Below are 72,089 nucleotides of genomic sequence, written 5' to 3'. Positions count from 1 at the left end.
TGACCATTGCCGATGTGGCAGGAGACCATTGCCGATGTAGCATATTTTGCAGCAGTGGCACAACTTCTCTTCTTGGTGCAGTTTATTATAAGGTAAAGGTAAAGAGACCCCTGACCATTAGGTCCAGTCGTGACCGACTCTGGGGTTGCGGCACTCATCTTGCTTTATTGGCCGAGGGAGCCGGCGTACAGCTTCCGGGTGATGTGGCCAGCATGACTAAGCCGCTTCTGGCGAACCAGAGCAGCACATAGAAACGCCGTTTACCTTCCCGCCGGAGCGGTACCTATTTATCTACTTGCACTTTGGGTTTTTTTTTGTTTTTTTTAATAAAATGTTTATTGAAGATTTTAAGCAATACAACACCAATCACATAAAACACCATCACCAAAATAAAAAAGTACACACAAACAAAAGAAATACAACATAGTTAAATTTCAAAAACCAAATTTCCATAACCTTCCTTTCAGACTCCCTCACATCTCCCTTTCCTGCGTTCCCATTTACAAAATCATGTTCAGCAATACTTGTTTGTACCTTTCAAATATTATATCTCCAATTTTACCCTTTGTTATCAAATATTTAAATATTTAGACTTGCCATAATATTGATCAAATTTCATCTTTGTTCTTATAATTCAGTTCTTTTCATACTTCTTTCCACTAGGTTACTGATGCCAAGTTATCTTTCTATCCTGCATCATTCTAACATTCATACAATTTACAATACTTGCACTTTGATGTGCTTTCGAACTGCTAGGTTGGCAGGAGCAGGGACAGAGCAATGGGAGCTCACCCCGTCACGGGGATTCGAACCGCTGACCTTCTGACTGGCAAGTCCTAGTCTCTGTGGTTTAACCCACAGCGCCACCCGCGTCCCACAGTTTATCATACTGCACTTTATCATAAACTCTTAGGTTGCAACCCCCAGTGGTCAGACTGTGAGCTCAGAAGTCTCCAACTGGCATCATCCATCACAAAAGGACCAAGCATTCCTTAGGTTGCAATGCCAAACTTGGAAGTAAATTCCATTGGAATCAATAGAGCTTAGAAGGAAATTTGTTTAGCAGCTGGAATGCTGTTTGCTGGTGTGCTCACTCACCGGCTAAAAAACACCCTGCATATCTTTTAAATCTTCACCGCATCTCAAAAGGCATGGAGCCTAATTAAAAATACCTACAAGGAGCAGCTTTTATTTGTAAGAAACCAAATTTGTTCATGGTGAAACGGGTCAATTTTCTAATCAGTCAGGATGAAACTCACCCTCCATCAATTAAAATTTACTTGTAAAGCAGGGAGGGAGAAATGGGGTAGTGTCCTCCCTGGACGACTAGTCTTTATCATTTAATTTGTTGAGAGTTTAAAATTACAGTAATTGTCCTGAAATCACTGACATTATTTGACACTGTAACAACAGAGAAGTGGGAATGAGTGACAAATGCACAAAAGACTTTTGTTACCTTTGTTTGTCTGAATAAATCTCAACAAGCAGTGTGGAGATTCAAATTTTATAGCATATTTAAATTGTCATTAGATGGTCAAACCTATTGACTTTAAGCGGCGTTTTGCTGACAATGGAAAACGGTGATATCAGATTCTAAGTGGCATGACTCATCAGCAATCCATATGTGAAATTATAACCTCCAGATATGAAATTGGAGTAAACAGATGGGATTAGCCTGAGTGATAAAGCAGGTTCTTTTTCTGTAAACATCGTGGCCTTTCCTGATCTTTCTTTTTATTTTATTTTATCTTCCTGAGATGATATGTGTATAATATTTCAAATGCTGCAGCCTCGCCTAGCAATGTTAGGTTGCAATAATGGAATTAAACAAAAGAATGTTGAAGATGTCGTTACATGAAGACTGGAATATTTGCAGCCAAGTTCGTGACTGCCAAGTGTGAGATGATTCGAGCAGTTTGCTCAGTTTGTTCACAGAGCAGAACGTAACATAAGGCTTGAAGGCCCCTCTGTGCATAGGCATCTGTCTTCGTGCAGGTACACCAAGCACAGAACTAAGCTCTCGGCTGCTTCATCTGCTTAGGAATGTGAGCATGCTTTATACCTGGGTCAGACTACTGAGCTGGCAACCCTAATTGGCAGCCATTCTCTGAGGGCCTTTCCCAGACTTGCAACCTACAACCTGTGGTTGAATCTGGGACAGTTGAGCAGGTGTGGAGAACTTTTGCCCCTCCAGATGCAGAGACAGGCTCAGGGCAGCACGACCGGTTCCGTCACACTGAGCGCTGAGCCTAGGGGGTGCTGCAGCTGTGATGTAGTGAATTGAGCGTAATGCAAGGTGAGAGGCGAGAGAGTGCCGCTGAAATCTGAAAGACCAAAGTCCGCCTGTGCTAGGTGTGGCTGAGCTACAACTCCCAGCAACCCCAGCAAGCATGGCTAGAAGCCAGGGGTGATGGAAGTTGTAGTTCAACAATAGGTAAAGGTAAAGGGACCCCTGACCATTAGGTCCAGTCATGACTGACTCTGGGGTTGGGCGCTCATCTCGCTTTATTGGCTGAGGGAGCCGGCATACAGCTTCCGGGTCATGTGGCCAACATGACTAAGCCGCTTCTGGCGAACCAGAGCAGCACACGGAAACGCTGTTTACCTTTCCGCCGGAGCGGTACCTATTTATCTACTTGCACTTTGACGCGCTTTCGAACTGTTAGGTTGGCAGGAGCAGGGACCAAGCAACGGGAGCTCACCCTGTCGCGGGGATTCGAACCGCCGACCTCCTGATTGGCAAGTCCTAGGCTCTGTGGTTTAACCCACAGCACCACCCATGTCCCTAGTTCAACAATATCTGGACGCATAAAGGTTCCCCACACATTTCTCCTGAATCAGTTCCCACCACCCTTACATGATGTGGTCAGATTACCACCTATAAAGGTAATGAGAAATATTCCCATCTCGATATGCCTTTTGTACACTCTCCTCGCCTAAAAAAATCCGTTTTATGGATTTTGCACTTCTTCTTTTTATGAAGCAAAAAATAAATGCAAATAATGATGATTATAATGATGATGATAATAGCAAGTGATATATATACATGCCTCTTTTTGGTAAGTATTTTTGGAATGCATTTCTGTCCATGCTCTCTTTAAATGAAACTGCTTTGCAAAATTTGGAGAAGTGCAGAATCTGATGGATAGGTGCATTCTGACCCACCTACACACCTGGGACTGCTTGAAGAGGTGGTCCAAACAAATGTCTCTCCATCCTTGTCTGCATCACAATAATTCTTCCTTGATGATATATAAAAAGAAACAATATTGCCCCAGACAGGGGAAGACACATGTGTTACTTTTTAAATAAAGTCTTGTTGGACTTTTAAAAAGGTTTTTAAAAACCTTTTTTGTGTGCGCGCTGCCGGACACATTTGAGTGCTGGATGTCTCCACTATAAGGAAGGACAGAAGATTCAAGCATAAGGGGCCTTTTCTTTTGAACGTAGCTGTGTGCAGATCATTCTGATAGGATCAGTAAACTTCCGAAAGCCTACAGGGCAAATTGAGGTAATTCAAAGACTTGTTTGGTAAAACAAGGGCAGGAAAAGCTCACAGCCTTTCATGCAAGAGGGGAAAGAAAGGGGTGGGGGGTGGGCAGGCATCTCCAAAGGGATTATTCCCTTGTTGATTCCATTCAAAGGGAAGAAGAGAAACTGTGTCCTGACAATGTTTTTCCTTGTCTCCTCTTTATACCTATGTTTGCTCTAGTCTGTTTCAGCCTGCGGAGAAAGCAAAGTTCACTGTGGCCAAAGGATACACTCAAGGCAGTCTGAAAAGTTTGCCAGAGATCTCTTTGAGCGAGAGCCAGGTCACACATGGCATCGAATGACGAGTTTTGCAGATACAGGAGAGTCACAAAGAGGGGGACATCCAAGGGACACGGTCTTTACTTCTGCCCTGTCCCAGTCACTGCCATGGCAGTGATGTGTCTCCACTCCAGACATACACAGTGCTTTGAAAAATGATGAGTAACAAAGTCCTGAAGATGACTGTAGATTCTGGCAGCTGGTTCCCAGAAGAAGTACATAGCTAGTAGCCATTTGTAGCATTATCCTCCATGAGTTGTCTAATCCTGTTCTTCCAACCTTGTGGCCATCACAGTGCCTTGTGGTAGCAAATCCCATAGCTCAAGTCTGCACAGTGAGAAGAAATACGTCCCTTTGTCCATCCTGAATCTCCCAGCAGTTAGCTGAGCGACAGGAAAACACACTGAGAAGTGTGGAATGAACAAGTGATTAATGGGAAGACGTATCAACACCTGGCAAGCAAAACGGGATCAATGCAGGATGAATAATCTCCCTGCAAACAAATCGGAACAGGTGCTCAATAAAGACACGATATAATCTAACCTCCGCAAAAGCATTGTGCAAGCAAATTAGGATGAATGCTCACTAAATAGGTCATATTGGGGGTTGGGTTCTTACCGTCATTATTGTATAAATGGAATATTATGTTTGTGAGTACAATCTAACACCATTTTATATGCACTGAGGTCTTGTGTTTAAGTTTGGTGTTGATCTGGTGTGAGCACTTTTGGAAGGCGAGTCAAAAGTGGTTTTAAATAAACAACACAGAGGTATCCGGCTGCATCCCTCCACAGAGTAAAGGCATACACTGGTTTAGGTTACGGTAAGTTGACTATAGATTTGAACTCTCTTCTTCCAGGTCCCAGTCCAACAACAGCACACTGGCCCTCATGTCTACAGTACCTGGTGTTCCCGAGAGGTCTCCCATCCAAACACTAACCACCCCTGACCCTGCTTAGCTTCCAAGAGCATGTTCAGGGCTCCGCTTATCTCTGTTTAGCACAATGTAATGGAAGCAGCCCCAACGTGGAGAATTATGTATCAAAATAATTGATGCTATTAGCTGGGCCTCCTCTGGATCATGCATACAGGAAGAGCAGCTGGATTCAAGCTATTATACTTGGAATACATTAATGGGGGGGGGAGCTGAGAGGGGGACACCTTGCAACTTCTGCACTCTCTGCAGTATGTTAAACTGCAGGCCCTGTTTGTCAACATCCTATTTGGAGCTGCTTAGTAACTACCTCAAGTAACCCCAATCAATGCGCATAATGCTGATTCTGTATGGGACGACCTGCTGTTTGTTGAATCTCAAGTGTCCCATTTACATTTCTCAAGGATAACTGGGAAATTTGATGTTTGCCAAATATGACACTGAAGGACACTTGACTGGCATGGATTAGTTCACCGATACGTTTTCACCAAATGTTCGGATTGTCACTTGATCAAGTTCTGCATTTTGCAGACTTGCACAGTTTTCCTTTGCATGCCTAGGAATGGACAAATTTGTCAATATCAGTTCTCTATGTTTCTCATTTTCCCCACACTTAAATTCAGCTCACCCCATAACTGCAGGAATTTGCCATCACCCCCACTAACATATACTGTACATTGTTTTGCATATTCCCCCCTAATATATGCATTTTTGCACATACGGCCTGCCTTGCAATAATCAGAGTAGTGCATATTCCAAAAGATAGATGCTGTATTTTGCTTTGCATACTGATTCATAGAATCATAGAACTGTGGAGATGGAAGGGACCCTGAGGATCATCTAGTCCAACCCCCTGTGATGCAGGAACATGCAGCTGTTCCATACTGGGATCGAACTTGCAACCCTGGCATTATCAGCACCATGCTCTAACCAGATGAGCTGTCCAGGCAGATGAGCTGAATTTCTTCTCCATCCCAATCGGTGCCAGCCTAAATGCACAGATCTTCCCCTTTCTTTCTTTCTTTCTTTCTTTCTTTCTTTCCTTCCTTCCTTCCTTCCTTCCTTCCTTCCTTCCTTCCTTCCTTCCTTCCTTCCTTCCTTCTTTCTTTCTTTCTTTCTTTCTTTCTTTCTTTCTTTCTTTCTTTCTTTCTACATGTATCAGGTTTTATTACCTTACAGAAAAGGTAATAAAGAACATGGTTCCTACAGATGTCAGCACCAAATGATTCATAAATCAGATGGAACCAAGACAGGGCAAAAAGAGCGCTTAATCAGAACTGCGTCATGCTATCTTGCAACAGTCACCACACAGAATGTTTTTTGAGTTGTGTGGCAAGTGAAAAGTTGGCCAACCTGCCAATAATTATGTTAAGTTCAAAAGAGGTTTGTTAGAAAGCCATTAGCTGGTGGTCATCATTTGCTGAACTGCTGCTCAAGGCCAGACTATTCGTATACGTAATTCACTAAGGATCCTTAAAATCACATAATAAAGTCGGAGCAATTCACATTCAGCTAAGCACTCGATCTATTCAGCAAACACCCCCCATCTAGCCGGTTCCATTAGTATAGCATGATAAGTAGGCATTGCACTGCTGTTTAGATGGGCTGGGAAGGGGGGGGGGAATAAAAAGCCCACTATGTAAAACAAAATATGAGGTGGTCAGTAGCAGCAAGAACCGGCACAACCAGCGACACTTTAATTAATTCTAAATGGTGCTTTTCAGGGTGTTAAAAGCTCAGGCTACTGAAGTGGAAAAGGGGGGTTAGTTTGTGTCTTGATATACTGGCAACCTTACTAATCTGAGCAAACTCATCTCAGAGGCTTACATCAGTGACTTGGAATGTGGAGGCAGAGTTTCCCTAGGACTGGGAGCACACTCAAACCATTTTACAGCCCAGCTTGCAGTGGTAGGGAGCACCTTGACCAAGGAGGTGGGAAGATTTCAAAATATCTGGGCTGGATCCACATTACAGCCCTTTGCGTTTGTGAGGAAGTGCAGGAGTGGGATTTAAAAGCATTTAAAGCAGGATCACACCACTATCAATGCATAGTTCTGGCTTCCCCCAATAATCTTGGGAACTGTGGTTTGTTAAGGATGCTGAGAATTTTGTTGTTGTTTAGTCGTTTAGTCGTGTCCGACTCTTCGTGACCCCATGGACCAGAGCACGCCAGGCACTCCTGTCTTCCACTGCCTCCCGCAGTTTGGTCAAACTCATGCTGGTAGCTTCAAGAACACTATCCCACCATCTCATCCTCTGTCATCCCCTTCTCCTTGTGCCCTCCATCTTTCCCAACATCAGGGTCTTCTCCAGGGAGTCTTCTCTTCTCATGAGGTGGCCAAAGTATTGGAGCCTCAGCTTCACGATCTGTCCTTCCAGTGAGCACTCAGGGCTGATTTCCTTCAGAATGGAGAGGTTTGATCTTCTTGCAGTCCATGGGACTCTCAAGAGTCTCCTCCAGCACCATAATTCAAAAGCATCAATTCTTCGGCGATCAGCCTTCTTTATGGTCCAGCTCTCACTTCCATGCATCACTACTGGGAAAACCATAGCTTTAACTATACGGACCTTTGTTGGCAAGGTGATGTCTCTGCTTTTTAAGATGCTGTCTAGGTTTGCCACCTGGAGGAGGAACCTGCCAAGAAAACTCCATGGACAAAGACAACAGGCTGAGAATTTAGAAGACCCTTATTCTGCCTGGCTTTCTTGATCGCTTGCAGGCTTTTTGGGTAGGATTTGAATGGTTTTAGGAGTTTTACTTATTGGATATCAATCATGCAGTAAACAGTCTGAGTTGTGGCAATGAGGGGAAGCAGGTAAATATATGGTGTTTTTTGGACTACTGATGGAATTTGATGCTGGGTGCAGAGCAGTGTTTCCCAGCCTTTGGTCTCCAGCTGTTTTGGGACTACAATGCCCACCATCCCTGACCACTGGTCTTGCTAGCTAGTGATGATGGGCATCGTAGTCCAAAAACAGCTGGAGACCCAAGCTTGGGAAACACTGGTGAAGTGTGATTTGAACCAGGGATTTTTGTTCTCACAGTTCACCTTCTCAACTCCTGTTCTACCCTGGCATGTATATATTGGGATACAACAGTTCTGCACAGCGTTACCACCTCTTAAGGAAGTCAGCCTGGCTTTTAAAATAAAGTAATAGATTCAGAAGTAGCTATGAATCCCACATCTCAACTGAAACAGACTGCCAGAGCGACTTACAAATATTGATGATAAGACAGTGTCTGCTCTGAAAGACATGGCCTGAAAGGAAAATGGGTGTGAAGGGAGGAGAAAGAAATAGGAGGCACTAAACTCTTCTTAGTTATAGAGTTGTGAACCACCCTGAGATCTACAGATGATGGGTTGTATACAAATTTAGATGATGATGATGAATAGATTTAATATTTCAAGAAGATAAGGAAACAAAAGTTGCTGGTCTTTAAGCTGAGTCAATGGAGAGGTCCTGAAGCCCCATCTCTCTCCATCTCCTGCAGCCTGGTGCTGTTAAGAGTAGCTGCTGATAGCTAGTTTATAATTAAAGGTAAAGGTACCCCTGCCCGTACGGGCCAGTCTTGACAGACTCTAGGGTTGTGCGCCCATCTCACTTAAGAGGCCGGGGGCCAGCTCTGTCTGAAGACACTTCCGGGTCACGTGGCCAGCATGACAAGCTGAATCTGGCGAGCCAGCGCAGCACACGGAACGCCGTTTACCTTCCCGCCAGAGCGGTCCCTATTTATCTACTTGCACCCGGGGGTGCTTTCGAACTGCTAGGTTGGCAGGCGCTGGGACCGAACCCCACCGCGGGGATTCGAACCGCCAACCATGTGATCAGCAAGTCCTAGGCGCTGAGGTTTTACCCACAGCGCCACCTGTGTCCCTATTATAAGTTTATAATTACAGGCATGCAATTGCTTCTGTTCAGCAAAGTCCTGCAAAGTTATGAGTGCAAAAGTCCCACTGATTTCACAGCTGTGTGCTGAACCACAGCCTTGAAGATTTATGAATGAACATCTTCTTCAGGGCCCATTGCCTTTTGTTTACTGAGGTTAAGCAAATGATTTCTTAAATTCCCTTTATGGAAGCATAAAGGGATGAATCTGTTCCTCTGGTCATATAAATACCAAACTGATCTTTAAAAAGAAAGAAAGCCTGTTTTACCTGTTATGCCATTTTACTGGAGAGGGAATAAGTACTAAATTGGAGAGGAGAAAAAGGAGCCCATTTTTCTTAAGTGTATGTCTGCTATTGGGGGGAAAAACATGCTGCATCATTGTTCATAAATGGAGGGGAAATTTCCCTCAGCATAGGAAGGGAAATTTTATTAGAAGGAGTGGAAGCGGGCATTTCCTTTTCAAAAAGGGGAAAGTCCTCAGTAAGCAATAAATCAGTTAACACTCAGGTTTTCCTGGTTTCAAAATAGTTGCACTTCTAAACTCTTTAGGTTGCCTCCCCAGGCTGTATTTTCTGTAAAGGTAGTTCCTCAGTCTTCCTCTCTGAGAAAAGGAAGACGAGAAGCTGAAGAAAACACACACTCTCTTGTTATGAGTTGGGGGAGTGGGTCTGGATGATGCCCTGGTCCCTTCCAGTTCTTGCGATCCTGTATTTGTGAGGCTAGGCTGTATAGGAGGGAACCTATGTCAAGGAAAATGCTTTAAGCCTTTAGCCAGCCAATTAAATGCATATAAGCATCTCAGATAATGAGCTAAGTGATGGTGCTCTCCAGGACGTGGGTAGGCTTATCCCCCACCCCACTCACCTGGCTGGTGGCCACATGATCCTAGGTAGAAGAGCAATAGCCAGGGTCGTTGTGGATGTGAGCTGGAAGCTGGAGACACAGAGACATGTCTTGCTCTGTGCTGAGCCCCAAGCTGGATTTGATCCATTGGGGTGTTAATGCTGTGGCCCTTCCACCCTCAGGTTGCTCAGGTTCTATATAAAAAGGTAAAGGACCTCTGACAGTTAAGTCCAGTTGCGAACGACTCTGGCTTGCGCCGCTCATCTCGCTTTACTGGCCAAGGGAGCCGACGTTTGCCCGCAGACAGTTTTTCCGGGTCATGTGGCCAGCATGGCGAAACCAGAACAGCGTACGGAAACGCCATTTACCTTCCTACTGGAGTGGTACCTATTTATCTACTTGCACTTTGATGCAAGTACTGCTAGGAGCTGGGACCACGCAACGGGGGCTCACTCCGTCGTGGGGATTTGAACTGCCGACCTTCCGATCGGCAAGCCCTAGGCTCTGTGGTTTAGACCACAGCGCCACCTGTGTCCCTAGGTTGTATATATGTGTAAATAAAACCATGCATCCTTACACCAGTGGCAGGGTGCAGAGGCAGCATTGCCGCTTACTTTCCACTCTCTGCATAGTTCCCCAACTTCTCTTGCCATTGCCGGGCCGGCTGCAAGGAAGCAGGAGTGTCCGCGCGCACCGTAGCCTCTCTCTGCCCCCTGGGTCAGCCCAGGGAAGGAGGAGCCTCGGCCGGGCGTGCTACAGCCGCTCTCCTTCTCCAGGTCAGACTTGACTCAGGGAAGGAAGAGATGTGGCCAGGCACACTGGGCGCCACAGCCGCTCTCTGCCTCCGGGTCAGCATTGACCTGGGGAAGGAGGAGCTTTGGCTGGGCATGACGTGCACCGCAGCCACAGTCTGCCCCTGAGTCAGGCTAATAATAATAATAATAATAATAACAATTTATTATTTGTACCCCACCCATCTGACTGGGTTTCCCCAGCCACTCTGGGCGGCTTCCAACAAAGATGAAAAATACATTAAAATGTATTGGCTTGACCTGAGTCAGGAGCTGCAGCTGGGCATGCCAGGCACGGGCAGGACATACAGAGGGTGTGATCTTCACCCTCTGTGCTCTCCAGCCCCCACCACTGGCAGGGGATCTCGGGGGGTGGGAGCGCCCGGTTCATGTCCCCCCAGACTGTGTGCCTGGGGCCACTACTGCTATGGCCCCGATGCTACGCCACTGGTCTACACCAGTGTTCCCCAAAGTGGGCGATACCACCCCGGGTGTATGTGTGTGCTGGAACGATCCAAGGAGGCACTAGTAGCCTTGGGTGCAATTGAGGGGTGCTGAATAAAAATAAGGGGGCAGTGAAAGAATGAAGAGAAAGAAGAGATTTTTTTTTTTTTTGAAAAACTGTCTGCACGTGTTTCATCTGTCTTGCAATGATGCTTACCGCCAAGTACTGTTGTGGGACTGCACCAATGCCTCCCCTGGATTCGGCGGTTGTGCTGCAGGCAATGGGTTGAGGTTGGGTGAACCCTATTCGGCTTCACCCAGGCCCAGGAAGTGGATTGCAGCTTGCCTGCTTATTTGGCAAAGGGTGGGTGGCCTATGGTGCCCCCCCCGGGGGCGTGGATCAGACTATTACTTGGGGGAAACATGCATGGAATCGAGCTGTTTGTTAACCTATTTTTCAAGAAGTCATAGGTAGAAATATAGATATAAAAGAACGCGAATTTGTCACTGCATCTTTCTCTCCAAGGTCTCAGACAGAGGGCAATGGTGGCTGGTGCCCATCGGAACAGGTAAACTGTGGGTGGAGTCAGAGCCACTGGCCGGCAGGGTCAACTAATTCTAATTTTGTCCCCATCCTCTTCCCTGCTGAGTTCTACAAGGGCGACACTAAGGAGGAGGAAGCTGACAAGCAGCGCCCCCCTCTGGACTTGTTTTAGGTAAGAAGGCCGGCAAGGGCTGGCTGGGAGCAGACTGAGGTTGGTGGGGCAGTGTCCCATTAATCCCACAGGTAGAAGGCCTTTCCCATCATTGACTACCTGATCTATGTAACTGGAGATACTGGGGATCGAACCTGCAACCTTTTGTATGCAAATTGTTGTTTTGCCCCTGAATACTGGTCCCTCTGCATTATAATCAGACGCATCAAAGTTCCCAAGAAACAACTGCAAGGAGTCTGGAGTTGGGGAGGAAACTCCGGGCATGTTTAGGATTGAACATCATTTTGGGGCCTACTTGTATTTTACTACATAAACCCTGTTTAGGTCAGCTTAATTCTGGAGATAATTTTGGTGTGTGCATTGTTCCTCCTCCAAAAAAACCCCAAGAAAATTCCCAAGCACGCAGTGTGAAATTTGAGGAAGGAGAATTCTGGCACTCTGTTCTGTATTAGGGGTGTGGGGAATATGGGTCAGTTCTGGGAAATTCAGCAGAGCAAAGTCGAAGATTGCAGAACCCGAATGCATGAATTCCTCCGTCCTGTGAAGGCAACAAGGCATAAATAGGCGCTTATTAGATTATGTCAGGCCTTCTCAAGCTGCTTGCTTGCTCCAATAGGCAACTTGTTGATAATAGGAAGTCTTCTGTGAGGAAGCGCCTGCAAAAACAAGGGGAACGGTCAGATTTAATAAAGTATCTGAGGAAAAAGTCTTAAAATGACACCCACCCTATGAAGGGAAGACTAAATTTGCTTTCCGCGAATTTATGTTTGTCAGGAAGGGCTCCCAGCGGCTTTGTTTGTGGTCCTTGATGTGTGACCAGCAATAGGCTCCTGGCTGCCCTCCACCCCTGGCCTTATTCTGCCACTGCTCTGCCCACCCATATTGACACCGCAGGGGGAAGGGGGTTTTCAGAGGAGGGGAGGCAGAATCAAAAGCGGAGGGAGGGAGGGGAAGGGTAGGGGGGCTGGAAGGCTGCTTTTCAGAGTCTGATGTGTGGGAATCAAATGAGAGGCCTAGCTCAAATCCGGTCGCCAGGCAACCGGAGTGATATGCCGAGGGAATATCATTAAAGTTGGAAACTAGGCAGACTCTCTGAATTAGTAAACCTGACCACAGTGAGGACAACAAGCTCCTGCAGAACTTCTCTGGAGCTAACCCCCCCAGCCCAAGCTAAATTTCGACACGTAGATATGGAAAGAGGATTGGGGTGGGGGGAAGCAGCTGATTTGTAAAGCTTTTCATGCCAAAAAAAAAAAAAAAAGACAATGCTTGTGTCCAGACACAGAGTTGGTGGTGAGATATGGTAACTGCCACAGTTGCAGCTGGCCCTCTGACAGAAGATTAATATATTGCAGTTACCTAGCCGACCAGAACCTAGTGGGAACTATCCAGCGTTTCTCCCCCTGTGGATTGTGGGTAATGGCTTTGCTGCAAGCTGGCCCAGCGGACGGTCCTGCTCCACCCCCACCCCACCCCCCGCTCTCCTAAAAGTGCAGCGAGCATCTGTGACTCTGGTGAGGTCATCTGGAGAGGGTGTCCGGCAACCACGGCTGGCAAAAGTTAGCATAACCTTTGCTGAACCCAAAGCACAGGCATTGTTTCCCAAAGGGTATGCGTGCAAGGCGGAGGGCGAGAGGAGGCAGGGCCTTCTTCCCGTAAACACTGAAGAAAAACGCTCACAGCTATCACAGGGAAAGTAGGGGGAGAGTTCAAGTTCCGAAGGGGAGATACCTTGCCAAAAAAACTGCAGCGGAAAACATGTAGGATTCACATTTGAAAGTGCCCCATAAGAATGTTGATGAGCAATTTCTTTCTCAGATTTCAAGGCTGACTTTAAGTCACAGATATATGTAATGTTTTCATCGCTTTGGGGAGAAAATAATATCTAGGAGAAGCTGGGCAAGATCACTGAAAGCAGAGATAGCATAAATCCAGCAGCTGAGCGTACGGATGTGTTTGACAGCAACACCTCATACGTGGTGTGACAGGTTATACATTGATAGACAATTTGATTGCAGGGGCAATGTAATCCAAACCTTACTTCCCTGAAGGAGCGTCTCCACCCCCATCGTTCTACCCGGACACTGAGGTCCAGCACCGAGGGCCTTCTGGCGGTTCCCTCACTGCGAGAAGCCAAGTTAAAGGGAACCAGGCAGAGGGCCTTCTCGGTAGTGGCGCCGTCCCTGTGGAACACCCTCCCACCAGATGTTAAAGAGAACAACTACCAGGCTTTCAGAAGACATCTGAAGGCAGCCCTGTTTCGGGAAGCTTTTAATGTTTGATGTATTATAGTATTTTAATATTATTTTGGAAGCTGCCCAGAGTGGCTGGGGAAGCCCAGCCAGATGGGCGGGGTATAAATAATAAATTATTATTATTATTATTATTATTATTATTATTATTATTATTATTATTCCCTAGGCGCCAGCATGTTCCGTTTTTAAGCACACAAAACATAATCAATATATCTAATATAATTCTTTTATTTTCAAAGCAGATTTGAGATTGCTTTTCTCACCCAAGGTACTTGGGACCCCCTTAAAACTTCAAGCATGTCCCTTTTGAAAGGCTTTTCTGTGTGGTAAATTGAGTGTTAATTGCGCACTTTGCAATTAACATGCATGTTAATTTTCCTTTGCTGTGCATTCCTTCTGCACATCTCTCTTGGGTGGCTTACAGCAGCTAAACAGATATGCAATGTGATTCTCACCAATGACTTCTTCTTTGGCAATCACTCGTAGCTGAGTAAGATAGTCTTCCATGACCACGGTCTTAACAGTGAGTCCGTAAGTGACTGTGGAGGCCAATTCTGGATCCGCACGTCCTTCCACAGTGGGGACATAGGTTTCTGGGTGGGAGTTGATCATGATGAGGGTTTGCCAAACGTGCCTTCCTCTTAGCATGTTTCTCCCTTTTGTTCTGAGTTCGAACATCTTCAAAGTCCATGACAACTTTGGGAAAGGCTGTTCTCCAATTGGAGGTCAGGTTCAAAGTGTTGCTGCTAACTGTATGTAAAATACAAGGCCTTCTGCAGGTGAGGACCAAGTTACTTGAGATACTGCCTTATACCTTCTGTACCCAGTAGACCTCTGCAGTCTCCAGGACAGTTTCTCCTGCAACTTCCGAAAATTGCAGAAACTTGCTTCACAGTGACTTGGAGCAGGGTTTTAGTGTAGTACTTTCTGTACTGCCCATTTACATGTTACTTTATTTATTTGTAAAAATAATCATATACCACTATACATAAAGAACACCATAGCAATTTACAACAGTTATATGTAAAACCATACAATAAAAACTGTATGAAAATCTTATAATCAGGTAGCAGCTAATTATTGTTAAACTACAACTAATCCAGAATGCGGCAGCTAGACTGGTGACTGGGAGTGGCCGCCGAGACCACATAACACCAGTCCTGAAAGACCTACATTGGCTCCCAGTATGTTTCCGAGCACAATTCAAAGTGTTGGTGCTGACCTTTAAAGCCCTAAACAGCCTCGGCCCAGTATACCTGAAGGAGCGTCTCCACCCCCATCGTTCTGCCCGGACACTGAGATCCAGAGCTGAGGGCCTTCTGGCGGTTCCCTCACTGCAAGAAGCAAAGTTACAGGGAACCAGGCAGAGGGTCTTCTTGGTAGTGGCGCCTGCCCTGTGGAACACACTCCCATCAGATGTCAAGGAAATAAACAACTACCAGCCTTTTAGAAGACATCTGAAGGCAGTCCTGTTCAGGGAGGTTTTTAATGTTTGATATCTTATCGTGCTTTTAATTGTGTTGGGAGCCACCCAGAGTGGCTGGGGAAACACAGCCAGATGGACAGGGTATTATTATTATTATTATTATTATTATTATTATTATTATTATTATTAATAATAATAATAATAATAATAATAATTGAGATTGCCAGCCATGGTTCTGGTTCTGATCCCCACAAAGTGCTGCTACTTTTACTTTAAACATAAGGCACATTAAATGCAAAGATACAGACTTAATGTATCATCTAATTCAGTCCACCTTAGCCTCACTTTGCAAAATTAAGTCTGAAGGCTGGTTCATGCAAACATGGTCCTCAATTATCAGATTTTCAAGATAAGGTTATGTCACAAATTACTTGCCTGTTCCCGTGTGAACCTTCTGGCCTCTATGACCATCCTCAGGGGGCCTTGCTCTCTGTCCTATCCATTCATGAAGCTAAGTGGGTGGGTATAAGAGACAGGGACCTATTGGTGGTGGTGCCAGGACTATGAAATCCTCTCCCAGATGAGATCTGCCAGACCCCTTCTTTGCCAGTCTGTTGACTTACAATGTATGATCTGTTGTTTTAAACTTTTTAATGTGATTTGCTGGATTTTTAGTTTTGTGCTGCTGCTTATTGATATTTTGGTCATTGCTACGTACCTTATTGTTATTGTTTTGTTTGTTTCTTTACTAAGCTTCTATTTTTGCCTTAACAATATTTATTTTCCTGTTTTTACGGAATGCTTCTTTGTTTCAATAGAAGAGGAGGATACAAATATTGAAAGTACTAGCAGCCTTGTACCTGGCATTGCTGTGGAATGCTAATAAACCCAAAAATCATAGAATCCTAAAAGGAATCCTGAAGGTCATTCAGGAATCTCAACCAGCAAACAAACAGTGGTTAAAATCAGTGCAGTTTTGAAAGGTCTAGTCCATGCATAGGCAAACTCGGCCCTCCAGATATTTTGAGACTACAATTCCCATCATCCCTGACCACTGGTCCTGTTAGCTAAGGATGATGGGAGTTGTAGTCCCAAAACATCTGGAGGTCCGAGTTTGCCTATGCCTGGCTAGTCCACCATCTTGAATAAAAACTGTGTCCAATTCTATCCAAACTTGGACAAAAAACTGCTCAAGAACCAGAGCAAAAAAATTGTGTCCGGACTTTTACTTCTTGAAATATGGCAACCCTGTGCGTAGTGAAGACACAATATATAGCCGATGGCTGGTGTGTGTGTTTCAGTAGATATAAAGCACTAGATGGGCCAGTGGTCTGTATAAGGCAGTTCCCTCTGCTCCTATGTTCCAGATCACACGTTGATCTGGAAGTCACCAGCTAAGAAAATAAGAAGGTCCCTGCTGAGTCACAGCAGTCTCAGCACCCACATTCCCCACAAGCTAAAGCAGGACAAGACATGAAGGCAATGGCCTTTGCCTCCTGTTGTTTCCCAGCAGGTGGGATTTGGAGGCAAGCTGCTTCTAAACATGTGAGGTTCTACCAAGCCATTGTGATGAACAGAGACTGGCAAAGCCATCCTCCAGGAAGCGCTATGTCTCAGGGGGCTTTGCGTGGATAAAATGGGATAACACCGGCCCAAAGTGTTGGATTGATTTAGATGAAGATATTTTTTTTTTTTTAATTCTTTTTTTATTGAAATTTCTTATAACAGAATAGAAAATAGAAAAAAGAAAAGACAAAGAAAAAAGAAATAATATACAGAATACAACATACAGACAAAACCAAGCTTCTAAAACACATCGTTGTATCACCACTCATATCCCTTTTAGACTTCCTTCAGCGTTGCTGATCATCATTCGTTGCTGTCCTTTTGATACGCACTCCTTTTTTTTTTTTGCCTATTGCCGATTGTTCTTCCCTACCTCCCAATCTCTGTTTGGCAATATTTAATATTTAATTACAAAGCCTCTTTGAATCCCGCCAGCGTTATTTTTACCCCATAATTGCTTTCCAGATAACACACGAATTTCTCCCAGTCTTTAATAAATTTTTGATCTTTAGTATGTCTAATTTTCCCTGTTAATCTATCCAGCTCAGCGTATTCTATCAATTTTGTTCTCCACTCCTCTACCGTCGGGGTCTCCTCCGACTTCCATTTCTGAGCTAGCACGATTCTAGCAGCTGTCACCGCATACTGGAGGATTTAGATGAAGATATTTTATTTATTTATTATCCTTCCTCTTCTTACTCGTGTAAGAATGCAGATAACATTTTTCAGCAGAATAGACCCACCATCAGTGTGCAGCTTAGCTCTAGGAGCTTTTAGAGATGAGGTTGCTAACCTTCTAGAACAATTATGATATCCCAGAATGCTTAGGCAGAGTTGGACCACTTTTCTCCCTTTCTTAACAAAAAAAAAATCACTCTCAGACTGTTTAAGTAAACAAGAAAAATATGAAGTTTACTCACATCGAAAGACTTGCCAGGATTCAACAGATACAGTGATGAAAATCAGGCAGGTAATAATCCTTAAAAGTTACAAAAGTCCATAGTCCATAGTTCACAATGGAGTTACCTCATTGCAGGTAAGAATAAGAGTGTGCTGTGACAGGAAGAAGATTAAGTTTTCTATTGTGCCCTCTCCTGCCTCAAAGGTTTAGAGGATATGACATCAGTGTCCCCTGTTTGTGACTCTCTAGGAATCCTGCAAAGGGACGCGGGTGGCGCTGTGAGTTAAACCACAGAGCCTAGGACTTGCTGATCAGAAGGTTGGCGGTTCGAATCCCCTTGACGGGGTGAGCTCCCGTTGCTTGGTCCCTGCTCCTGCCAACCTAGCAGTTTGAAAGCACGCCAAAGTGCAAGTAGATAAATAGGTACCACTCTGGCGGGAAGGTAAACAGCTTTTCCGTGTGCTGCTCTGGTTCGCCAGAAGCAGCTTAGTCATGCTGGCCACATGACCCGGAAGCTGTACACCGGCTCCCTCGGCCCATAGAGCAAGATGAGCGCCGCAGAAGAAGAAGAAGAAGAGTTTGGATTTGATATCCCGCCTTTCACTCCCTTTAAGGAGTCTCAAAGCGGCTAACATTCTCCTTTCCCTTCCTTCCCCGCAACAAACACTCTGTGAGGTGAGTGGGGCTGAGAGACTTCAAAGAAGTGTGACTAGTCCAAGGTCACCCAGCAGCTGCATGTAGAGGAGCGGAGACGCGAACCCGGTTCCCCAGATTACGAGACTACCGCTCTTAACCACTACACCGCAACCCCAGGGTCGGTCACGACTGGACCTAATGGTCAGGGGTACCTTTACCTTTACTTTAGGAATCCTGCATTTGTGATTTGGCTACAGATTCTCCCGTACAAAGATTCTGCGTTGAGCAGCAAGGTATAAATGTGATATGTCAGGAAATGACACCATGCACCTGATGAAGGTGGTTCTCTCACACAAAACCTTATGCCGTAATGATAGCACCAAGGTGAAGCTCTTTCAAGATCTGTTGACTTTGATGGGTCTCCAGCTGAAGCCATTCAAACTTAGAAGTGCCTGACACTGGTCGGTTTTGTAGCCATCAGCTCCAGAGCAAGGAACGCAGGATGTGCTGAGATCTCTGTTTCTCATCTTCACAGCCCTTTGGAATCCAGTCAAGGTGTCAACATCCCTCCTTGTCTTTGCTGCGCCTCAACTTAATGCAGTACTTCAAATAAGAACCCTCCTTTCTGTCCTCTCTACATGAGTGGTAAAAACTGTCCCTGAATTCCACAGTGACGCATGCTGGCAGTGGAGTAGTGCAATGTTATTATTCGTTGTATAATAACGTGCTACTCATTTTCCTTCCACATCTTTTTCTCCTGGCAGGGGAAAGATACCATATTTCTAAAGTTTAAAGTAACCCAGATTCACACACCTCAGCCTTCTTCCACAATTATTCCTCCACACAACCTCGTCTTGGCACTGGTTTTTCCTGTAAGCCAGTGCGGTGTAGTGGTTAGACTGTTGGACTAGGACCTGGTAGTCTTGGGTTCAAATCCCCACTCAGCCAGGAAGCTCCCTGAGTGACCGTGGGCCAGTCATTATCTCTACATCAATTTGCAAACGAAGAAACAAAATATAAATTTAAGTCTTCATGAACATTTATCTGCCTTCTTGGCTAATATACACACTTTTCCAAAGCAGTTTCCCCTGATATATGGCATTTTAAAAATGTTATTTTCACTAATGTACTTTATCCTAGCATGTGCATTTTTGTACACATTGCTTGACCGGAGAACTGCACTGCAAAATTCAAAGTGCAAATTTTGAAGGAGAGTTGGGTTTTGCTATGCACATTGTTTCAGAAAGTGTGGTCCAGTGTGTGGTCTGAAACAGCATCATTCCAAGTCGTTGTGGGTGAGAGAGTGGCAGCTGACATCCCTCTTAATGTCCCCAAATGATGCTGCCCCAGGGCATTGTGGGAAAAACAACATAGCAGCTTTCGAGAGCAGTTCTTCACGTCAACTCAATGACTGCCATAGAGAGTCAGGGAAGCGGGGTAGGGGAAAGGAAAAGAGAAGAAAATACCAATGATGGACATGGGAACCAAAATCAAACAAAATGCAGTTTAAGAAAACGTGAATCACCTGCCAGCAACGCCATGCGCTCCTTTCTTCATAGAACAGACTGGTCCAGTCTTTGTGCAAAAGTATAGATGGAGACAAATTTGACATCAGAAAACTCAGCATTCCAAAATCGTTAAGGGAACACCACAAATTCCGTCTGATGCTAACTTGAAAGTTCTTTTTTTCTGCATTACAGTGGTAATTCTGTGTCCAGGGCATCTGTCTACCAGCTCCACCTGGTACGCAGGCTAAGACCCTACCTGCCCGCGGACTGTCTTGCCAGAGTGGTGCATGCTCTAGTTATCTCCCGCTTGGACTACGTGGGGCTACCTTTGAAGGTGACCCGGAAACTGCAATTAATCCAGAATGTGGCAGCTAGACTGGTGACTGGGAGTGGCCACTGGGACCACATAACACCGGTCCTGAGATATCTGCATTGGCTCCCAGTACGTTTCCGAGCACAATTCAAAGTGTTGGTGCTGACCTTTAAAGCCCTAAACGGCCTCGGTCCTGTATACCTGAAGGAGCATCTCCACCCCCATCGTTCAGACCGGACACTGAGATCCAGCGCCGAGGGCCTTCTGGCGGTTCCCTCATTGCGAGAAGTGAGGTTACAGGGAACCAGGCAGAGGGCCTTCTCGGTAGTGGCGCCTGCCCTGTGGAACGCCCTCCCAGCAGATGTCAAAGCAATAAACAACTATTTTACTTTTAAAAGTCATCTGAAGGCAGCCTTCTTTAGGGAAGTTTTTAATGTTTGATGCTGTACTGTTTTTAATACTCAGTTGGAAGCCGCCCAGAGTGGCTGGGGAAACCCAGCCAGATGGGCGGGGTATAAATAATAAATTATTATTATATTACCTCAGGTTAAGTACTTAATTCGTTCCGGAGGTCCGTTCTTAACCTGAAACTGTTCTTAACCTGAAGCACCACTTTAGCTAATGGGGCCTCCTGCTGCTGCCGCGCCACCGGAGCACGATTTCTGTTCTTAACCTGAAGCACTATTTCTGGGTTAGCAGAGTCTGTAACCTGAAGCGTATGTAACCCGAGGTACCAGTGTAGATGAATTCAGAGGGAAATTCCAGCATTAACTATTTGAACTGGAACTACAAGTTTGTTATTTTGTTTTGGGTGTCTGAATAGAGGCAACAGTTTCATTTCTCACTGCATTAATAAATTAATAGAGGTTTTGACATATTCATGCAAGGTACAACTATCAGAGGTCGCTGGCAGTTTTATCTCTTGCACTTCCCTGTATGGCAGTCGCAATTCCCCATGCAAAGAGCACAGGAAGACAGACCAGTGGTTCACCTAGTTCAGTATTGTCTACACTGACTGGCAGCAGAGCTCCAGAGCTCCAGACACGAGTCTTTCCTAGCACTTCCTAGAGATGCTCAGACTTGGACCTGGGACCCTCTGCCTACAAAGCTGGCATTCTACCACTGAGACACAGCACTTCCCCTAGAGTTCTCTTTATCTCATTTATATCCCAAACTTCCTCCAAAGCAATGGGTCCATCTTTACAAACTGCCCACTGAGATAGGTTAGGGCTAAAGATTCTGACTTGCTCATGGGGAGCTTTTGAGCGCAGACCTTCCCTGCTCAAGTCCCAACACAGATCACCAACCTCTCAGTAGAGGTATCCCTATCAAAATAGGATCTGTGCATGCTGAACCACAGAGCCTAGGGCTTGCTGATCAGAAGGTCGGCGGTTTGAATCCCCACGATGGGCTGAGCTCCCGTTGCTCGATCCCAGCTCCTGCCAACCTAGCAGTTCGAAAGCACATCAAAGTGCAAGTAGATAAATAGGTACCACTCCAGCAGGAAGGTAAATGGTGTTTCCGTGCGCTGCTCTGGTTTGCCAGAAGCATAGTCATGCTGGCCACATGACCAGGAAGCTGGACGCCGGCTCCCTCGGCCAATAAAGCAAGATAAGTGCTGCAACCCCAGAGTCATCCGTGACTGGACCTAAGGGTCAGGGGTCCCTTTACCTTTATGCTCTCAGGACATTGACTGCATGAGGCATGTTTTATTGCATTGTGGACAATATGATCAAGCTAGGGAACTATTGATTAAACCACTATTGGCAAAGCCGGGTCAATCTGAAGCCTACTGTACCAAATATGACGACAAGTCCAATGATATCACAGTGTCCGTGGCAAAGTTTCTTTCAGTAGTCGTATGAATCAAAGATCAACATACCCATGACTAAACAAATAACACTTCGGTCTCCCTTCCCTGGGGGGTTATCTGTATGAATCTATACAGTGGTACCTCGGGTTATATACACTTCAGGTTACATACTCTTCAGGTTACAGACTCCGCTAACCCAGAAATAGTGCTTCAGGTTAAGAACTTTGCTTCAGGATAAGAACAGAAATCGGGCTCCGGCAGCATGGCGGCAGCAGGAGGCCCCATTAGCTAAAGTGGTGCTTCAGGTTAAGAACGGATCTCCGGAACGAATTAAGTACTTAACCTGAGGTACCACTGTATTTTATTCTGAATCCATGTTATGGGTCATTGGACCGCAATAAAGATTAAAATAAAAAGATCACCAACCATCAGCCTTCTTCAACCTTCTGGGTCTCGAGATGTTGTTGGACTACAACTCCCATCATCCCTGACTGCAGTCCAAGCTAGCTGGGGGTGATGGGAGTTGTAGTCCCACAACATCTGATTGCAGCAACGTTGCACTATGCTACATGGATTTCTTGTCATCCCATGTTACAGCTTCTCTAAAGAGATTAATTTCCACCAGAATCCTCCTCTTCTTTTTTGTGTGCTGGGGGGGGGGGGGGCAATAGAGGCTTTGAACGAAATATTGCTGCAGTCCAGAGTCTGCAGAGGGATCAGAATCCAAGAGCTTTGGATCGTAGTTTGCCGAAGCCCTGAACTTGGCTGCTTAATATTGTGAGCCATTACTCAAAGTCCCATGATGCCAACGTGATTAAATTTGTTTCTGAAACCAGTGTGTGCAAGTTAAACAACCAGGTCAGTCTTGTCCTTTGTCCTTTGTACAAGTTGGTGATGAAGTGGTAGCGCCCTCTGGTGGCACAAATCTTGACTAACTGCCCGCAAAGCTGTTTTGCAAACATACTGTAATTCCCTCTTTACAAAGCTCACATTAGGGGCAAACCTTCTTCTACATCATATCTGAATTGGGGTGGTAGTGGTGGAATCTTCCAAAGGCCAACATATGTTCTTAGTTTTTCTTTCTTTCAACCCAAGTAGTTGTAACGTTGTCCTTGGTTAAGTATTTTGGAAAGCTGGGAATTTTGCTTACTGCTGTTATGTAAAAGTTAATTCCAGGGTTCTCCTGTAAAATAGACCTTGTTAGATCATTACAGCACCCTTTTCCGGTAGGTGAAGAACTGGTAGGTTAAGAGAAATTACCTCACTTTTGTTCAGTTAGTTGATCAGACTCAGTCAAGAAAGAGACAGAACACCACCCACATCCCTCAGATCTAACTTGTGAAACTGCAGAGCAGCTCAGCTGCGAGTCCTGAAAGATTTGCTTCCTGCCTGGGAGGCCTTTTCTCACCTGGCTTGGCAAAGAAGGGCCCTGACTGACTCCAACTACAAAAGCCAAGACTGCTGAACAGACTCTTGGGACAGGGGGTGTTGCTGGGGGGGGGGTTGTTGCTGGGGTTTTTTCTACCTGTATTTTATATCTTGTGATTTATGTGTAAATTGTTCAGTTTGGCTGTGTCTTTGTAATGTTTTATTTACTGTTAATAACTACTTTTGTTATGTTGCAGTTATGCATTTTTTCCATGTTGTAAGCTGCCTTTAGCGTGGTTTGAACTGTGGAAAGGCAGCATTCAAATAAAATTATGTATGTATATATGAACGAATGAATTCAAAATTTAGTTCAGAAAAAGTTTGTAGCCTTCAATATTGCGACAACAGTAACGAATGTATACAATTCCCTATAGCCCATAAATATACAAACCATAATACAACTCAGAGCAGAGTTATGTTGAAGCCCTGTTGGTCTCAATGCCTCATGTGTTTTTATATGATGTTGGGAGCAAGCCAGAGTGGCTGGGGCAACCCAATCAGATGAGTAGGGTATAATTTCCTCCTCCTCCTCCTCCTCCTCCTCTTCAGACCAATGTTCTGAACTCTAATTCACAAGTAATGAGTTTCAATGTGCATTCCAATGAATTGTGCTGTTAGAATTACGCTCTTAGTTGCTTTTTGTCATATTACATTGTACGAAATGATTGCTAGCACGCCATCTATAGATATATATTTATTATTTGTTATTTATTAGTCCTTTATCTTGCCCAGGGCAACCCAAAGTGAATTACAGTCGTAACTCCATTTACGTAACCCTCTGGTTATGTAAGCTTCGGGATGCATACGTGGCAAACCTGGAAGTCTTTTACCGGGTTTCGCCACGAGTGCATGCGCAGAAGCAGTCTGCGCATGCGAAGAAGCGGTCCTCAGGTTGCGGAAACCTTGGGATCTGACTGGACCTCCAGAACAGATCCTGTCCGCAACCGGAGGTACCACTGTACATTATTATATTCACACACACACACACACACACACACAGAGAGAGAGAGAGAGAGAGATGTTAAACAAAGATGTATATCAGCATCAGATAATGTATTTCCTTTTATCTACAATAGCTATTGTACTATCTTATACTATCTTATTGGGCTATCTTATATTTATAATATAAAAAATAAACTTTGAACTGGATACATCTGACAAGGTTTGCAAATTTAGTTTAAAGCTGAGCTTCTTGAAGCACTAGTTAGAAAACTGATGCCAAGAAAAGCACACCAGCAGTCATAAAGACATACAATGAAGCAGGGTTTAAAGTTACAGAAATAGTTCATGTATATTATACCACAAATTTCTCCTGAGCAATAAAACCCATTAAAATTAATGGGTTCACCATGCTATGTTCTTCTGCAGCTCCCAGCAATATCCATGGACATGAAACTTCCTCATGAGTAGTGCACATAATAATGAAAGAAAATGATATTTAAAACTAGCATTATGTAGTGGAAATTCAAATGTTGTTGCCAATGGATGAGATACAATGGTCCTCTTCTTTGGCGATCACTCGTAGCCGAGTAAGAATGTCCGGTCTTAATGGTGTCTCCATAAGATACAGTGGGAGTCCTACTCAGACCCACTGAAGTAAATTGACCTAAGTAGGCTCCAGTGGGTCTACTCTAACAGAATAAGAAGAAGAAGAAGAAGAAGAAGAAGAAGAAGAAGAAGAAGAAGAAGAAGAAGAAGAAGAAGAAGAAGAATTTGGATTTGATATCCCGCTTTGAGACCGAAGGAGTCTCAAAGCGGCTAACAATCTCCTTTCCCTTCCTCCCCCACAACAAACACTCTGTGAGGTGAGTGGGGCTGAGAGACTTCAGAGAAGTGTGACTAACCCAAGGTCACCCAGCAGCTGCATGTGGAGGAGCGGAGACGCGAACCCGGTTCCCCAGATTACGAGTCTACCGCTCTTAACCACTACACCACACCGGCTCTTAAGAAATAATACTGACTCCGAAATTCTTTGGGGTGGCGACGAAGGGACCTTGGTCCCTAGGAGCTGGCTTTGATGACCCACTATTAGTCTCATCTGCTCAATCCACTCAGGTATGTGGAGTAAGTGAGCAAAAAATAATTCCTACTCAGCCCCCCAAAGACAACCATCTAATCCCACATTGTGTAGATGAATGGGAGGGCAGAGTGATGCTTTAGCCAATCAAGAGTTCTGAGCATGGGCAGAACTGACTGATAATAGACACACCCATGTCAATGCAGAAACGTTCTTCTCATGGGAACTTGTAGCTCCCACGTTCTTCACTCCAGCAAACAGGTGAGGGAAAACAGCCCCTGATGAAGCTGTAGACGTCACTGGCACTTGCAGCAAGTGGGTTTGCTAATTATCATCAATGATGGCTTACCATCATGACAGTGACTGCTGCTTTGGAATCAATAAGTGATGTTCAGAATAATAACCCTCTGCATGACAACTATTGGGAATCATACGTAGAAGGAGGGCTACTGTAGTCATGTCCCGCTTATGGATTTATTCATTCATAAAAATATTTATATACCACTAACTCATAAAGAAAATATCAAAGTGGTTCACAACAAATGTACATAAAACCGTATAGTGAAACACATATTAAAAAGTCAAAATCAGAAATAAGATAACTAGCATGGAAAGATGTATTCTTAATTGCCTGCGTAAGCCTGACAGAACAGAAAAGTTTTCAGCAGATCTTTAAAAGTTGGGACAGAAGGTCACTAAATCTACGTTGACACGAGTGTCGCACAGGACTGAGGTGGTGACACAAAAGGTTCAGTTCCTTCTGGTTGTCAAATGAGCCTCACCAACTTGGGGAACAACCAACGACCACTCTGGCAGATGATCTCAGTGGTCGATCTGGAATATAAGGGTCCAGGTGATCCCTGAGCCCTGTTTGTGGGATTCCCCACTGTGAGAACAGGATGTGGGCTGAAGCCCGATCCAACAGATTCTTCTTACTTTCTGAAGTGATATTCAGCCTTCTATTTTCTCTCTTCTTTAGCAATTGGATTTCAGAACCTCATTAGCATTAATATTATGTTCATGTTCAAAGAGTGAAATATTATGCAGCAATAATAAGCTGACCAGTGAGACACAAAGATCTGAGAAGAAATGCCATGTTGCATCTGCAGCAGCACAACCGGACGCCTTCTTCAGCTGCCCCAGCTGCAACAAAACATGTCTTTCCTGTATGAGTCTCTATAGTCACAGCAGGCGCTGCAACCTTCCAACCGTTTGACCTTACCCTCAAAGGCTCACTCCTCCATTTTCTCCCGAGACAGATGGGAGATAATAATAAGTATTTATGGGTGGCCTCTAAATGTGAAACATCAAGATCCAAGGAAGCAAATTGTATGCTCAAGAGGGGGAAAAATCCCCATGGAGCCAGGGATTTATTTGTGGATATTGCTGATGACGTTCCTGCTGCCAAGGAGGCAAATTGATTTTTAAAGGCTTGTCTCTTTGGCAGAGGACTTGTTGGGATTGAAACAACAAAGGAAGCTCGAGACATATTTTATTTCACAATTTTACAATTTTCATACAGGTGTTCAGGTAAGAACATAAAAAGATGGTGATCTGTGTACCTCATTGACACAAGATGTGGCACCACTAAAATATTCTTACAAAAGCCCGATGCCTGCCCCTCTCTCTGCCAAGCAGTGGCAAGAGTGCATAGGGCCCCAGCCACCCACACAGGGTCTTTGTCCCTTTGGAGGATGGAAGACATGGTGGAGGCTTTGAAAAATATGGTTTATTCACCCATTTACACCTTCGGTTTGCATGGAGGGGGTCCAGATCTTATGGCATAGTCAGCACACTCCAAAGATGGATCTCTCCCCTTCCTCCTCCCAGAAACCCCCTCGCCTTCCCCCAGAGCAGTTACCCTGGCAACCTTCCCTGTTCCCAGTCTCTGGTCACACCTGGGGCAAGAAGTTCTCTTGTCTTGTTAATGACCCTCAGTGGCAATCTATTGTTCCCTTAATGGCCCTAGCTTGGCCAGGCTGCCCAAGAATTCTCTGGCAGCTTACATTTCTCCCTTCATACCACAAATAATTTATTAGTTTTACCCACATCTATAACACGTTTCCGAGCACAATTCCAAGTGTTGTTGTTGAACTTTAAAGCCCTAAGCAGCCTCGGCCCAGTATACCTGAAGGAGCGTCTCCACCTCCATCGTTCTGCCCGGACACTGAGGTCCAGTGCTGAGGGCCTTCTGGTGGTTCCCTTGCTGCGAAAAGCCGAGTTACAGGGAACCAGGCAGAGGGCCTTTTCGGTAGTGGCGCCCACCCTGTGGAACGCCCTCCCATCAGATGTCAAAGAGATAAACAACTACCTAACATTTAGAAGACATCTGAAGGCAGTTCAGGGAAGTTTTTAATGTGTGACATTTTAATGTATTTTTAATCTTTGTTGGAAGCCGCCCAGAGTGGCTGGGGAAACCCAGCCAGATGGGCGGGGTACAAATAATAAATTATTATTAGTATTATTACACCATCAAGAACTCTCAGCTGAAACGGAACTGGCCTGCCATGTTCCTAGCAGCAACTGATGCTCGTGTACAGTTTAGGGTGCCCAATTACCGGTATGCATCACAAACAATGGCGACACTGCATTGGGTAAAACAAAATTTAAAAATTCCTTCCAGTAGCACCTTAGAGACCAACTAAGTTTGTTATTGGTACGAGTTTTCGTGTGCATGCACACTTCTTCAGATACACTGAAACAGAAGTCACCAGATCCTTATATATGGTGAGGGGGGGAGGGGTATTACTCGGAAGGGTGGTGGGAGTGGGTGATTGGCTGATAGGTGTGGTAAACCTGTTGATGACTGCAATTGGTCTTACAGGAAAAAGCCAGGGGTGAGATGGCTAAAAATAGCTTTATCATGTATAATGAGATAAGAATCCAATGTCTCTATTCAGACCAGGTCTCTCCATGGTTTTAAGTTTGGTAAGAAGTCGCAGTTCAGCAACTTCTCTTTCCAGTCTATTTCTGAAATTCTTTTCTAATAAGACAGCTACTTTGAGATCTTGTATAGAATGTCCTGGGAGATTGAAGTGTTCTCCTACTGGTTTCTCTGTCTTGTGATTTCTGATGTTGGGTAAAGTTTGCATTAGCTAATACATATTTATAGGTGCAATTTTATAAATAATTGCTCTGATTTAAATAGGAATGCAATATATTTCCCCATAAGCTATTTCCCCATAAGCGGAAGACCTGATGTTCTGTGTGCTTCCTCAGTCTGCGGTTCAGGCACAATCTATGGATGAGCAGTTTCACTGCTGCTCTCCCTTGTTAGGGTTCCTTATCTTTAATCTGGACTTGGGATGGACAGCCCTTCAAACAGAGGAATGGCCTTGGTGAAACAGCATATGCATGGCAAGCCTAATAAATTTCTCTGAATCCACATATTTTATTTTATTCGTTTATTTAGTTGCTATACTGCCATTCACCCAAGGATCACAGGGCAGTTTACAATACAGTGGTACCCTGGGTTAAGAACTTAATTCGTTCTGGAGGTCTGTTCTTAACCTGAAACTGTCCTTAACCTGAAGCACCACTTTAGCTAATGGGGCCTCCTGCTGCCGCCACACCGCCGCTATACGATTTCTGTTCTCATCCTGAAGCAAAGTTCTTAACCTGAGGTAATATTTCTGGGTTAGCAGAGTCTGTAACCTGAAGCGTATGTAACCTGAAGTGTATGTAACCCGAGGTACCACTGTATAAAACAAAAACACATAGCGTAGTAACAAACAAAATAATGCCCCCCCCCCCAGTTTAAAAGGCCATTTAAAAAAATTAGACCAAGGCCTGGGAGAAGAGGACTGGTTTCGTCTGGTGCCTAAATACATGTAAAGAGGGTGCCAGGCAAGCCTCCCTGGGGAGAGCATTCAACAAGTGGGAAGCCACCGCAGAAAAGCCCTGTTGTCATGTGGCCCCCCTCTGGACCTCTCAAGGGCACATGAAGAAGAGCTTCAGATGATGATCGCAGGGCTCAGGGCAGTTCATTTAAGGCTTTATAGGTCAAAACCAGAACTTTGATTTGGGCCAAGAAACCAATTAGCAACCAGTGCAGTTGGGCCAGGATTGGTGGCATTCTGTGCTCAAGCCATCTTGCCCCAGTGAGCAACTTGGCTGCTGAATTCTGCTCCAACTGAAGTTTCCAAACCCCCTTCAGAGGCAGCCCCATGTACAACACATTGCAGTAATCTATCCTAGAGGTTACCAGAGCCCAGACAACAGAAGATAGGCTGTCTCTGCCCAGCCAAAGTTGGTGGCAGGCACTCCATGCCACCGAGGCCACCTGCTGGCTCCTCCAATCACGGAGAAAATGTGCTTTTTGCATTACAGAGAATGGGATTATTTAAAACCTGTCGTTCAAAACGTGCTACCTCCAGAGCCCATGGAAACGAAATGATCTGTTGTCTGCCTTGTTCACAGCCACAACTTGTTCTCTTTAAAGTACAAGGGGTTTGACCTATATTTTCTGCTGCCAAATGTTGGAGGGCAAGACCTGAGCAGACCACCACTTAAACTTTATACATTGAAGTTGGAAATGTTCGCGCTAAGGCGAATGATGGGCGAAGAATGATCTGTGTAGCTGTATTTATAGAACGGAGTGAATAGAAGTTGACCTTTCCCCATGCTATTTGCCATTTTGAAAAAGTCTTCTGTAGGTACCGCTGATATGATTGCATCTTTCCAATTCAGTTCACATTGGGAAGATTGTTCCACCGTCCAATGAGTCTCAGTCTAGGTATGTTGGAGCTGGGGGTGGCAGCACAGTTTGCCCTGAAAAAATGAAATCCAAAATGACCGTGGAAGCTTCCGTTCAGGCAAGATGTCTGAGAACTTTCGAGAGAAGCCCAAGCGGTTGTGTGAATCGTCTTGCAGGCGCCACCTCATCTTAATGTCTGGCTTCCCAATCTTCCCGATGAATGCCTTATCCTACAGAGTTTGTAAACTGTACATTTAATACAATGTGAAATAAGAGGGTGATGTTTCTAACCTGAAAGTGGCTTTCTAGGCAACCAACAGCCAAGAAGATTCCCAAGGGGGAGATCTGGTGACCAACACTTTAAAATATAAACAGCGAGTAAGGGAAGGAGTGAAATGCGTAAGGAACTGATAGATAAGGGGGAAAGGGGGGGGATGCAGAAACTCAGCAAAAGGGGGCATATGACTCAGTTTTCAGAAGACAAGGGAAGGCTGTTTGGAGAAGGAATTTCATATCAGCCCTGCGCCACCCACACCTGGTAACAAACTACGTTGATAAGCATCATGAGAACACCAAATAAAATGGAGCAATTTAAGAAACAATGGCCAGTTGGAAGTTATATCTGAAGAAATGGCAGCAGATCAAAGGAAGAGAAGAAACCCTACACAAGAACTAGTAATCTGGGAGGAAAATAACGATTAGCAACTAGAAAATTTGTATTTAAGGGTACATTTACACAAACCTGCTTTCATCAGCTGCGAGGAATGGTTTGAGAAACATAAGCGCACACCATTGTCCTTCGCTTCCCTTTTCCCTGTCCCAAGGTAAATGTTGCCCCAATATAAACATTTTCTGAGCCCAGGTCCCCTGTGCTTTGCCTCTGGGCACTGCCAAGACCAGCTTCCCGTAGCGGGAGAGAGATCTCAAGTAGTCAGCACTGATGGCAAATACACTGTCATTAAGTATACGGGGCATGCAAAATACCACAACTGCAATACTTGGGGGATAGGACACAGGGGGCCTTCTAGTGGTCCCCTCATTGCAAGAAGTGAAGTTACAGGGAACCAAGCAGAGGGTCTTCTCGGTAGTGGTGCCGTCCCTGTGGAACAGCCTCTCATCAGGTGTCAATGAGATAAAAAACGACACAACTTTTAGAAGACAGCCCTGTATTGGAAAGTTTTTAGTGTTTGGTGTTTTCTTATGGTTTTATATGTGTTGGAAGCCACCCAGATGGGTGGGGTATAGAAGGAAGAGGAGGAGGAGGAGGAATGACAAAGACGTATACATAAGAACATACCCTCCAGCATTTCTCTGATGAAAATAGGGACGTCCCATTCCATAATGATAATTTTACTATTTATGCCCCACACATCTTACTGGGTTGCCCCAGCCACTCTTGACAGCTTCCAGTATATAAAAAAACATTTTAAAAAAATCAAAACCCCTTTCCTATACAGGATTGCCTTCAGACGATTCAGGGGGTCGGATAACTCCATTTATCTAATGAATATAGGGACATCTTAAGGAAAACTTGGACATTCCAGGATCAAATCAGAAACCGGGACGGCTTCTCTAAATCAGGGATGTCCCTGGAAAATAGAGACACTTGGAGGGTCTGTAAGAACAGTCCTGCTGGATTAGGAGAGTGGTCATTTTAGTCCAGCATCCTGTTCTCACAGTGGCTAAGCAGATACCAAGAGAATCCTGCAACAGCACTCATTTTCCCAGCAACTAGCATTCAGAAGCATCTTGTGGAGGTAGACTGTAGCCATCAACAGCCTTGTGATTCGTGAATTTGCCTCATCCTCTTCTAAAGCCATCCAAGTCAATGGCTGTCACTACACCCTGCAGGAGCAAATTCCAGGGTTTAATTAAGCGCTGTGTGAAGAAGAGTTTCTTTTTCTCTCTATTGAACCTTCTAACGCTCATCTTCATTGGATTGCCCCCCCCCCCAATTCTACTGGCACATAATTTCACAGACAAACAAGCAAGCAGAGGAGAAGGCAGTGGTGCTTCACAGCAACAAGTTGCTCACATCGACTGAAGTTGCACAAAAAAGAAGTGAGAAGTGATTGGTTCCCTGTGCTCACCTGAACCTAGGTAGTCCAGCTCATCCCAGGGATGAGCTGGCCTTCAGTGTCTATTGCAGTGTTTGCAACTCTTTTTGGACTACAACTCCCATCATCCCTAGCTAGCAGGGCCAGGGGTCAGGGACTATGGGAAATGTAGTCCCCAAAAAACCCATGTTTGGGAAACAAGGTTTCTTCACAGTGACTCAAACTGGCTGCCTCATGTTCACATAACCCCCATAAGCAACTGGTGGAACATGGCAAAGTGAGAGTGAAAATAAAGGGAGGCAAATGGAAAAGCTGTTGGAATTAGGCCCCAACTGCACTATACCATCAAAGCAGTATCTTACCACTTGAAACAGTCATGGCTTCCCCCCAAAGCATTCTGGGAACTGTAGTTCGTTATGAGAGTTGTTAGTCGACTCACATGCCCCTCACAGAGCTACCGTTTCCAGATTGCCTGTCAAGCCACTCTGATAACTGTAGCTCTGTGGTGGAGATAAGGTTCTCCAAACAACTCTCATCACCCTTAACAAACTACACTTCCCAATATTGACTAAAGGGCTTCATTATACACCTTTAGGCACCAGGCAAAAACGTTCCTTTTTAACCAGGTTGATCCGATTTACAAACTATGCCCTTTTAAAATGTGTTTTTTTTGGGGGGGGGCGGCTATTGGGTTGTTGTTATTTTTATTAGGTATTTTTTGGTTTTATATCTTGATTTTATTCTGGGAACCGCCCTGAGACCCCCAGGTATAGGGCAGTATATCAAACAAACACACACACAAACAAACAAACAAACAAATATTCTTTGGGGGAGGCCATGACAGTTTCAAGTGGTAGGATACTGCTTTGAAGGTATTGTGCAGACTCCATAGTCCTGGAGATGAGCCAGAGTAAAGAGAGCCCATGAAACAACCGACTAAATCAGGACCCATGAGGCTAAGTGAGGTGACCACCTTAGGCAGCAAGATCCCCTTGTAGATCTCTAGCCTGCCCTTGTTTCTGAAGTAGATCTTCACTCACCCCTTCTTCCCTGGTAGGGGGGGGGGAGCGCCACTTGCTCATTCGTCTCAGGTACCCAAATGTCTCGGGCCACCCCTGGACTTAATGCTCAGAGGCATAGCTGTCAACTTACAGATTTGAAAATAAGGGACCAGCAGCCTTGAAAATAAGGGACCTGCAGCCAAAATAAGGGACCTGCAGCCTCACCTGTTCCAGGCACACCAGTCTTCCTGTCCTCCTGCAGTCTGGCCAAACTCATGCTGGTAGCTTCAAGAACACTGTCCAACCAACTTTGTAACCAGAGGTTCAACTGAATAGAATCTGAATCATATGCACCACAAGGCCTATGCAGCCTCAACTTAAGGTGGCTCCCCGGCCTGGCTTTGCACTGCAAACTTTGCAACAGCATGTGCAACAAAATGGCGTCCAACATTCAAAACCCCCCTCAGCTTGCATTAACTAGCCACACACAAGGCATGCAAGCTCCACCCCCCAGTCATTCTTAGACTTGTTATTGGGTGAGCAACACAGCCAAGCAACACAGTTGGAGCCTCCCTCCTCCCTGGCCGGCAGGGAGGGAGGAGCTGCTTCCTTTGAAATTTAAGGGACATCATTTAAGGGACATCCATCAATAAGGGACAGCAGCGGGACATGGCGCTGGAATAAGGGACTGTCCCTTCAAATAAGGGACACTTGACAGCTATGCTCAGAGGTCGTTACATAGAAGTGAATGTTAGCCTTGGATTATCCCTAACTATAAACACCGCAAGGTCCTGTTCTCTTGTAACAAGCGGCAGGTTCCAGAGTGCGCAGCTGTGCTCTGGCTTTCTTGAGGAGAATGTGGCTCCTATTTACCCAGCATGCTGCACTCATTAAAAATACCTGGCCGTAAATGAGGGGAAGGGGAAGCTTCCGGGTGCTTTGGCTTTTCCAAAATCCAGGTTCCCAGAACGGAAACGAAACGTATGTGTGTTTTGGGGGACTGCTGTGGTTTGACTGCTGAGCGCCTGACATTGTGGACCCAGCAAATCACGCAGCCCTTTGGGAAGCCCAGAAGGTGTCCCATGCGCCAAATGTCAGAGTCAGCACATTCCAAAATAAAAGGGAAAATGCAATGAATAAGAAGAAGGTGGTGACAATAATAATAATAATAATAATAATAAAGACAAGAGTAAGATATTCAGTAAAAAAAAAGGACAGCAATCGCTCTTCCTGATCGGTGCGATTTCTTCCCTTCCTGCTCCCCCCTTCCCTTCTTTCTTCTTTCAGCCGACAGGCAATCATTTACATGAGGCTCTCCATTATACGCCGAAATAACAGTGCAGTTTTCATTAACAAAAGAGACTGCCTCTCTCCTCTTGGTTTGTGTTGTCAAGATACTTTAGCTGAAATATACAGCGATTTCCAACACTTACCCTGCTTGTCACACTGAGAGTGAAATAATGGCTGACATTAGGAAGATTATTTCTCTGCAATAAAATTACCTTTCACAACATATTTCTATCTAAGTGGAAATGATAGAAATCATAGATTCTATTTTCAAATGGAGGGACGGGGTGGAGTAAAGGGAGAAGAGAATGAAAGCAACAGGATTTCTCCCTCCACCCCACCTCCCCAGAGCCAGTCTGGAAGGCAGCGCAGGGAAAGGCAGGCCTAAATGGAACAACAGAGGCCTAAATGGAAGGCCGTGGATTTGCCCAAAAATAAAGAGGAAGACCAAAAATGCTTTAATAACAGGTACAATAGATTCAAACGAGTGGCTCCCCTTTCACACACAGGGCAAGCTTAAAGTTTTGTGGGGCGCAAAGTAGGATTGGGGAGCCGGGGATCTGCCTTAATGGGCAATCCGTTGCAAAACTGACCTTATCAGCAGCTAGGAAAGTCAGCTGCAGGACTCTGCAGGTGTCCAACCAATTTGCACCAGGAAGGTGACATCTGAAATTATATCTGCTTAAGGCCTGGGATAGGGATGGACGGGGTGGGGGTGGGCAGCAAATTTGATTCAGTTCGCATTTAAAGGCGAACCTACCTCATCTGCACTTTTTGAAACAACGCCTGAAACAAAACATAGTCACCCTTGGAAATCCCCCCCCCCCCATTTTTTCCATGCAGCCAAGTACAAAAACACACATGCTAGGGGAAAGTGTGCCTAAAAATACATACAGTTGATGATCATTTTGCGGGGTTTTTTTGTTCCCAGCCCCTGTATGCATCAACAAAGTGCATCACAGGGTTGCCATATTTTTGAGGTTATAAAAAGAGGACACATTTGCCGACTTCTACTTTTAACTATGGATCGCTGTGATGACTCTACCCATGAAAATTACGACATGCTCTGGAAAAAGAGGATATATAGCAAGTCTGACGCCCTGCCCTGGTACACCCCTCCCCTGCCCCAATTTCACCCTTTTTGTGACATATTTTGTGACATTTTCGGTGATTTCCGGGCTCAGCGCTGTGCATGTGTGCACAATCACACATCTTTGGGATGTGCGTCAATCGCTCATGGCCTGTACATTAGTGATGACACCAGCCTTCTAAAATGTTTTGCTTGCTTTAGGGTTTTCCAGAATAACAGAGGTACGTTTGTCAAGGAATCCCTGATGGCTGCAGCTCTCTGTCCAAGGAGCCTGGCACCACTCATGTATGAAACGGCCCTCATTTCAAAACTAATCTTTAGTCAGACCAATGTCTGGATCAGACCAAGCACACATCTTGCCCAGCATTCAGTTCCCCAAATGCCTCTTGGGAAGCCCATGAACAAGGCACAAAGGGAGCAGTCTATTCCTTCCCAGAAACAGGTACCCAGAGATCCACCTGATCCTAGATCAGCCATCTTGGTTAGTAACCATTGGTGGACCTCTTTCTCCACGAAACCTGTCTGATCCTCCTTTAAAGGATCAGTACCAGTATTATGAGAGGCAGAGAAAAAGGTTTGTTTCCATTTTCTCCTTATCATGCATAATTCTATGAACTATCAAAATGCCTCCCTTTAGTCATCTTTTTTCTAAAACCAAAAAAAACCCCACAACTCCCCATATTTTTGCTTTTCCAGTATCTTTGGTCATTTTTGTCATATTTCTCACATTCAATCTGGGACCACAAGCACCAATAAAACTGCCTTGGGACTGGAATTGGTTAGCCTCTAGTGAGTTTCCTTGACAGACCACAGCAATTCCACCAGTGTGGCCATGTACCCTACTTGACAGAGGCAGTCCTCTATCTCAAATGCTACCAAAGAGGATAAACAACCCAAAGAAAGGAGAGCAGCGAGAGGGGGTTTAAATTTTCCCATCAACCATTTGCACCTGGACAGCGGGATGTGCTGGCACATGGGACACCGAATCTCAGGTCGCCTCTCTCACCCTATGGTGAGATGCACAGTGGTTGTTGTTTAGTCGTGTCCAACTCTTCATGACCCCATGGACCAGAGCATGCCAGGCACTCCAGGCTTCCACTGCCTCCCACAGTTTGGTCTTTACAGCACTGGACTTTCCTTTCGCTTCCAGGCATACCCGCAACTCAGCGACCTTTCGGCTTTGGCCCAGCTGCTTCATCAGCTCTGAATCTACTTGTAATTGTCCTCCGCTCTTCCTCAGTAGCATGCCTTCCGACCTGAGGGGCTCATCTTCCAGCGTCTTATATGCCTGTTGTCTTTGTCCATGGAGTTTTCTTGGCAGGGATACTGGAGTGGCTTGCCGGTTCCTGCTCCAGGTGGATCACGTTTGGTCAAAACTCTCCACTATGACCTGTCCATCTTGGGTGGCCCTGCACGGCATAGGTCATAGCTTCTCTGAGTTATTCAAGCCCCTTCGCCATGGCAAGGCAGTGATCCATGAAGGGGACGTACCTCGGGTTAAGTACTTAATTCGTTCTGGAGGTCCGTTCTTAACCTGAAACTGTTCTTAACCTGAAGACCACTTTAGCTAATGGGGCCTCCTGCTGCCGCCGTGCCGCCCGAGCCCGATTTGTGTTCTTATCCTGAAGCAAAGGTCTTAACCTGAAGCACTATTTCTGGGTTAGCGGAATGTGTAACCTGAAGCGTATGTAACCTGAAGCATATGTAACCCGAGGTACCACTGTATTTCTATTTAAGCTGTGCAACTATTTCTAACTTCCATCTATAAAGATTAATTCGCGTACTCCCGTTTCATTCATCCTTTCCCTTCCCCCTAATTTTTAAGAATGGCGCAAGTGGCTGCCGTAAATCACTTGTGCACGCACCTCCAGACTAGCATTCTAGAGAACAGAATCTCTTCTGTCCCCCTCCAAGAGTGTTTTTTGCATAAACGAAGAGCAAATAGTCTTGGAAAATCACCTCTCCACACACATCCACACCAGCCAGTCCCCAGGCATCCTTTTGTAGTTTAACCTGCACGAGGGGGAAATGGTTCTTTGCTCTGTTCAAATCTGACCACATTGCTGGCATTTTTCTGCAGCGCAAGAAGGCACAGTGTGTTAAAACTGCACAACCCCGCACCTCGGGGAAGAGATAGGGAGCCTACCTGCTCCTTCCCCAGCCACTGCTCCAAGTTCTCATAGTGTTAACTGTCTTCTCTTTAAATCCCTTCAGTTCTGCCTGCCACCGAGCGCGACCCAGATCACATTAGATTCCCAAAGCAAAGGGAACGGTTCTCATCTATCCGTCACCAAGGAGGCAGACAGGACCGGGGAACAACAAGGCATTTGTACCTGAGGAGGAGGACACTCCTGGGAAACAAACAGATGAGCCACCCCACGAATCCGAGCTATTCTCCAGAGGTAAACAGAACTGCATGAGAAACACGCAAATTATCAGGGACATCTCGGTAATTCTCCCTTGCTTCGAGCTGCTGGTGAGGTGGGCTCGGGGTCTGAAACACTACATTGTCCCAGGGGTCGAGCGTGTGAGAATGTTAACCCTTGGAAAAAAATAATGAGGATGTTGGGGGAAGGCAGGGGGAGAGCAGGGGGTGGGGGGGGGGAGAGAGGAGGCAGGCCCCAGCCTTGCAGAGACCTGCCGTTCATTTCACAACCACCACAACGTGCTGAGGAAGCCCTTCCCAAACCACATGGCATTATGCCCAAAGGCAGAGGCATGCTTCACACACACACACACACACACACACACACACACACACACAAGTTCCCCTGCTACATCTCTGTGAGAATCGCGGTCCTGCATGTGTCACTATCCCGTTTTATCAATGGAAATTGGTGGGTTGCTTTGAGTATTATGTCCCAAACAGGCATGTTTTCCCACGTAACAGGGATAAGGTTGCAGGTTTGATCCTTGTGTGGGACAACTGCATATTCCTGCATTGCAGGGGGGGTTGGACTAGATGACCCCCATGGTCCCTTCCAAATCTGCAATTCTATGATTCTAAGTGAGCCTCCAACTGCCCCATTTTAATTAAAAATGCTGAATGGTCTCATTCCAAGGGCAACTCGGGCTGCGTTCACATGGCAGATTAATGCATTCTCACAGTGTTTTCCTAACTGCTTATTTACATGTTATACAGTCGTACCCCCGCTTACGTATCCCTCCAGTTATGTAAACTTCGGTATACGTAAGGTGCAAACCCGGAAGTATATTTCTGGGTTTTTGCAGCACGCGCATGCGCAGAAGCGGTGTCTCCAGTTGCGAAAATCTCAGGATCTGGCCGGACCTCCGGAATGGATCCCGTCCGCAACCAGAGGTACCACTGTATTTAAGCTTTCACACAATGTAAAAGCCACTTCTGGACCAATGGTGGAACTATAGTGCATGTTTGGGACTCATTTCCATCTTACTTGCAAATGGATTTTTTCTGGAAGCAAAATGTGCACTATTTTTATTTTTAAATTTGCATACCGCCCTTCATCCGTAGATCTCAGGACAGTTCACAGCATAAAAATACAAGGTAAAAACACAAAATGCACAATAAAAACAAGAACAAACAGACAAGTAAACAACCCCCCCAAAAAAACAACAAAAAAAACAACCCTCCACTCCCACCCTCTACCACAAACACATTTTAAACCTTGCACTATATTCCACTATAGTTCCAGAAGCGGCTTTTACATCATGTGAAAGCTCAGATACAGTGAGGAACTTAATAAAAGTAATGACAATTGAATAAATTGCTGTGTGAATGCAGCCTCAGCATGTCAAAGCAACATTGTGTCCTGAGGGCCCTTACAGAAGGCACTGCCAGGCATAATGTTGGGAAATAAATGGGGGTGGGCAGAAATAAACATATAAAATGACATTTTAGAAAAAATAAATGCACTTTATAGTTAGCACTAAAATGATGCATTCCTAAAATTAAACACAATTAGCAAAATGGTCTAATTGTGTCCTTTGGTATGAAGTTCTTCGTTCTGATCTGTGAGTGAAAAAACTATATATACACAATATACTTATGTCAAGACCGAACCCCAGCACAAAGTATGCATTCCGCCTGTTGCTTTCATTGCTAAATGAGCTGCCTGAGCACATGTGGGACTGCAGACCTTCCACAGGCAAACCTTTGAAAAACATATGTTATAATTGTTGGCATCCCTCAAGGGACACTGAAGTGCTCCTCTAGAGATGAAGTCAAACGCTGGAGAATCACAGCGCCTGCTGTGGTTGCAGAGACCAGTAACTCATAATGGCTGCCTCCCACATTGCTTTTGCTGCGTTAGCAGCACCAAAGGGACCTCTCCAGGGCACAATCCTAGGCAGTGTGTGTGGAACTCCTGGGTTGCCCAGAGGACAAGACCCCCCTCTCAGCCTTGCCAGACTGCTCCAAATAAAAGCAGAGCAATGTGTTTGGCACCAGCTTGGCTGCAGGAGTTGCCAGAAGGAGGCATACAAGATACCACCCAACTGTCTTAGGGACTTCACTCTGAATTTGTGTAGCATTTTCTTCTCCTGCATCCCGCAAGGCAGCAGAGGTTTAGGATCAGAGTTTTCCTTCTCCTAGATGGACTACCTTCCCAGGTGGATGAGCCCCACCTGCCCCTCACTTCCCTCTACAGCACATGCAGAAACCACCTTCTTGACTGTTGGACCACCAAGCCAAACTCAACCCACCAGCTGTGAACTTTGGGGTGAGGAGTCTAAGAGCTTTCTGGACAAGAGCTTTTAAGACAAGGTGGCTGAGTGGCTTCATTCTTTTCTGAAGCAAGGAGTGGGGGAAACCGCTCGTCATTGCTGCAGCAGTGTCTTGGCTTCCTGCAGCAGGTAGCTTTCTAAGTGGGAATATAATGCCTCATTGAAAAAAATGCTACATCACAAAACGGTTTTCCAGGCTGGAATAGAATGCACAGTAGGAGTGGCTCTACATCATGTAACACCATTCCCAGAGGGTATTGGTTCCAAATGCTGTGAGCCTCCTCCAGGAAGCCAAAAAAGCCAAGCCAATGAAACCCTCATCTACCTATCTAGAATTGCTCCAATGTCTTTATCCTGGCAATATGTTGACTGTTAACTGTTTACACGGTAGAAACTTAAGCTTATGAAGCCTGTGATGCAGTGCAAATGTGGAAGGAAATATTCGTGCACAAAGAACCATGAGCTCATACTTGAAACAAATGGTTGGTTGTTGTGAAGAAATGGAATGGGCAGCCCAGTTTTCCCTAGATTCTACCTTGGAATATGTATTACAAGGTAGAGTTCGTTCAGCTGGTTTTGGTGACAGCCATGGAGTAAATCCAAGGAAATCAATGGACTTTCCCCCCCATGAATTCCAATGGATATGTTCTATGTCTCAGTTGGTGATATTGTACTATATAATAAAATTATGAGGCTGTCGTCATGCTGTAGTTCCTGTGGCAACCAACAGGTAGCCACAGAAACTCCAGCATGAAGACAGATTCACAGGTGAGCACACAAGCTGTATGGGTGGCAGCCAGCCAGGTCAGCTGTTTAAAAGTGAGAGCCACTTCAGAGTGTGGTTCGACAAACCACTCTCTGAAGTGCCTCTCCCCCACCCAATAAACATCGCTGTCATGGCAATTAACAGAGTGGGGAGGTGCTTCAGAGAGCGGTTTGCCAAACCAATCTATGAACGGCCTCCCACCCTCCTTTAAAAAGGGGTGGGATGGGGTAAACTGTGAATGGAGGTGGACTTGGGGCAAGTAGGGAGGATTTGGGTGAGCTGGGAAGGGATGGGGTGCAGCAAACTGTGCGAGGTGGGGTGAGCTGTGATTGGGAGGTTTGGGAAAGCCGTGAGGGAATAGGGGGTGGGTGGGTGTAAAGAGAGGGTGATCTTTTTCAGGTGTAAAGGGAGGATGGGTTGTGGGGAAAGTGAGATTGGCAGGTAGTCAGTACTGGAGATCAGAGTGGCAGCCCCTTTGTTGTTTAGTCGTGTCCGACTCTTCATGACTCCATGGACCACAGCACGCCAGGCACTCCTGTCTTCCACTGCCTCCCTGTCTGACTCTCTAGCTTTCTCCATAAACCAGCACATGTTTGCAATTTGGTCTCTGGTTCCTCTGCCTCTTCTAAATCCAGCTTGCACTTCTGGGAGTTCTCAGTCCACATACTGCTTAAGCCTGCCTTGTAGAATTTTAAGCATAACCTTGCTAGTGTGTGAAATGAGTGCAGTTGTGCGGTAGAGCATTCTTTGGCATTGCCCTTCTTTGGGATTGGGATGTAGACTGATCTTCTCCAATTCTCTGGCCACTGTTGAGTTTTCCAAACTTGCTGGCATGTTGACTGTAGCACCTTAAAAGCAGCATTTTTTAAAATTTTAAATAGTTCAGCTGGAATAGCATCACTTCCACTGACCTTGTTATTAGCAGTGCTTTCTAAGGCCCATTTGACTTCACTCTCCAGGAAGAGAGTGAAGAGGACTTCACTCTCTCAAGGTCAGCAACCACACTACCTGGGGTGTACGAGACATCCATATCTTTCTGGTATAATTTCTCTGTGTATTCTTGCCACCTCTTCTTGATGTCTTCAGCTTCTGTTAGGTCCTTACCACTTTTGTCCTTTATTATGGTACTCTTTATACGAAATGTTCCGTTCATATCTCCAATTTTCTTGAACAGATCTCTGGTTTTTCCCATTCTATTGTTTTCCTCTATTTCTTTGCATTGCTCGTTTAAGAAGGTCCTCTTGTCTCTCCTTGCTATTTTTCGGAAATCTGCATTCAATTTCCTGTATCTTTCACTATCTCCCTCACATTTTGCTTGCGTTCTCACCCCCACTATTTGTAAGGCCTTGTGGGACAGCCACTTGGCTTTCTTGCATTTCCTTTTCATTGGGATGGTTTTCGTTGCTGCCTCCTGTATAATGTTACGAGCCTCCATCCACAGTTCTTCAGGCACTCTATCCACCAAATCAAAATCCACCCAATCTAAATCTGAGATATTTTGTTCAAGTTACCGGGATGAAACTTGATCTTGAAAATATGAAGAATTTTATTAAAAAATTTATGCAATAAATATCATGTTACTGGTTTCACATCTTCATCTCTTTTTCCTTTTTCCTTTTGCTATATGAATCTCTAAATAGTTTACACTGATGATTCTAGCTTGCTAACCTATCATATCATTCAATTAATGAGTTCATTTTCCATGACTTGTGAAGCAATTTGCAACATCGAATTGCTGAATGCACCTCTGGTGAAAATAACCTTCCACCACCTTGCAATTAACAGAATGTTCAGGTCAGTTCCATAATTCCATTTTGTACTCCCATTACCATTTATAAAAGAAGAGCAGTTTCTGCAGGAGTAGAAACGAGCACATTTCCTGCCACTGCTCTCAGGAATGGTGGTGACTTCTGTGCTTGTTAGAAATCACTTGCATTTCGATAGACCATAATCCAGGGAGACCAGGTGGCACTTTAGCTTTTTGTTTTCCGAAGGTTAAAAAGGAAAACTATTTCATAGGTTGTAGGTTAAGGCTGCAGCCTTCGAACCTTTATTTTGAGGAATATCCCATTGACATTCCATTCCAGGATCAGAGTGCACAATACAGTTTGGCTTGGCCTCATTTTCACTGAGTTTTTGGAAATATGTAGAATCGTAGGACTGATAGGGATCTCGAAAGCTCCTCAAGTCCAACCACCATCCAGAACAGGAAATCCACTACTACAAGTTTTGCCCAGTCTTTTGGAACGTATTCCTTGCAGCCCCACCCAAATCATATGTGGTCAGAAGTGATTCCTGCTGAGACTTTCTAAGCAGGATTAGAGACTTTCACTTAGAGTGGCCGTGCGTCCTATTTTACAGAGCACGGTCCTCTCTTTCAGCAGTGGCTAGCTTGCGACCCTCTGGTTGTTGTTGGAAATGGTGACCACATCTTAGCTCTCCCTGTTCTCTGTCTGAAGGGTTGTCCTGCCCAAATCTGGTTTAATGCTAAAGATCTATACAAGCAAGTGTGGTCCTTGCAGTTGCCCACCCACAGTTAGCAGCACATGCACAGCAGACTGAGAAGGCCCACAGGTCGCAGTCTTCCCCATTAGGGTACTATGTATTGCGTCTCCATTTAAACTATAGTAATTAAATATTTCAGATTTTTGCATCGATACAGATCCATTGGCACATGCTAATCATATGCAGACCTGTGTCCTCTTTCTTCAGAGACGCCAGGAACTGAGCCAGAGGCCCTTTGAGTGCAGCTCATGCGCTGTGCCATTGAGTTGCTAAGCTAAATAGTAGAACAATAAAATAATATTTGGAACAAATTACTCCATTATAATTAGGCACAGATAAGTCCTGATAGCTTCATTTGAAACCGGGACCTTGGGCTTACCAGAGTATCAGTTCAAACATTTCCCCTAATGCTTTTGATTCTATCTCTTCAGGGGAACAGGGAAATAGCTTTGCTGCAGCAGGAGAGCTGACATTGACAAAGCACATGGCAAAGTGTGCTAACTCTTCACTTGAGCAGGTGTAAGAAGGGACGTCTGCACACTCTGCCAGTAAAATGTGGGCTTCTACTGCCATGCAGATACCATGAGGAGCATCACAATAAAGCATGAATCTCTCTCTGTGTGTGTTTCGTTCACTGGACACAAGCCGATGGAGATTGACATTCATGCCACCTGCATTTGAGTGTCACTGCCCTACCAGCTAGGGACGCAGGTGGCGCTGTGGGTAAAAGCCTCAGCGCCTAGGGCTTGCCGATCGAAAGGTTGGCGGTTCGAATCCCTGCGGCGGGGTGCGCTCCCGTCGTTCGGTCCCAGCGCCTGCCAACCTAGCAGTTCGAAAGCACCCCCGGGTGCAAGTAGATAAATAGGGACCGCTTTCTAGCGGGAAGGTAAACGGCGTTTCCGTGTGCGGCTTTGGCTTGCCAGAGCAGCGATGTCACGCTGGCCACGTGACCCGGAAGTGTCTCCGGACAGCGCTGGCCCTCGGCCTCTTGAGTGAGATGGGCGCACAACCCTAGAGTCTGGCAAGACTGGCCCGTACGGGCAGGGGTACCTTTACCTTTACTTGCCCTACCAGCTATTAAATCAAGGCTTGTTTGCACCTCTTAAGGTTACGTTTCCCCACCACCATTTTGCAAGCAGGGCATCTCTGTGATTCAATTCCAAATCTGATATAGACTTTGGACATTCCGAGGTCCAAATTGGCTTCCTACCACCACCACCACACCACCTTTGCCTCGTAAGACTGCTCAAGAATCCTATGACAGTATCCTTTTTGAGGCGAGGGAAGCAGAACTGTTCACAGTATTTCAAATGTGGTAGCTTGTGGACACAGAGAGTGCAATCCATTTCAGATGCACACAGCCACACACCAAGATCTTCCATTCTTGCATGCCTGATATGGTAGCCTGCCCAGCCCATCTTCCAGTTCCTTGACCTCATCTCTTTTCTTCCTCTTCAGTAGTCTGCGCCTCTTCCTGTGCCTTTGTTACATGGCTCCCAGCAGAATCATCTTCATAAAAACTATTTGATTAAAGAGGCTCTCTCAACAAACAGGAGGTGTGTACAGCAAAACAGGACAAGAGTATTAATCAGAGGGTAAATGTATGGAAACGGTGCACAAAAGCCAAGCAGGTTGGTTTGTTTAGTCTTCTTTCACTGTTGCGCATCTTCCTAAATCTGCCTTTCCTGTCTGAGTCAAGGTATTGTGCCCGACGGTATTGTTGCCTTCAAAAGCCAAGGTCAGGTTGAGGTAAAGCTCAGAAAAGATGCAAGGGCAGGCAGCTCTATTCTGCGACGGGAACTTTTGCTGCAAGGTATCATCCCGAGGTCACCGGTTTACACCCTCTACGATTTTCGTAAGTTCCTTCATTAAAAATTGAGGGTCGACCACAGTACAAAACAGACTGGCAAGCTGGCTTGAAATTTCTATCAATAATGGATCAGTTCCTCTATACTGGTTTCTTTCCAATATGACCCTTCGTTATTTTTAGCACAAAAGAGGGTGTATCTAAATACACAACTCTGCTGAAGAGAGAGGGCAGAAAGAGAAGCCATCACTCAGCTAGACTCAGTTGAACCACCATCTTCCTGAGCTGCAGACTGTGACTGTCAAAGATGGTGCACCTGAACTCCAAGAACAGGCAAGACATTCCCATTTAAGAAAATAATAATTCAGATGCTGAGTTACCCTGGGTTGGCTAAGTACCGCCTTCTCCCTCCAGTTGTATTGGACCACAACTCCCACCAGCCTTTGCAGCACACCCTATGGTTGGGGATGATGGGAGTCTGAGTCTGGCAACATGCACAGGACAATGGGTCCCCAATCCCTGCCTATTCGCTGAAATACCCACTGAGACAAACAGTAGAGGAGAATTTGTGCAATAAATTCATAAAACAGCCATGCATGATCAAAGGGGATTGGCTGAACTTTCACATCCTGCCACAAATCCCTCGGACTTGGACTACACCAAATATCACCCAGTTTCACTTTTCAAATGAGAATTTATTGATCTCAATGTGTTTGAAATATTCCCTGAAAGATGTTTTCCCTGTCCTGTAATGTGATATTGTTTCCTACCCCAACTACTACTTCTGTTGTTCTGTTCACCTTCTTGTGTTAGTCACATGGGTGAGCTCAACCAATCAGGGATTGTGCATTGAATGAGGTGGCACCACGATGCCATGCAACCAACACGATTTAGCCATGTGACGGAATAAATAATGGTGAGTGACATCAATCAAAGGAAATGTAACTGAATCATCTACCATTTTCACATGGAATTGGGGGTGGGGGCTAACCATAAAGGGGGGCATTGTTTGAAACTGTGACAATAAATTGTAAGTAGTGTTATAATAATGGTAGCTTAAACACTGAACTGTAGCGAATGGAATCAAGGAAGTATTCAGACAATGCTCTTCTTGCTCACATGCTCAATTAGATAATATGTTATCTGTTTTATTTTATTTCAATTTGTATCCTGCCCTTCCTCCCAACAGAGCCCAGCGTGACCATGCAGCATCTCAGCAAGCTGTTCCAAATCTCCTGAAACCAACCATCTTTCAACTACTAAACAATGTTTACATGGGCAAATACAACGAGTGATCTGAGTTACCATAGAATTGCCTGGCAACCACTTTGCAAACCCTTCCACAATTATCCACTGGCCTTCATGCAAGTGAAGCCCCCCACCCCCCCACCCAACCAGTAAATGCACCAATTGATTTTTTCCCCTGTTGGCATCTTGTCTCTTTACCACAGGTGCCCCCTGCTACAAAGATTTCTATAAATATTTACACCCACAGTGAGAAAATGCCCATACGTTGTATGCTAGAGGAACTTCAGCTGACCTCGAAATCTCCACTTATGCCATTGAATTGAGTTTGCAACGAGGTGATCTATTGAGGCTTGGAATCATTCAGAAACCTGGCAGGTGGATCACAGGTAAATGCTAATAGCGAGGGCAGGGTTGCCTCTTGTTTTCTTTATATAATCCTTTGTTGCTTCTCTCCTGTTGCTTGGTTTCTCCCCCCCCCCCCATCCATCTCTTCTTCCTCGTTTGTTCTGCTTCTCATGTTTGTTTCGGCCCATTACCTGACCTTTAGGCATGTGCCTTGTTCCAACTTGATGTTACTCTCCCAGGGAAATGTTCTGCTCGTTCCAGATGGGATTTGTGTACCTGAAAAGGGACACTAGGTGAAAGAGTCGTTTTCAAGGGTGTAGAAACTCGGGGTTTAGAATTTCTCAGCATGCAAAGTGAGGGTGGGGAGGAGGACATTGATAGTCTTGTTTTGCTACAATTGCCTTCGGAAATCAAAGCGTGTGCAATAAAACAGCCCTGCGATGAAGCATATCCCGGTGCAAATGCGGCCATAGTTAAACTGAACAGCATTCATTATTAAAAAGATAAAATTTGTATTTCAAGAACTATTGCTTTTTAATTGCATAGCTTGGTTCGGGCCTTTCAGCATCAAAAAATAGTTTGGATCGGACTCATCCCAAACACTCCATCAAGGACTGACCGTGTCCGAGGAACGGAGCATCACTTAGTGCATTGATGGGGGAATGGTGCACCCAAAATACTAGGCAAAGGTTTAATGCTGTAGCATAGAATATTGTGATGTCATATAAGGTAAAAAGGTAAGGGACCCCTGGACGGTTAAGTCCAGTCAAAGGTGACTATGGGGTTGCGGTGCTCATCTCACTTTCAGGCCAAGGGAGCCGGCATTTGTCCACAGACAGCTTTCTGGATCACGTGGCCAGCATGACTAAACCGCTTCTGATGCAATGGGACACCAAGAGGAGTGCCAGAGTGCGCGGAAATGTTGTTTACCTTCCTGCTGCAGTGGTACCTATTTATCTACTTGCACTGGTGTGCTTTTAAACTGCTAGGTTGGCAGAAACTGGGATGGAGCAATGGGAGCTCACCCTGTTGTGTGGATTCGAACTACCAACTTTCTAATCAGCAAGCCCAAGAGGCTCAGTGGTTTAGACCACAGAGCTACCGATGTCATATATACTGAGGCAGTTCTTTTCAATTATCGACTGTTGTGTGACTTTTAACTGTGAGAGCAGCAAGTGTGTTGTGTTATGCTGCCACCTGCCTCAGAGCCAGTCTGTAAATATTAGTCTCAGATACAAATTCACATAAATATGTTTCAGTAACATAAGTATTACCTACCTCTCTTATGGGACGCGGGTGGCGCTGTGGTCTAAACCTAGGGCCTAGAGCTTGCCGATCAGATGGTTGGCAGTTCGAATCCCTGTGACGGGGTGAGCTCCCATTGCTCGGTCCCTGCTCCTGCTAACCTAGCAGTTCGAAAGCATGTCAAAGTGCAAGTAGATAAATAGATTCCACTCCAATGGGAAAGTAAACGGCTTTTCTGTGCATTGCTCTGGTTCGCCGGAAGCGGCTTAGCCATGCCGGCCACATGACCCAGAAGCTGTACGCCGGCTCCCTCGGCCAATAAAGCGAGATGAGCGCCACAACCCCAGAGTCGTCTGCGACTAGACCTAACAGTCAGGGGTCCCTTTACCTTTTTACCTCTCTTATACATTCAATCTGACAAGAGCAAGCACAGCAAGTAATGTAAAAGTCATGTTATTTTTCAAACTTGGTTTTTCTGGGGGGTGGGGGAGAGAACTTTTCAAAAGGGTCAAACAACCCAGGGCAACTTCCACACAACATTGCAAAGTATAATTACTACAACTGGCCCAGACTGCCTGTGTTTAGAGACCTCAGACAGAGATGTGCATTCATTTTATCAATAAATGAAAGACTGAGCAAATGGGCCTGCTCACTTCAACTTTCATCCGTTATGAAATGAAGGCCATGGATACAAATGAACACAGGGGGACAACTAGGTATGCACCAGGTAAATCCAATGCAGACTAGTGTTATTTGCCTGGAAAGAAAAACTTGCAGAGCCATTGCCAATGTGTGTGAACAATACTGAGCTACAGGAGATGGACCAATGGTCTGACTTGGTATAAAACAACTTTCTATGTTCCCAGGTTATGCACAACCATAGCCCCAGAACCCTATTCAGGGAGAGAAAGGAATAAGAGTATATGCAACACCTGTTGCCTACTGTAGGAAGAACGATGCCTCTGCATTGATCAAGCTTGGCAAAAATGAAAAATGAAAAAATCCCGGGCCTTCTGCTTGAGTCAAGAGAACAGTACCTACGTCATGGTTCTTGTTCTTGTTTAAAAACCCATTTTAAAAAGTTGTAAAAAAATGTGCATTGAATGTGCTTTAAATGTACAGTGTGGATGTCACCTATGGATCACATCCTGGCTCTCTGTTGCTGTGCCCTCTTCCCCAAGCGAAAAGGACTTAACTTTGGGAAGAGAGGCAACAGGAACTAAAGCGATCCCATTGACGCAGGATCGGCCCTGCAGGTGGGCCAAAACTCACTGCAGTCTCTCCCCCCCCCCCCCCGCCCACTCTTCTGGGTTGGCAACTGCCTCTTTAATTTCCCAGAATGCCCTGGAATAAGGCTAAATAATGATGCGACATTGTGCCCATGGCATTCTGTGGCAACCAAAATGGCAGCCCTCAGGTGGGAGCAGCCGCTGTGAGCTTTGTGTCCCTTGACATTCGCTGCATGCACATGCGTTGAAACATGATCTGCATGTACCAAGGACATTAATAATAATAATAATAATAATATATTATTTATACCCCACCCATCTGGCTCGGTTTCCCCAGCCACTCTGGGTGGCTCCCAACAGAATTAATGATAATAACAACAACAATAATAACAATAAAACATCAGACATTAAAAGCTTCCCTAAACGGGGCTGCTTTCAGATGTCTTCTAAAAGTCAGATAGTTGTTTATTTCGTTGACATCTGATGGGAGGGCGTTCCACAGGGCGGGCGCCACTACCGAGAAGGCTCTCTGCCTGGTTCCCTGTAACCTCGCTTCTCCCAGTGAGGGAACTGCCAGAAGGCCCTCGGAGCTGGACCTCAGTGTCCGGGCTGAACGATGGGGGTGGAGACGCTCCTTCAGGTATACTGGACCGAGGATCTACAGCTCATAATCTCAAGGCATGAAGATACAGTCAAAAAGAACACAGGGTCACATGGTAGAGCAGGTGAAGGCAAATATGTTTTACGCACCAAAAGCCAGAACTGGACCAAGATGGAGGAAGGCAAGCTGTTGCACAGAAAGATGTTCCCATTGCATTGGAAAGACACCTTCCTGGCCATCTGGGTCTCTCTCTCTCTCTCTCTCTCCCTTTTCTGCCTCTCGCTAGCGCATGCAGTGAGGAGCATTCAAAAGCAAAAAAGCAGATGCAAATGCAGATGTTGCAGTTAAGACATAATATATGACATGCTGGTTGTCTGCCAGGGATTTAATGAGGAGTTAAAACGCCGTAGGCACCATTTAGTGAGTGTGTATAATGCACTTCACAACAGAACAGTTTCCCTTTACTTGCCCTTAGGAGAAAAAGCCAGTTAAATATTTTCTTTGCTTTCTTCTTTCTTTCTCTCTCCCCCCCCCCCCCCATTTTTAAGAGAGAGGCATTAGAGTTGGGTTGGTGTTTTGTTTTTTTTAAAGAGAAGCATTTCCCTTTCTTCCTCTTTCTTCTTAACTGGAAAAAGGGATGCACATCTGTTTCATTTAGTGCTGAGATGAAACAGGATGGGGCACATTTCGCGAACATTTCGGCCCCCTGCAAAAAAACCCCACGCCACTCGTGTCAGTGATTTTGAACCCCACCCTTGTTAATTGTTGGGGGGAGGGATTGAGTGCATCTAAATGTACGCCTCCGCCCACACTCTTCCCCAACTGGGAAGGGAGGTCAATCTTATTCACATCCTAAAGAAAACCAACCTAATTCATCTGCAGTCAGAACACAGTTGAGAAATGGATTGCACCCAGGTCCAAATTTTGTGGTGCATACAGTAAAGTACGTTTTATGGGGGAAATGGGGACGAAAGTGCATATTTTTTGAGGAAGGGTGCATAGAAAAATATGCACTCAATTTAAATGTGTGTCTTTCATATATGTGTTTATTTTTAATCCACAGTAAAAGGGATAGGGGGACGCGGGTGGCGCTGTGAGTTAAACCACAGAGCCTAGGACTTGCTGATCAGAAGGTCAGCGGTTCGAATCCCCGCAATCGGGTGAGTTCCCGTTGCTCTGTCCCAGCTCCTGCCAACCTAGCAGTTCAAAAGCATGTCAAAGTGCAAGTAGATAAAGAGGTACCGCTCCGGTGGGAAGGTAAACAGCGTTTCCGTGCACTGCTTTGGTTCGCCAGAAGCGGCTTAGTCATGCTGGCCACATGACCTGGAAGCTGTACGCCGGCTCCCTCGGCCAATAAAGCGAGATGAGCGCTGCAACCCCAGAGTCGTCTGTGACTGGACCTAATAGTCAGGGGTCCCTTTACCTTTAAAAGGGATAGGACAGACTCCTTATTGAATGCTTGGTATGGAGGTTTGGGGAACCGGACTAGGAACTGGGAGATCAGGGTTCAAATTCACACTCAGCCAGTGGCCAACTCCTACCCTACCCTACCCCCCCTACCCCGGGTTGTTGTGAGGATAATATGGAGAGAACTTTATAGGCCAGCATGAGCCCTTTGTAGGAAAGACAGGACATAAATGCAATTAAACAAAAACAAAACTGACATGGAATGGAAATAAGCTGATAACCCCAACCTGTTGGTTGGCATCTATCTGTCTTGGGAGATGATGGAAGAGTGCACCTTTGAGGGTCAAATAATATCTACAGTGCCTGCTGTGGATACAGGAGAGTCATGTTTTGTTGCAGCTGGGGCAGATGAAGGCGTCCGCTTGAGCTGCTGCAGATGCATTGTGGTGTTTCTTTTCTCTGTGTTCTTCCCAGCGGTCATTCCTCCTCTGGTCACTGCTAGAGATGCACGACCTGACTGTCTCTCTCCAGGCACCGCGGTCATCTGCAAGGGGTTCCCACATGGCAGTGCTAATGTTGCCAGCCTTCATGTTGCATGCTGTTTGCAGGAGAACCATGATTTTGTCCCTCCTATAAAGAATCCGAGATTTGGAAGGCAACCCTCTGCTGGTTTTGGAAGCCCACTGCTGCCAATGAATTTCGGTGGATATGGATGGTTTGGAAGCTGCAGCGAGGGTGGAACGCTACTGTAGACTGCTTACAGATACAACTGGCAGGGCTCACCTAATACGAATTTTGAGAGAACTGCAGGTGCTGCCAATTAGCTCCTGGGCCCATTTCAAGGTCTGATCTTTAATATATGTCCCACAGAGGACCCTAAGGTCCATGAATAATAATAGCTTAAATGTCCTGGGTCCTAAGGAAGCCAGACTATCCTCCACCAGGGCCAGGGCTTTTTCAGTGATGGCTCCAACCTGGTAGAATGCTCTGTCACGTGAGACTAGGGCCCTGCAGGACTTGACTCTTTCCACAGGTCCTGTAAGACAGAACTATTCTGCCTGGCCTTCAATTTGAATTAGCCTGATCCTCTATTCCCTTTTCCCTTTCCTCTTCTATGAAGAAGCCCTTTCTGGGACCCCACATTAAAATTCTTTCCTGGTCTCCTTGCTGGCCCTAGTAGGACCAACTTGGCCAATTAGCCCTGGTGATCATTTGATGTTTACTGTCTATGGGTTTTGTTTGTTTGTTATAAATAAATAAAATTATTATTATTATTATTATTATTATTATTATTATTAGCCATAAAAGGCTTGGGGAAGATGCAGGGGGACATATGCAAAAAAAGGAAGGAGAGTGGGGTGCTTTCCTGTGTGTCCTACACACACACACACACACACACACACACACACACACACCCCACACCCTGTCCCTGGCAACTATCATTCTAAAAACCAAACTTTGCAAATATCCCGTATGGTGCTGCCTCCTTTTTACAACCTCTAAGGTGTTGCATTGAGAGTAATAAAGGATATAGAGAAACAGCCATCACAGGTTGTTGTGTAACAATATAGGTAATTTAATATGTCTTAAAGTTATCTGTCTAGCATCTCATCTGTTGGTCACCTTTCCTTGTTCCAAATGAGGTACAGATACCCCAACTGATCTTGGTAATGGGGATAATTCTGACCTGCAAGAAGTTCTTGGGGATACCAGCTCCTGCAGAGGCCACGTCCAGCAAGTCATGCTGCTTGTTGTTGTTGTTTAGTCGTTTAGTCATGTCTGACTCTTCGTGACCCCATGGACCAGAGTATGCCAGGCACTCCTGTCTTCCACTGCCTCCTGCAGTTTGGTCAAACTCATGCTGGTAGCTTCGAGAACACTGTCCAACCATCTCGTCCTCTGTCGTCCCCTTCTCCTTGTCCCCTCCATCTTTCCCAACATCAGGGTCTTTTCCAGGGAGTCTTCTCTTCTCATGAGGTGGCCAAAGTATTGGAGCCTCAGCTTCAGGATCTGTCCTTCCAGTGAGCACTCAGGGCTGATTTCCTTCAGAATGGATAGGTTTGATCTTCTTGCAGTCCATGGGACTCTCAAGAGTCTCCTCCAGCACCATAATTCAAAAGCATCAATTCTTCGGCGAGGGATGTAATGGTCTCTCCATTGCAACTCCCCCAGTTTCTCATTTTCCCAAACTTATATTTGTTTCTCCACATTTCCAGTCATTTGCACTTAAAAAAAAAAATCCATTTTAGAGTGAATGTCGCCTAATAAACATATTTGTGTATGCAGTGTGTACACTTTTTGCAAATATTTTTGCCCAAGATTGACTGTCTCTGAAGGAGCGAGTACATAGCTTGGGGGCACTTCTAGATGCATTGCTGTCACCTGAGGCTCAAAGAGCCTTGGTGTCCTGGAGTGCCTCCCATCAGCTCCGCCCCTATCAGAACAGAGGTAGCCTAACTTCTGTAAAATCTAGGTTAGATTACTGCAATGCTGCCTCTGAAGACGGTTCAGAAACTTAAGCTGGTGCAGAATTCAGCAGCCAGGTTGCTCACCAGGGCAAGAGGGACTGAGTGCATTGCACCAATCCTGGCCTGACTGCACTGGCTAACAAATAGTTCCCTATTCAAAATGCTGGTTTAGACCTATAAAGTGCTTTCTGGCTCAGGACCTCAAAGATCGCCTCCCCGCATATGAACTGGCCTGGACTCTGCAATCATGATCGGAAGCCCTTCTTCATGTGTCCCACTCCATGGACACACTAGAGCAGGCCTTTTTGGTGGTGGCTCCTTTTTTTAGAATGTTCTCTCCGGGGAGGCTCGCCTGGCACCTTCATTGCCAGCTTTGATTTATTTATTTTAACAGCTTGTATACCACTTGGCTACAATCATCTAGAAACAGTTATACATACAGGCATGAGGCTAAGATGTACCTGTTTGCCTCGGCTTTTGGTCATTAACTTAGATCATACCATGGTATGATTTCTTGCCCGCTTTGTGATGTCCATCTTTCATTAGGGGAGGGTAGAATTTGTTCTTGTTGGATGAGAGCACTTTTGAGAGCATTATTCCACTGTAATGTGATTTTTCCCCCATGTGAGTTTTCATTTTAAAATGATGTCAGGCTTTTTTTGTATTTCATGGATTTGTATAGGGGACGTGGGCGGCGCTGTGGTCTAAACCACAGAGCCTAGGACTTGCCGATCAGAAGGTCAGCAGTTCGAATCCCCGCAATGGGGTGAGCTCCCGTTGCTCGGTCCTAGCTCCTGCCAACCTAGCAGTTCGAAAGCACGTCAAAGTGCAAGTAGATAAACAGGTACCGCTCCGGCGGGAAGGTAAACGGCGTTTCCGTGCGCTGCTCTGGTTCACCAGAAGTGGCTTAGTCATGTTGGCCACATGACCCAGAATAACTGTCTGCGGACAAACGCCGGCTCCCTCGGCAGGTAAAGCGAGATGAGCGCTGCAACCCCAGAGTCGTTCGCGACTGGACTTAACTTTCAGGGGTCCTTTACTTTTAACTTTTCCCTTTGAGACATCTTGTGAAAAGCGATGAGTGAATGTAAAACAATAATAATACTTAATAACTTATAGATAATTGCATCAGAAAGTTGCCTCTCTTCCAGATTCTAAACCTACAGTAGGAACTTACAGTTAAGTGGACAAATTGCCATTTCCCCAATGAATCAATCAGTGGTTCCAAGACATGCCGTTGTGTGTTCAGCCGACATCTTCCTTCGATACCCTCTGCAGAAGATGAACAAATGACTAAGTGGTCATTCAACAACTAAACTGTTAACATTTTGCCTCTGAAGGAGACTCGAGTAAATCCAGAGGCTTTAATAACAAATCTTTGATAACCAAACAAACCATTTCTTTTGGGGGATGCCATCTGTTTTATCACTTACATGGTGTTAACGTCCTTTCCAAATAGGCAGATGGACCTCATTCAAGTTCTGACAGTAACCCTTTGTTATTGGTACAAATGGCTTCAGAGGTATTTAATTACCATTAGTAATCATCGGTTTGCTGCTAGCTGGTGACATTCGGAATAGTAAGCAGGTTGCATTCTTTGTGTCCAGCGAGTTCATAGAAAGTTAAACCTACTTTTGACAACAGCCCCAAGCTTAGCCACCATTAACCCCTCTTCAGTTACAGGATGATGTGTTTGAACAGTATGAATGATTAATGGAAGCTAAATAGGCCCATTTCTAGCTTAAAAACCTTTTGTTGTTGGCAGGGCACGGGCGACTGGCAAGGTGAACAGGAATTCAAGTGTTGGGGTCCTCGCTCACAAAAGAGATGTTAATTTAATTTTATTTTACTAGGTGGTTGACGGCAAACAATGCCAGGCTACAGCATGCCACTTCCGCCTCCTCCATGTCCAGCGCTGTCTCTCTCAGACCCCTTTCCAAGGGATCAGCTTTCCCTGGCAAGGTGGGTGTGGTGCAGCGCAGGCTGGCAGAGATGGGCAACCTACAAAACAAGGAAGCAGCACACCAGTCAATGTGTTATTTAATGGTTTGAGCTCGCTGAGGAAGTGAGCAGGCGTCCTCAAGTTCCACACTGAGTTTGGGATTTCTGTTCAGGCAACTTCCAGAATGTTGGCCTATGCAATTTGCGACAGCTGATCATTTTGCTTATTTTCTCAATGGACAAGTGGGTGGTTTTTGATAGAAGAAGGAGAAATATGCCTCTCCTGGTCCTAGGAGACCAGCAGTGAGGGGAGCTTGTCACAGCAGGAGAGGGAGACACTTGCGCCTCTTCACCAACTTTTCTCCCTCCTCTTCTGGACTTCTCTCTGTCACAGACTCCCCCCACTCACTAAGCCCAGTCGCCTCTTCAGCTTCCAAAACCTCCTCTTTCCACTCTGCTCCCTCTTCTTCCTCTGACCTCTCATCACCATCCCACTACCAATCCCCAGGCTCTGATGGTTGCTCCCACCATTCCTCTGCATCCACAACCAGGTCGGGACATCACCTTTCCCAGAATATGTATTTAAGAACAGTAGAAGAAGCTGGGAAGAAAGGAGTTCAAGCATTTTATTTTAAAAATGACAATTTTATAAGTTGCTTGTCTTTGTTTGAGCCTTCCGCATGGTTCTGTATGTATTGTGGTACTTTATGCACTGTGACCTGCTGTTATTTTCATTGACTATAGTTTAGTAACTAAGATTATTAAAACAAAAAAAATTCCTTCCAGTAGCACCTTAAAGATAGCTGTGATGAGCCAATCACCCATTCCCACCACCCTTCTGAGTAATACCCCTCCCCACCTTCTCACTATATAGAAGGATCTGGCAACTTCTGTTTCAGTGTATCTGAAGAAGTATGCATGCACACGAAAGCTCATACCAAGAACTAACTTAGTTGGTCTTTAAGGTGCTACTGGAAGGAATTTTGTTTTGTTTTGACTATGGCAGACCAACACGGCTACCTATCTGTAACTAAGATTATTAAGAGTGAATATCTGTTTAATTATTATCTGCTGAAATTTGATGTTATTGGGTACTATTATATGTTAACGGATTATTAACTATCACTTTATTTGATATTAGTTGTTTATTTTAAAGCTGTGTTTTTAAGATGCCCTTTTTTGTATTGAACCACATTGTTATAAGGTGTATGATCTTTGTTGTTTCTTCAGATGTCAGAGAAATAAGCAACTATCTGACTTTTAGAGGCAACCCTGTTTAGGGAAGCTTTTAATATTTGATGAATTGTTGTATTTTAATATTTTGCTGGAAGCCACCCAGAGTGGCTGGTGAAACCCAGCCAGATTGGGCGGGGTATAAATAATAAAGTATTATTATTATTATTATTATTATTATTATTATTATTATTATTAAGCTTGTAAACGGCCTTGTGTACACAGAAAGGCGGTGTACAAATTAAAAGTGGAATGAAATGGGGGGGGGGGAATAGTGTTGCTTTTCTCAACAACAGATGTGCATGAAGGACTGTCATTTTTCTGTTTCCCCCCAAAAAGTTGTTGCACAAACTAACGTACTGTACATTATAGCGTTGGGCTGGTACATGTTTATTCACCATATGAGCTCACTGTGGATAGGAATGCACATCCCACAGACATCAATGTGGTGCTGACAGACATCAGCACCTGAATTCCCCTTCAGTTTCACTGTCACCTTTCCATGCCTATCTCTTCCACAAGTTTGTGTATCCAGCTGCTGATTACTTTCTTTGGCCCATGCTATTTGTTGTTGTTGTTGTTTAGTCGTTTAGTCATGTCCGACTCTTCGTGACCCCATGGACCAGAGCACGCCAGGCACTCCTGTCTTCCACTGCCTCCCGCAGTTTGGTTAAACTCATGCTGGTAGCTTCGAGAACACTGTCCAACCATCTCGTCCTCTGTCATCCCCTTCTCCTTGTGCCCTCAATCTTTCCCAACATCAGGGTCTTTTCCAGGGAGTCTTCTCTTCTCATGAGGTGGCCAAAGTATTGGAGCCTCAGCTTCACGATCTGTCCTTCCAGTGAGCACTCAGGGCTGATTTCCTTCAGAATGGATGCGTTTGATCTTCTTGCAGTCCATGGGACTCTCAAGAGTTTCCTCCAGCACCATAATTCAAAAGCATCAATTCTTCGGCGATCAGCCTTCTTTATGGTCCAGCTCTCACTTCCACACATCACTACTGGGAAAACCATAGCTTTTACTATACGGACCTTAGTTGGCAAGGTGATGTCTCTACTTTTTAAGATGCTGTCTAGGTCCATGCTATACATAACACTAACTCAGTGCTTATATATCATGCATGTATTGCTGTTCTATTTACATACCTGTTGTTTTCATCTATCAGTCAATAACACCGGCAATTAAATTAGGTAATACTTATTAACAACAGTTATTAATAGCAGCCAGAGGGAGGTGGTCTGGGTAGATACGCCTCAGAACTGTGATACGCAGGAAGATGGGCATGTCATTTCATTTTTTAATATTTCATGCCGCTTTTCACGCACGCCAGTCACAAAGCGGCTCAGCAACAATAAATTACAGTAAGCTAACGGAACATCGCAATTATAGAATAACTGACAAATCATCAGTGAAACAACCACCTTCTGTAGACAACTATTAACAAAGCAACTAACAAAATAAGCTGGACACTGCCAGTCAATGTAGACCAGGGGTGGCCAACTCCCAAGAGACTGCGATCTACCCACAGAGTTAAAAACTGGCAGTGATCTACGCCTTTTTGGGTGGTTCAGGTCGAAGTTGAGCTTTTTTCTAGGAAGGAGGAAAGCTGGTTTTTTAGGGGTTCAGGTCAAAGTTGTTTAGCTTTTTTTAGGGGCACCAAAGCTATTGAGCTTCTTTATGGGGAGCCAGTGATCTACCAGTGATCTACCACAGACATCCAGTGATCTACCGGTAGATCACGACCTATCTGTTGGACATGCCTGGTGTAGACCATGGGTAGGCAACCTAAGGCCCAGGGGCCGGATCCGGCCCAATCACTTTCTAAATCCAGCCTGCGGACAGTCTGGGAATCAGTGTGTTTTTACATGAGTAGAATGTGTGCTTTTATTTAAAATGCATCTCTGGGTTATTTGTGGGACATACTGTAGGAATTCGTTGTTGTTTTTTTCAAAATATAGGCCGGCCCTGCACACGGTCTGAGGGACGGTGGACCGGCCCCCTGCTGGAAAAGTTTGCTGACCCCTGCTATAGACAATACTGACTTAGATGGACTTATGCTTTGTGTCCGTATAAGGCAGCTTCCTATATTTTGCCTTTAAAGCCATAAATGGCCTCGGCCCAGTATACCTGAAGGAGCGTCTCCACCCCCATCATTCTGCCCGGACACTGAGGCCCAGCGCCGAGGGCCTTCTGGCGGTTCCCTCATTGCGAGAAGCCAAGTTACAGGGAACCAGGCAGAGGGCCTTCTCGGTAGTGGCACCCGCCCTGTGGAACGCCCTCCCACCAGATGTCAAAAAGAAAAATAACTACCAAACTTTTAGAAGACAACTAAAGGCAGCCCTGTTTTTTGGGATGCTTTTAATATTTAATAGGTTATTGTATTTTAGTGTTTTGTTGGAAGCCGCCCAGAGTGACTGGGGGGGACCCAGCCAGATGGGCGGGGTATAAATAAATTATTATTATTATTATTATTATTATTATTATTATTATTCCCCATCCCCAGTCCTGCACAGCACTCAAGGCAGGTCGCCAGCTCAGATCTTGTCTCTGCCATAAACTTACTAACTGACCTTAGCCCGTTGGCAGACCAACTCTGCATTACAAAGATGTCTGCAAATGTGACATGAAGGCTGAAAATGTTGGGAATCCCTTGCAGATGACAGCAGTAAAAGAGAGGTTGTGCATCCATAACCATGACCAGAGGAGGAATCACCGTTGGGAAGAGCACAAAGAAACGCCCTGGTGCATCTGCAGCAGCACAACTGTGCGCCTTCCTCTGCCCCAGCTGCAACAAAACATGTCTCTCCCATATCAGTCTCTACAGCCACAGCAGGCGCTGCAACTTTCCAACTATTTCACTTCACCCCCCAAAGATACACTCCTCCATTGTCTCTCAAGACAGACAGATGTCAGCCACCTTAGCCAAGACACTCTCTCCCAGCTTCAGTCTTCCCATCTGAAAAATGGGAGAGAAGAACACCGGCTTTGTTTACGGGGCTGTTTTAAGGACTGCGGCTACATAAAGTGGCCCTTGAAACCACTGTACAAATGGCAGAAACTGCAAAACACCATCTTTGTCAAGGATCTTCAGATTCCTATGACAACCCACCTCCTCAAAGCTCTCTGAAAGGGCTGGTGATTTTTACAAAACTGCAGCCCCCTGATTGGCGGGGCCATCTCCTCCTTTCACCCTAAAGGACTTTCCCCATTTTCCACCATGTTCAATGTATACATGCAGGGCGGGGGTGTGTGTGTGTGTGTGCAGAATGTAAAGATATACTTCAATATTTGAATGAATTTTTGATGAGAGTGACTCATCTCAGCTCCGTACCAACTTTTCATTTAGTTGTGTGGTGTGTGTGTTTTTTAATCCCCAAGGGAGGCAGCAGGATATTAATTAGCCTCGTGCCCATTACTCAACAAATACACAGGCTTTAATTGCACCTTTGGTGTATTTTGCTCTCTGTCACAGGATCTTGCTTTTATTAACTACAGTCATTTAAGGCTCTGCGTCGCTTTCGCGGCAACGCATGAATACCACAGGGCCCCAATGACTCATTCACCCGTACAGAGCTGTCAAGACAATTTGCCAGCCCAGGTGCAAAGCAACTCACCCGTCATGATAAAGATGAGGAGATTTTTATTTTTTAAAAGATATTTGTCAACAGAAATAAGGAGAATTATTTGCTTCAGACAAGTGGATGAGCGTGAAGCGGCCAGAGAAATGGCTACAGTAATTTTCAACTGAAGGGGGGGAAACCAGGAATTTCTTTTTCTGGTCCTCTCATTCCCTCTCTCTCATTCCCTCTCTCTCTCTCTCTCTCTCTCTCTCTCTCTCTCTCTCTCTCTCTCTCTCTTCATTTCCTACCCTGGGATTTTTTGCTTTAATTGCAATTTGCTCCAGGAATGTAACAGTCTTTTTCTTTCCTTGTTGTCTCTCTTCGCTTGTACAGCCTCCAACTGGTTTTTGTCGTAAGTTTGTAATACTTGCCACCCAGTACTCCGGGTTACTCACAGCAGCAAGGATTTGCCATGCTCAGCTTGTGACCTACCAAACCAAACAGAGCCCATCTGCCATGCATGGCAGCTTGTTAGAGGCTGAATGAGACCCCTGTTTTGCGCTGTCTGCTGCGATTGCAAAAAAAACAGGGGTTGGGAGATGAATGGGGCAAGCTCTTGGCAGGCTATAATAGATAGCTGCTGGACTGGGCTCAGTGAATCACAAGTTCTTCAGAGCTGGGGGGGGGGGTTGGGGTTGGGGAGTGTTCATCCCCATGCACAATTGGTAATTGTTTTTGAAAATATTCACCTAACCTCAGGGTCCCTTCCAACTCTGCAAGTCTACGATTCTGCGATTCAGGAATCATGGCCCTCAGTCTGCACTGACTTTGTTTGCTTTCAATAATGGTAGCATGTAGCCAAAACTGATTGGCTGTGTAGGCTTGTGATATCAGAACAGTCACTAGATGACCCATGGTGATTAACTAGGATCACCCACAACGTGACTTTGCCTTTAATAATACAGTGGTACCTCGGGTTACATACACTTCAGATTACATTCGCTTCAGGTTACACACTCCGCTAACCCAGAAATAGTACCTCGGGTTAAAAACTTTGCTGCAGGATGAGAACAGAAATTGTGCTCCGGCAGCGCGGTGGTGGCAGCAGAAGGCCCCATTAGGTAAACTGGTGCTTCAGGTTAAGAACAGTTTCAGGTTAAGTATGGACCTCCGGAACGAATTAAGTACTTAACCTGAGGTACCACTATAATAATAATAATAATAATAATAATAATAATAATAATAATAATAATAATAAATTATTTGTACCCCGCCCATCTGGCTGGGTTTCCCCAGCCACTCTGGGCGGCTTCCAACAAAGATTTAAAATACGTTAAAATGTCACACGTTAAAAATTTCCCTGAACAGGGCTGCCTTCAGATGTCTTCTAATTGTCAGGCAGTTGTTTTTCTCTTTGACATCTGGTGGGAGGGCGTTCCACAGGGTGGGTGCCACTACCAAGAAGGCCCTCTGCCTGGTTCCCTGTAACTTGGCTTCTCACAGTGAGGGAACTGCCAGAAGGCCCTCAGAGCTGGACCTCAGTGTTCGGTTTGAACAATGGGGGTGGAGACGCTCCTTCAGGTATACTGGGCCGAGGCCGTTTAGGGCTTTAAAGGTCAGCACCAACACTTTGAATTGTGCTCTTTGTCTTTACTCTTAACTGACTTTTTTGGCCTTCAGCGACATACGAGCATCTTGGCACATCTGATTGACTATGTGTCATTGTGAAATTGCCACATTCACTGCCACGTGATCCTGGGCTACCTCAGAGTGAGGGGTGCCTGAGGAAACAGCTCAGCAAGAAATTCATTCCAAAGTTTGCACAAACTGATATGCTGCACCCAAAGCTGATGCTTTGATGCTCCTCCTCAGGTGAACAATTCAACGCCACCCGCACTGCCCCACTGGTCTCTACTGCTCATCGCTTCGCCTCTTCTTCGCCACATCATGTTTTTGCTCCTAGTCCCCTTCCTTGGGTTGTGTGTGTGACTGACTTCACAGAAAGTTTATTTGATGATTATTATTTTTTAAAAAAATATTTATACAAGTTTGACAAATACAGAAAAAAGAAAAACACACAATAAAAAGTTAAAAAGTTTCAAAAATACATAAAAAAAGAAAAAATACAATAAGAAAAAACACCAACAGTACATCAAAACATTAAAAAACAAAAACATTTAAAAGGCAAAAACATTTTAAAAATAAAAAAATAAAAAAACCAATATTTTTATCCTTATCTTTCATCTGCTTCTTTCCTTGACTTCCTCACACCTCCCTTTTTTGTATTCTAGTTCAGTTAATTTTTCCCCCAAGTCCTTTCCATCTTTCACAAATCTAGTTCCATAATTTATCTTAACGCCATTTAGCTTTGCATTTTACACCTTTACCCATTATCAATCTATTCTTACTTAATTCTTTATAACATTTCTGCTAAAGCCAAATAACTTCTTTCCAGCATCCTTCTAACATTCATTAATTTTACAGTATTTCTGTAAATATACTTTAAATTTTTTCCAGTCTTCTTCCACCGACTCTTCTCCCTGGTCTCGGATTCTGCCGGTCATTTCCGCCAACTCCATGTAGTCCATCAGCTTCATCTGCCATTATTTGATGATTATTCCATCTTCCCAAGGAATCCAGCAACTGCAGTTCTGTTAGGAAAACCTAGAAATTCTACCTAATGTGCAGATCTGTCGGGAGAAAGATGCTACTTTTGAGGGGGGTTTTAAAGCGATATTTGCAGATGGAGAGAAAGGAAAAGTTTGGAAACTGGAGAGCTCATAGAGGATGAAGCTGCAAGACTTGGTCAGGAAGCGAAATGGTATTCCCACCCACCCCCTTGTTTAAACTGAGCTGTAGATTGTTATTTATTTATTTTATACACTGCTTTTTACCATAAATGGCCACAAAGTGGTTTTTGTGATAATCAACTAAACAACCCATCGATCAAAACAATCCGATATTTAAAACTAAATGAGAACCATAGGTAAACACGAAAACTTCCAATTTGTAGCTCCCAGGCTCTTATTCCAAAACTGCAGTTCCCTGGAATTCCCCAATGCAGACAAAAAAAAAGCAATTATGAAAGGGAAAGTCTGCAACAACAAAAAAGGCAGTTTATATTGGTGGAAATAATGTACTGAAATGCATCCTTCTTTGGAAGAATCCCTTGCAAAAATGTGTACATCAGGCAAAATTGCATACAGGAACATAAATGTTAGGTGCAATGCAATTGAAAACGCATACAGGTTTTAAAAACTTATTCACAAACTCCTGCAGAAATGGGGAGAACCGAAGTAAAGGTGGGGAGAAATGAGACGTTGACATTAACCAAAGTGGACAGGATTTGCCCATTCCTAGTGTGGTCGGCCATAATGAGAGAAAGCCACTTCCGAGCTGAAGAGGAGGTGGGGTTGCGGGCCCACCCCCTCCCCACGCACGCGGGGTCTGGCTCTCAGCCCCCGCGAGAGCAGGGGAATCCTTGGGTGCGTCACCGACCCGACCAGCCAATCGGCGGGCTGCGGAGGCGTGGCCTAGGGCATTTAAGGCTTGCGCGCCCGGGGACCGCCCTCTTCCTCGAGTGGCGGTTAGGCATTGGCAGGGGTTATTGTTATGCAAATGAAGGGGGAAGGAAGCGCCATCACCTTCCCCCAAAGAAAAGGGGTAGTCCGGTAGAGGACTCCAGGGGGCTTTGCCCTGTCTGAAACCTAGGGAGGTGAGGGCCTAAGGCACGCCCCCGAGCGGTGACACCTGGGGGATCCTAGTTGGCGTACTTCAACAGGACTCCCCCGGCTGGTGGTTAACCCTTCCCGGTCACCGTGCCGGGTAGTCAATAGGAGCTAATGCCTAAGGCCAATATCTTTCAATTCCTGTAATCAGTAAAGTTGTGGCCTTTTACACCCATTGACCTTAAAATAATGTGTCCGGTGTCTTCATTTCACAAGGGGGGAGGGTACTTGCCATGCAAGGGGTGTGTTGGTGTATATGTGTATTTATAATCAACTCCTTTATGAAGTTCTGAAATGTCAAGCGTCCAAAACCTCCGTGCAGTAGGAGGACATTTTGACTGTGCTATTTATAAGTGATAGAAATGTGATGGCTGCCTGCTCAAATGATAAAGAATAATTACTGCGGGCACCTCCCGGCACCAGCAAAGTGCACAGATGCATGCGGATATCGAATCCAGGCAGAGGGGAAAATGCCCCCTTGTTGTGCAAGAGGAATGGCTGATCATATGTTCAGGAACTCACAGAGACCCTCATTCAGCCAAGCACAGCGGCAGCCGCCACCTGCAGATTCGGCTGGTGGCACACAAGAGGACGGGTATGTCTCTTACATAGCAGCTGTCCTCAGCCAAAGCAAATTACAGCGTCTTCCTCTTCGGAAGGCAACCCAGCAGTCGGCTTTTCTTACACCCTGATCCTGGGCGTAATTACTTGGAAGGAAATCTCATTCATTTCAATGTAACTTAGGTGTGATGAGGAAGCTTAGGATCTCAGCCCATAATCTCACAAGCAGGTTAATGCGCGTGTGAGCACACACACAAACAGGCTGGCTTAAGAAATCTCCCAAAAATGTGACAACTGCTTGCTTTTCTTTGCTTTTCTTCTGCTTTTCTTTTTTTGCATAAACTATCTGTTAACTCAAGCGTGCTGCACATATGACAGCACAATATACAATCCCATTAAAGTTGATAAAAAAAAAACCTGAAGCACTTTAACTTTAGTGCAAATAAAATATGCACATGAAACGCAGAGACTTTTGGACATTAAAAAAAAAAGTAACGGAAAAAGCACGAACTGTCTAACAGGAATCCTGAAACAAAAACAGTTTTTATCAAATGATCACCTACACAGGCAAGAGCAATTTTACATCTCGGTGAATTTATGTCATGATTTGCAAGCCGCAACAGAAAATACAGAAATTCTGTAGGTTATATATGATTATGGTATGATTGCGGGGGGCTGATCTTTTAAAAAAAATCCAAAAAAGAAACTCCTGAAATGAAATTTAGTCCTTGGGTTACTGCAAAATGAACAGTATAATAAATAACATTATTTACCACATTAGGGGCTGTGCCCAAACTTGCCCTCCGATTTATCCAAGCTTGCTTCCTCTACAAAAGAGGCTTCTACTATTCTGTTTAAAGCATAATAATAATAATAATAATAATAATAATAATAATAATAATAATTTATTTATACCCCGCCCATCTGGCTGGGCCTCCCCAGCCACTCTGGGCGGCTTCCATAAAAACCACAAATACAGTAAAATATCACACGTTAAAAACTTCCCTGAACAGGGCTGCCTTAAGATGTCTTCTGAATGTCAGGTAGTTGTTTATCGCTTTGACATCTGCTGGAAGGGCGTTCCACAGGGCGGGCGCCACTACTGAGAAGGCCCTCTGCCTGGTTCTCTGTAGCTTTGCTTCTCGCAATGAGGGAACCGCCAGAAGGCCCTCGGCGCTGGACCTCAGCGTCCGGGCAGAACGATGGGGGTGGAGACGCTCCTTCAGGTATACTGGACCGAGGCCATTTAGGGCTTTAAAGGTCAGCACCAACACTTTGAATCGTGCTCGGAAACGTACTGGGAGCCAATGTAGGTCCTTCAAGACCGGTGTTATACTATGATGCGGCTTCAAATATACATGGCTTCCCCCAGAGAAATACCCCTGTCCCCCCAGAGAGTGACAATTCCCAGAATTCCCTGGGAAGAGAGATTGATTCTTCAACCACTCCTAGACACCCCCTGCCTGAAACCCTGCAGATCAGCTACCAGCCAGTGCAGACAGTACTAACCTTGATGGACCAATACTTGATGGACCTATACTTAGTATAATGCAGATTCCAGTGCTCCAGTTGCAACAGAGCATGGCTAAATTTACACGGATAATGCCATGAGGGAAACTAAAACCCATTAAAAATGCTGGCACTCAGCTAGACCTGGTTTAGGGAACGTGGTATCGGTTTAATCGTTCGTGGTTCATAGGCAGTGCTTTGTGTATACAGTGGTACCTCAGTTACATACGCTTCAGGTTACAGACTCCGCTAACCCAGAAATAGTGCTTCAGGTTAAAAACTTTGCTTCAGGATGAGAACAGAAATTGTGCTCCGGCGGCGCGGCAGCAGGAGGAGGCCCCATTAGCTAAAGTGGTGCTTCAGGTTAAGAACAGTTTCAGGTTAAGAACGGACCTCCGGAATGAATTAAGTACTTAACCTGAGGTACCACTGTATTACTGGCCTTAAGAGAAGGGAGGCCAGCTTTGGCATCAATCATTGGAGTGGTGGGTACCCCAAGAAAGGGGTACTAATGTGAACACATAGAAACTAATGTGTTTTCAAGATCCAGATTTGAATAACTTCCATGGAATTCACTTCAGCTCTGTCTTAGCACCACATAAAATGTGGGCAAGTGCTTCAAATCATAGAATTGTGGAATACTTTTTCCACAAAGGACTTAAAATGCTTAGGATAAACTAGATCAGTGTTTCCCAACCTTGTGCCTCCAGATGTTTTTGGCCTACAACTCCCATCATCCCTGACTAGCAAGACCAGTGGCAAGGGATGATGGGAATTGTAGGCCAAAAACAGCTGGAGGCACAAGGTTGGGAAACACTGAACTAGATAATCACCCTTTTCTTGGGGGAAAAATATCGGGAGCCTGATGTCAGAATACTAAAGGCCATAAGCAGGGAAGCTGGTCCCTCACCTGCCTGCTTTGTTGTTGTTGTTTAGCCGTTTAGTCTTCGTGACCCCCTGGACCAGAGCACGCCAGGCACTTCTGTCTTCCACTGCCTCCCACAGTTTGGTCAAACTCATGTTCGTAGTTTCGAGAACACTGTCCAACCATCTCATCCTCTGTCGTCCCCTTCTCCTTGTGCCCTCCATCTTTCCCAACATCAGGGTCTTTTCCAGGGAGTCTTCTCTTCTCATGAGGTGGCCAAAGTATTGGAGCCTCAGCTTCAGGATCTGTCCTTCCAGTGAGCACTTAGGGCTGATTTCCTTCAGAATGGATAGGTTTGATCTTCTTGCAGTCCATGGGACTCTCAAGAATCTCCTCCAGCACCATAATTCAAAAGTATCAATTCTTCGGTGATCAGCCTTCTTTATGGTCCAGCTCTCACTTCCATACATCACTACTGGGAAAACCATAGCTTTAACTATACGGACCTTTGTCGACAAGGTGATGTCTCTGCTTTTTAAGATGCTGTCTAGGTTTGTTACTTAGAAGCAATCCAAGGCGTTGTACTGCCTACCAGCCTCCTCCTTCCTCTTCCTGCACTAGAATTCATTGGCTGTGCCTATCAGTGCCTCTGACTCCACCTAGTGTCAGCCTCCTGCCTCACACCCCACAAGTCCCATTGGACACTAATCACCGCTGGTCGTATGGGGACTTTCCCACAATGACAAGTTCCCAAATATTTTGAGTTTGGCACTTGGTCAGTATCATGGCTATGCAAATACAGTTTGCATCTAATAGGATGCTTGCCAAAAAGGACCACTTTAGTCTTCTCATACTTTACAACTTAGAATTCTTTTGATATGAGTTCCAAGTTCTATAAGCAGCTCTTTAAGTCGTTTCTGAGGAATAATGGATAGCTGAGCCATGTCATCTGTGTATTGTAATAGCAGCAGCAAAGTGGCTGAAATATCAGATGAACAGAAACTTGGAAGCCTCGGTTGCTCAACAATCTGATGGATATAAGCATTAAAAAAAAATGAAGCCATCACAAAACAGCCTTGGCAGATGACCTTCCCTCTGGCTCCAGGGGGCCAAGGCTCTGTGCGCTGCCTCCATTTTTTAATTTATTTTTTGGAGGGAGCCACCTCCCCCATTTTTGACGTCACGTGGGCCCCCTCAGTGTTCCTAGGAAGTTAGCGCCTCTGATTCTGATAACATCTCTTGTTTGCCTGGGTGGAGGATGCAGAAAGATATACCACTATGTGCAAAACTAACCAACTGCACAAATAAAACATTTGAATTCATTGCTCCACCAACTTTTGCCTCTGGCCCCTGGAAGGTTGCCCAGGAGGAAAGGTTGCCCTTGGTCTCAACAGGATCCCCCAACCTTGATACAAAGAAAGACATTGATCAGGCATATTCTTTGTCTTTTGGAAGAACAAAAATCCCAACAGATTTGGGCAGGTGACAGTAAGTTTATGAACCTGCAGCCTTTATCTCACAGTCTTCACAGAAGGCAGCAGGGGTCTTGAATTGCCAAGTGCAGCAGCGAGAACCAGGAACCTTGCTTTCTAAATAATCTTGCTAGAAGAAGGTGCTGCTTGACTGCTCCTTACTTACCAATGCCACCCAGATAACCAAAGGGGGGGGGGGGTGTTGCAGTCTCCAATTCATCAGGGATCAGGTGACACAACAGGCCAATAGGGTTCCACTGGGTCCTATAAAGCTATAAAGCTATCTGAAGGAGCGTCTCCATCCCCATCGTTCTGCCTGGACACTGAGGTCCAGCGCCAAGGGCCTTCTGACGGTTCCCTCACTGCAAGAAACCAAGTTACAGGGAACCAGGCAGAGGGCCTTCTCGGTAGTGGCACCCGCCCTGTGGAACGCCCTCCCACCATATGTCAAAGAGAGCAACTTGTTGTTGTTGTTTAGTCGTTTAGTCGTGTCCGACTCTTCGTTACCCCATGGACCAAAGAGAGCAACTACCAGACTTTTAGAAGACATCTGAAGGCAGCCCTGTTTAGGGAAGCTTTTAATGTTTGATGCAGTACTGTATTTTAATATTTTGTTGGAAGCCGCCCAGAGTGGCTGGGGAAGCCCAGCCAGATGGGTGGGGTATTAATAATAATAATAATAATAATAATAATAATAATAATAATAATAATAATAATTGCATAGCCTCCAACATTTCTCTGATGAAAATAAACCCCACATGGCAGACATGGCAGTCTGTGTAGCAGGGCCTGAGGAGCTGGATTGGTCGGGCCGAGGCCCCTGGTTTTGGGGATGGACGCTGGGCTGTCTTAAGCATAACCGGCGCCATGGTGCAAAGATCCCTCCGCCCCGTTTCCCAGAGTTGTCAACCTTTTCCCAAGCCTCTGCAGGGATCGCTCTCCTCCCGCAGAGGCTTGGGAGGCAAGCTGCACGCCCACCAGCCATATGGTTGACGGGGCACAGCTGGCGGGAGTGAAGGGAAAAGGAAGGTCGCCGGCAAAGCCGTGCAACTCCCCCACTCGCTGGGCCGCCCCTGAGAGGCAAGCGCCCTGGTGCAATGCACCACTAAGCCCAACGGGGAAGATGGCTCTGGATGGACGAGGATATTTTGACCATGCTGAAGATCCTCATCATCGGCGAGAGTGGCTTTGGCAAGTCTAGGTGTCAACTTGCAAGTGAAAACAGTATCTGTGGATGGAAATAAGGTTCAACTAGCAATCTGGGACACTGCCGGTCAGGAACGGTTCAGAACATTAACACCCAGCTATTACAGAGGAGCACAGCATGTTCTGTTAGTTTATAATGTCACAAGAAGAGACACTTTTGCAAAACCAGACAACTGGCTAACTGAATTAGAAACACACTGCCCAAGAAATGATATAGTTTAAATCAGGGGTCAGCAAACTTTTCAGCAGGGGGCTGGTCCACTGTCCCTCAGACCTTGTGGGGGGCGGACTATATTTTGAAGGGGGGGGGAATGAACGAATTCCTTAGCCCCAGAAATAACCCAGAGATGCATTTTAAATCAAAGGACACATTCTACTCATGTGAAAACACCAGGCAGGCCCCACAAATAACCCAGAGATGCATTTTAAATAAAAGGACACATTCAAATCATGTAAAAACACACTGATTCCCGGACCATCCATGGGCCAGATTTAGAAGGTGATTGGGCCGGATTTGGCCCCCGGGCCTTAGAAGAGTTTGGATTTGATATCCTGCTTTATCACTACCCGAAGGAGTCTCAAAGCGGCTAACATTCTCCTTTTCCCTTCCTCCCCCACAACAAACACTCTGTGAGGTGAGTGGGGCTGAGTGACTTCAGAGAAGTGTGACTAGCCCAAGGTCACCCAGCAGCTGCATGTGGAGGAGCGGAGACGCGAACCCGGTTCCCCAGATTACGAGACTACCGCTCTTAACCACTACACCACACTGGCTCTTAGTTTAAATGTTAGTAGAAAACAACATTGATAAGGAAAACAGGGAAGTTGACAGAAATGAGGGTCACAACATTCCATGTTGTTCACAGAGGCAAGTGCAAAAACATGTGATGGTGTACAGTGTGCTTTTGAGGAGCTTGTTGAGAAGATCATAGTCCCCAGGACTGTGGGGAAAACAAAAGCCAAAACAGAGGTGTAAGGTTGTCGAATAATGAAAAGAGCTATAGCAGCAGCTGCGGTGACTACCATTCCGTGTTATAAACCCCCCAAAACTTGTTCTTTTGTGTATTTAAGAAGATAGTGGTGCCCTCTGGACATAAACTTACACCTGCTGTTTTAGGGACCTTGCAGTTTGCTCATATTTGTGTATCACGGCAAGTGAACATTTTTCTAGGGAAATGTGCTCTGCAGCTTTTCCAGTTGAAAAGTGTTATGGTTAGCATGCCTAATTTGAAACTTATCAGTTCTTTTTATACGTAGCATAAGAACGTTGCAGGAACAAAGGCACTCAAATTTCATAATTATCATAGAATTACTTGGAAAAATATTTCAAACATATGTTGGCTTCATTCTGTCTAACTCAGGCCTTTAACTCAACCATGGCACTGTTTGAGGCACACAAATCTCAAATGGCACAAGCGGATGCATGTAAAATTTGCACAATTTTATTGTCAAAGGCCTTTTCTGACCATTTTAACAGCATGCATATACAATCCCTTTCTGGCTCCAAGCAACACTTTTTCTAGCTTGTAACTAATCCCAGTTAAAATCTGTGATCTTGAAATAGGTGCAAATTACTTCTGGTGGGGGTTGGATGAGAAGGGGAGATTTTAAAAATTGTCACTTCAGTGAATACTATGATTGTCTAATTTGATTATTTTTTTTTGACCCTGAGAGTGGGGGGGGGGGGCACTCTTGCACCATGGCATTTATGATGTAATATGCTATGGACCTGCCGGAGAATTGAAAAAAGACAATGCACATTTTTGGTGAATCAAGAAAATATTTAATAAAAGTTATATTTTTAAAAAAGGAAATAGGGATGCCCTATTTAACAATAATATTAATAATAATACCCTGCCCATCTGACTGGGTTGCCCCAACCAGTCTGGGCGGCTTTCAGCAAAAATAAAAACATAATAAAACATTTAAAAAAACTTCCCTCCATACCCTCCAACATTTCTCAGATGAACACAGAGAGGCCCTAAGAAAAAGCAGGACATTTGAGGATCAAATCAGAAACCAGGATGGCTTCTGTAAATCCGGGACTGTCCCTGGAAAATAGGGACACTTGGTGGGACTGATATTGACTCTGGCCCAGCTCCTCAATATCAGCAACTTCCAAATCATGATGGACCCAGCAGTTCTTCAACTGGACATTATCAACTGAATGCCTGCCTGCTGACATTGGTGACCAAGACCGCCCACAGAACACCAAGCTCATTTCTGGGCTCCCCCCCCCCTCAACAAATAATTTGTGCATTCACTGCAGCTC

At 45.2% G+C, this 72,089-nt stretch overlaps 1 long non-coding RNA gene and 1 pseudogene across 1 annotated transcript; both read left to right on the top strand.

Annotated features, from left to right (window-relative positions):
- The first annotated feature begins 37,644 nt into the window (after positions 1–37,644).
- On the top strand, positions 37,645–52,519 carry LOC114598029 (uncharacterized). Its single transcript, XR_003706948.2, has 3 exons — positions 37,645–37,825; positions 46,698–46,836; positions 51,752–52,519. It is a non-coding gene; the product is annotated as an uncharacterized LOC114598029 (long non-coding RNA).
- Positions 52,520–69,747: 17,228 nt separating this feature from the next.
- Positions 69,748–70,855, top strand: LOC114596755 (ras-related protein Rab-18-like; annotated as a pseudogene).
- Positions 70,856–72,089: the final 1,234 nt, after the last annotated feature.

The sequence above is a fragment of the Podarcis muralis genome, chromosome 6, assembly GCF_964188315.1.
Source record: "Podarcis muralis chromosome 6, rPodMur119.hap1.1, whole genome shotgun sequence".
Lineage (NCBI taxonomy): Eukaryota > Metazoa > Chordata > Lepidosauria > Squamata > Lacertidae > Podarcis > Podarcis muralis.
Note: the sequence above shows the minus strand (reverse complement) of the source record. Positions and strands in the feature narration are given on the sequence as shown.